This window comes from Barbus barbus (assembly GCF_936440315.1).
Source record: "Barbus barbus genome assembly, chromosome: 1".
NCBI lineage: Eukaryota > Metazoa > Chordata > Actinopteri > Cypriniformes > Cyprinidae > Barbus > Barbus barbus.
Genome location: NC_136729.1, coordinates 3,799,279 through 3,871,367, shown reverse-complemented (window position 1 = coordinate 3,871,367; position 72,089 = coordinate 3,799,279). Strand labels below are relative to the sequence as shown.

The following is a 72,089-nucleotide window of genomic DNA, read 5'->3' as shown; positions in this document are numbered from 1 at the left end:
TTTATGGCCTCTTCCCCCGCCACGTGCAGAAACGTAGCACACTGCACCGTCTCAGACTTCTCTGCTACTCCGCTAGCTAGCGAGAAAAGCTCGAACCTCTGTATCCAGTTCTTCCAATTTTCCGAGAGATTTCCTTGCAGAACCAATGGCGGTGGTGGCTGTAACTGTGCCATCCTCTTTTTTTGCGTTTATATCAGTTTTTTATTCTGACACCATGTTCTGTTCTTAGACAGACAGACGAACACGAGCACCTGCTCCATCACATAACTATTAACACCTCTTCAGTAACCAAACATACACACCTTACTCTGGATGTCATTATATCAGATGACCACTAGATGTCCTCATAACCTCATATATGTATAACACATATATATGTTACACACTGGTTATAGATGTCCCTATAGAAAATGCGCAAAATATGCGTTCTGTGTGCTGGCTTGGTTCCAGCTTTGACGTAAACAACATCATCTCCGCATTGATGTTCTCTTTTTCCGCAGTATTTTTAATGAACAACTTATCCAGTGGGTTCAACTGGACAGGTAAAAAAAATGCATTCGTTTGCATTCGAATGTGGATTTTTATTTTAAATTTGACAAATATTCGAAATTCAAATTTTTTTTTGACAGCCCTACTGGACGATGGGGCTCAGTGGAGTATCATCCTTTCTGCAGCAGTCCAGCAGCTAGGAAGTGAGGGAAGGGAGGAGATTATGGCCCATTGCACCATTCGAAATGACATCACAGAATTGAAGGGGCAGTCAATTGACCTGCTGCTTTCCCCGCAGTCGAGGCCAGAGGAGAAGCACAGCCTTACGGGTGTTTTCACCTCTCCTCACGTTAACCGAGCAAACCTACCCCATCAAGAGGCTTCAGCGATGTTATCACCATTTCAAAGGGATCCCCATTCCATCTTTCGATAGGGTCCAACCCCTAATTTTAATCAGGTCAGATTATCCGACTCTGATTACCCCAAAGGAGCCCATTAGAATGGAACAAGCTGTCGCTGTACGCACGCAGCTCGGTTGGGTCCTCCAGGGACCAGATGGATTGCTCCCACATCAGGTATCTTCCCCACAGTGTTTGTTCACTTCTCTTACACCACTATGAGACTCTGTCTGTCTAAACAGGATCAGATGGCTGCAGACATGTTGGAGACCAGAACGCGGCGAGTAGAAGTTGATGGAGTCTGGTGCTACGCTACCCTACTCCTTCATACTCCAGATGCTCCACCGCTGAAGGGGACTATGAAATTCATTCTGTCCAACCTCATGAATACTGAGAAGTGCCTGAGTAGAGACCCCGAGAGGGCTAAGGTGTATGAAGCTGAAATACAGAAGCTCCTTGACTCAGGGTATGTTGTCAGGGTACCACCAGAAGGCCAGCAGGTAGACAAGGAGTCGTGGTTCATACCACACCCCCTTGTGCACCATAATAGCAAATACAGGTTGGTTTTCAATTGTTCCTTTGTGTACCAATGTATCTCCCTTAACCAGCACTTCGTGCCTCACTGCTAGGAGTCCTCCTCCAGTTCCAGCAGTACGAAGTCGCCATTTGTGGGGATGTACGTGGTATGTTCTACCAAGTGAGACTCCTACCTGCGCCGCAAGGACCCAACGGACGTCTACGAATGGCAAGTCTTGCCCCTGCTGCGCTACCTTTGCACTGCAGATGCACGTTCGCTGCCAGTAGGTCGGGAATGAGGATGTGTTGCAGTCCATAGAGCAAAGCTTCTACGTGGACAACTGCCTACAGAGTCTTCCCACTGCTGAGGAAGCCAAGCAACTAATCAACAAGATGAGGCCTCTCTTAGCCTCTGGGGGCTTTGAGATCAGGCAGTGGGCCACGAATGTCCCCTCTGTTGTCCAGCACCTACCTACTAAGGCTCGTTCAGAGAATATTGAACTGTGGCTACAGCCAGTGGCGGACTGGCCATCTGGAGCACCGGGAGTCTTCCCGGTGGGCCGCTGTACAATGTGGGCCGGCCTATAGCATAAATAAGGAATGGATTATAGAAAATTTACGTAGCCTGACTATATCCATCCATTGGCCCAGACGAATGGCCCGCGCTACCCACTTGAGTCAGCCGCAGCGGTTCAGAAGCGCTCGTCAATGTCAAAATGTTTTAGCCAATCAAATCGAAGAAGGCGGGATTAACTGTTCGCAAAGCCAGCTGCTGCATTTAAATGCGAGCTGAGGTAAAATGTAGGCTAATGAGCAAAACATGATGAGACAATTTAGCAATATTTGCCTGCTGTTTTCAAAAAATGTTAAACGACAGACATTGATTTTCAGGGATGCAAACTACTACTGGCCTTTTCGAATTTCTCAGATAATGCCATTTACATTATTGGCCACAGTGTAGTCTACATGGAAACATTAACGTAGCCATTTTCAGCAGACATAAGATAACAGTGAATGTTTGTATATCGTTATATTTCTTCCGTAATTTCACCTGTCTAAGAAAATGTTTAAAAAAAATGAAAATGTAATTCTCAAACTCACTGTAGAACAATCTGAAGACTTTCGCTTTCAAGTGCTGTGATTAGCAAAGTTTTTCATAAGATATTTTAATGTATACGTTTTAATGGTTTAACGTTTAAATATATATTTTTTTTCTGTGATCAAAGCTGTATTTTCAGCATCATTACTCCAGTCTTATATAATTTGTCAATTAAATACATTTAATGGAAACTTGTTGAATAAAAGTATTGGTGAATATCACATATCCAATTTATCACCGTTTCCACAAAAATATGAAGTAGCACAATTGTTTTCAAGACTGATAATAATCAAAAAATGTGTCTTGAGCAGAAAATCAGCATATTAGAATGATTTCTTTAGGATCGTGTGACACTGAAAACTGGAGTAATGATAATGAAAATTCAGCTTTGCTTCACAGATTTATATATATATATGCATAGAAAACAGCTATTCTATATTGTAACTTTATGTATTTCACATATTACAGTTTACTGCATTTTTCATCGTCATAAAATTCTCTATCAAATAAAAAAATCTCTTGTCAAGAAATTGAAAGGCACAATAAAAATAGTCCACATAGCCAAATAGTCCACATAGTCAACAGCATTGTTATATGGACTGATATTATGCACTGTAAAAAAAGTTGAGCCAAATTAAATTAAGGCAACAAGCTTCAGCAGGTTTTTGAATTTTCTCAACTTGTTGTTTTAAGTTTATACAACAAAAAGTTGAGAATCTGCTCAAAAATCTGCTGAAGCTGGTTGCCTTTTTTTAGTTTTACAGTGTGGTAGGCATTTAACTTTAGTGACATTTAACTGTCCCTCTATGTAAAAGAGATTATTTACAAATTGCCATATAGGCTACACCAGGAAGACACATTTTAATGTAAAGAAGTATAACAGTGTAACATGTCTGTGTCTTCCCTTGTGACCTAGTTTTCCCCGTGTTGTGTAATTAGTCATTGTGTTCACCTGTCGGTCCTCATTATCTGCCCCTTTATAAGTTCCTGCGTGTGAATGTTAGTTTGTCGGTTATTGTTTGAAGTTTGTGTGTATATGCTGTTATCTCCTTGTATCTGTTCCTGGATTATATATATTAAAAGACTGTTTAACTGTTCCTACTCCTCGTCGTGCGCTCCCTGTCCTGCACTACACGTAACAAACAGTCATTAATTAATGTTAATGATAATACTTTTTTTAAGCATTTTTATTTCTGTATTGTGAAATATTTGTATGTTAGTAAGTGGTGTTAAAAATAGCTCTAATAAGCTGGTGGGTTTATGGTGTGGTGGGCCGCTCTGTGCCAAAAAGTCCAGGGCCACTTTTTAGTCTCAGTCCGCCCCTGGTTACAGCAAAACCATTCAGACCCGCTGGAGACATGTTGGCTTAATGTGGCACTGCCTAGAAGACAGCCTGGGCTACAAGCAACGTGCACTAGCAGAGCATCACCTGACCATGAGGTATATCTATAAGGTCTTAGCAACGCAATATGACCTCTTATGATTCTCCATTCCCTTCACCACCCGGGAGGCTCTGGACCAGACCAAGGGATCAGGACGATCCGAATCTTCCTGCAGACCTGCTGGAGAAGTGGAATGTGTGGGAGAAGGAGTTGCTTGATCTCTGTAAGCTCAGGCTTCCTAGAAGCTATCTTCCTGTCAGTTTGGATGTGGAGGAATCAAGATTCAGCCTACTTGTGTTCGGTGATGCTTAGGAGGTTGCTTATGGATCAGTGGCTTATCTCCATGCCGAGCAGCATGGTAAGATCCACACTGCCTTCATTATGGCTCGCTCTAGGGTGGCCCCCAAGCGGCAGCTGTCAATGCTACACCTCAAGCTGTGTGCAGCACTGACCAGTGCCCAGCTTGCACAGTTCCTCAGACAGGAACTGACTACTGCCATAGAGACAGAGATGTTATGGACCGACTTGACTACAGTGCTCACCTGGATCCAGTCTGAGTCCTGTAGGTACAAGGTGTTCGTCGGGACGAGGGTGGCGGAAATACAAGAGTTGACCGAGCTCCAATCTTGGCGGTACGTTGATTCCTCGAATAACCCGGAGCTGGCGAACTTTGTGGATTCAAGGTCAAGGATTCCTCCGTGAACCACCAGACCGATGGCCAGCCAAGCCCCTTGTAGAGGTCCGAGAGGATACCTCAGAGACAAGGAAAGCCGTCTTCTGTGGATTAGTTGCAGATCATCAAAATCAAGACATGCTTGATGCATCCCTACCGGTCCCTCCATGGGACGGCCGCCCAAGATACGAAGAAAGAATCCTTAGATTACAAGCGTGCGGAAGTGCTCATCTTGAGTCAATGTCAGAAGGATTCCTTCCCAGAGGAGTTCAAGGCTTTAAAATCAGGGAACCAGGTGCCCACAACCAGCCGTCTGTACACGCTTGCACCCGAGTTCAATCCTGAGTTTAGTCTAATTCGTGTGGGAGGTAGGCTACAGTGGATAGCTTCAGTGAAGCTGAGATATATCCAGTGGTTCTAGATCCCCACCATACGGCAACTAGGCTCATCATAAAGCACTTTGACGAGCGTCTACTCCATCCAGGACCTGATAGGGTCTTCTCAGAGCTACATTGCCATTTATGGATTCTAAATGGCAGGCAAGCCTTCAAACGACACCAGAGAGGTTGCATAGAGTGCCAGAAGTGGAGAGCTAAGCCGACTCTACCTATTATGGCTAACTTATCCTCAGCTCGTCTGCGATTATACCAAACCCCTTTTTCTCTACCGGAGTCGACTGCTTCGGGCCCTTCGTGGTCAAGATTAGCCATCACACAGAGAAGCGATGGGGCATCGTCTTCCAGTGTCTGACGACCAGATGCATTCACCTCGACCTGCTCAACAGCATCGACACCGATGCATTCTTACTGGCATTAAGGCGCTTCATAGCATGTAGAGAAACCCCGTCCGAGATCCTCTCAGATCAGGGAACTAACTTTCGGGGAGCCGAGACCGAACTGAGAGAAGCTTTCAAGGAGATTGTGCCCAGACTGCAGGAGCAGCTGGCTAGCTACCAGATCACCTTTAAAATGAATCCTCCTGCCGCACCCCACTTTGGAGGCACATGGGAAAGGGAGAGCCAATCAGTAGAGTCTGTATTGCGAGTAGTCATCGGGAGCCAGTCTGTGCCTGAGGACATCCTGTAGACTGTACTGATCTAAGTAGAGGGTATCCTGAACAGTAAGCCCTTAAGATCCGTTTCATCCAACATGGCAGACTTAGATCAGGTTACCCCCAATACGCTTCTCATGGGGCGGCGAGATGCCTCACTTCCCCAAGTGATCTACACCCCTGAGCCCTTGTCCAAGTGTCATTGGCGTCATTCCCAGACTATCGTTGATCACTTCTGGTCTTACTTCATACGACATTACCTCCCGGATCTCCAGACTCGCCAGAAGTGGCAGCGGGCTAGTTGATGTTAGTTTCTGCTATTCCGCTTTACTTTCACTTTCACCAGTCGCTTGCTCCGCCATTTCTTCAGGTGTTATTGTGCGTGATTGAATGTATGTTTATTTAATCATTTCTGATTATAAGCCACCGATGTTTATTTCATTGTTGTTATATTTAAGATATATGGTGATTCAAATATATATGCTTGCTACTGTTAATCCTCTCCTCATTATGTTGATTCATGTATAGCGTGACAGCTGCAGGTTGTTATTTACATGTCTGTAATTTACATTTAGCAGATACAAATTGATACTTTATTCCGTTTATTTCAGAAAGACCACATTTAACACTTTGTGACCATAAGTTGTACAATATCCAATCCAATTACAGCAATGTTGTGCCATCTGTTGTGAACAGTTAAATACTTCAGATAAAGAGCTGAACAGTGCCCTGTCTCCTGTCGCACTTCTTACACGAGTGGCGTGATGGAATAGCATCAATACCCCTACCGATCTATTAGTCCCGTTCATGACACTGACTGCAGTCCTGAGAGCTAAATATTGTATATGTTGTGTTTGAGAGCATATGTGTACTTTATCATGACAACAGGACAAGTAAGAGTAGACACATTGCTGTATTTAAAATCCGTTTGAACGGTGGGGAACTTTGGCAAGAACAGCTCTGATCCAAACCTACTGTGCTTCCCTGCTGCGGTGATATAAAATAAAAAACAGAAACCTACATGTCTGCTATTAATTAAAAAGTCTCCAACAGCCCTGTAGAGTGAAATGCTTAATTTTCCAATATCAATTATTTTCTATAATCATTTTAAAAAGAAGGCACAGTTTGGAGTTTCCTCCATCTCACCCCAAATTCACATCGAAACTCCATCTTTACCACCCATTTTTTTTTCTGTCAGGAGCACCATGATGCCTTAAAATACTCTCTACGTAGTACTATGCATGCTAGGTTTTGGTTCAGAGCCACAGAGAGATGGACGGGATGTGATTGTCCAGTGATGGAGTTCCATTGAACCATTGAAGGAGTAGGAGTGAGCATTGAAGGAAAGCTGACATTTGATGTAATAAGCTTTAATGATTTAAGTTCAATGAGAGAGAAGAAGAGAGAGAGATACGCAATTGAGATTAATTCACACACAATACATCTTAGCAGCTATAGAAGCTACAGAAGAAGGAACACTGCAATTACAAATTAGAACACACTTTATCTACACTGTAAAAAAAAAAAAAAAAAACGGTCAAATATACAGTAAAAAGCAGCAGCTCTGGTTTAACAACTGTAAAAATAAGGTACTAACAATCAATTTTCCTCTTCAGTCACGATAATTTTGCAGTTTGTTGGAGCCATGTGGTGTGTGTGTGTGTGTGTTTACATCATACATATTTTTGTAATTTGTTGGAAAAAAAATTATATCATATATTATATTTTACTGTAACTTATTAATATTTTACAGTTTTTGTTAATCGCTTTGGTTCTATTATCTCAAGTATGTGGTAAAACCTCACAACTGTTAGTACAGAACTCAAAGCAAATCAACAAAAAGGCTGTTTTTTCAAACATGTAATCACATGTTCAATTGACTAAGTACAAGACACAAAATTACACTAACTTTTTCACCACACCTAATCAGTGTGTCATCAAAGAAATACCTTTCATATGAAGTACTTGTCTTTCACAATGCAATGCTCACAATTCTTTTGATATCATTCTCTTCTGATTTGAGTAAATACATTTGACCAACACTTAATCCAACTGCTCTTAATGGTTAATCACTGAACCGTTTGGTAAACCTATACATTTTAAATTGGTTTGTTAGCTATGCAGTATATGGATTTCGAGAACTACACAAATAAAATGTGTGTTTGTACAAACATCTAAATTACATGTAACCACACATGATGAATACGCATTATTGCTAATTGATTTCACATAGTGGTAATCACAATTGGTCACTATATATAAAAGTGGGGGTGTAAACACTGGAAATTTCTTTCAACATGGAGCAGGATAGACAGCAAGGAATAGGAAGAGCTCGTGGACAAGGGATCCGTCAGAGAGGTGGGCATGGGAACCAACAGAGAGGTCAGAGAGGTGGGCATGGGCACCAAATGAGAGGTCAGAGAGGAGGGCATGGGCACCAACAGAGAGGTCAGAGAGGAAGGCATGGGCACCAACAGAGAGGTCAGAGAGGTGGGCATGGGACCCGTCAAAGGGTTGGTCATCAGAGAGAGGGAGGCAGAACTGTTGTCTCTAATGAAATCCGGGCCATCATAGTTGATCATGTGGTGAACCGAAGCCTTAAATTAGTTGATCCAAATCTAAAAAGATCAACTGTAAATTCTATCATCCGAACTTTTCGCCAAGAAAACTGGTAAGTGTGGAGGATATATACTATGCTTTACCATTACATTTACAGTAAATTGTAATGCATGTAAATTCATCAAACATGTTACAGTATTCTTACATTATGATCTTTACTTTACTTTGTCAATACAGCATACTCTGTTCTATGCTTAGAATTGTCAGAAAACCCCATAGTGGTGCCGTGTGCTGACCGCCCAGCAGGAATGGGCAGTGGTGGAAATGGTGAGAGCCAGGAATGATACACGGCTGTCAGAAATAAAGCAGGCAATTGAGGAGGATAATGAAACCTTTGCCAATGTGGCATCCATCAGCCTACCAACAATAGGTCGCCTTATGAAGAGATGCCAGGTATCAATGAAGCACATTTACCTGGTGCCTTTTGAGAGAAACAATGACCGGGTAAAACAACTGAGGGCTGAGTATGTTCAGGTACTGCACTATATATTGTATTACTGATTCTATTTGATACATCGCCTACTTCATATGTATATTGGAACAACACTGTAAAAAGTATATAATATATTTTTTAGCAGGTGATGGTGCTTGATGCTGATGGGAACATCACAAGTACATATTTGTTGATGAAGTGGGCTTTAACCTGGCCAAAATTCGTCGCCGTGGACGGAAAATCATCGGTCAATGGGCCACTGTCCAAGTGCCTGGACAACGTGGAGGAAACATCTCCATGTGCGCAGCTATCTCTGAAGATGGTGTTATAGGACGTAGGCCATTACTTGGCTCCTATAATGCTGCACATCTCATTGAGTTTCTTAATGAAATTGAGCCGGCCTGTCAAGGTGAAGGGGTCACATATGTAATTGTGTGGGACAATGTCAGGTTCCACCATGCAGAGGATGTTCAAGCATGGTTTCAGGCCCATCCCCGATTCATGACCCTTTACCTGCCTACATATTCTCCTTTCCTCAACCCTATTGAGGAATTTTTCTCAGCATGGAGGTGGAAGGTCTATGATTGCCAACCCCTTGAGTGCGCCACCCTCCTTCAGGCCATGGATGAGGCATGTGATGACATCAGTGTAGACCAATGTCAAGCATGGATTCGCCAAAAGGTTTTTTTCCAAGGTGCATGAACAATGATGAGATTCATTGTGATGTGGACGAGAATCTGTGGCCAAATGATCAAGACAGGCTTGATCCAAATTAATGTAATGTGTGGGCACTAAATGTTATGGTTTTTCTTTTTATTTAGTTATTTTGTTTTATTTAAATGTGTACATTTCATTATTGAAAGTAAACCTATGTTACAATTATATCTGAAAAATAAAAACAAATTTGCCCAAATGATTGGAGAGGATGTCTTCATTGATCCTTCACTTGATTACACATAAGATAGATATTATGGAAATGATAGATTCTGTAAAAGTTGTGTAATGTAAGTGTATTGCCTAATGTGAAAACTGTGTAATCTGTCTTTTACAGTACTGTAGCATACTAATTTCAGCACTAAGGCCGATTTGAAACACGTATCTTGTATTGTTTGCTATTAAATGAACTGATTGTTAAAAGTACTAAACTGAAAGAAGATCATACTGTTGTGTTTTGGTGATTAAACCAAATGTTGTCATTACATATTACACTAATCTTGTGTTTGAAACAGTGATTATGTGGACTGAAAATATGTGCAACTGATTAAAAGCATTATATCAGGTTTTGAAAGAATGACAAGCTGTGTTACAAGTGTGATCAGTTTGGATTTTTGTACTAAGAGTTTTGAAAAAGTACACCTTACTTGTGAAATTAGTACCAAAGCAAGCAACAAAAACTGTAATATAATATTTAGGACATTTTTGTTGGTTAATCAAATGTACTGTGTTACAATAATAAAATTATAATAAATAAAAAATTTTTTATAATATTTTTATAATAAAAAAATAACCAACATGTGTGTATGTGTGTGTGTGTGTGTGTGTGTGCGTGTGTGTGTGTGTCTGTAGGAATGTTTAAAAGCATGATGGGAAGACAGATGGTCTCTTCATAAGGGATGTCTGGTCCAGATGGCCAGTGTGTATTGTGGTGGTCCAGTGACTTACGCACTAATCTCAAAACACACGCAAATGCTGAAGTGTGAAGTAGTCGAATGTGTAACTGCACACACATCTTCTGATGTGCTCTTCTTGATCTGCATGTGCTGACATCTCCTCTTGGTCTCGTGGTCTAGCTGGGAAGGCCCTTGTTCACCACTGGATATTTCTGCATTTGCTCTGGAACTGCAGATAAAGCAGCAGAGGCGGGCAGTGAAACAGCTAGAGGACGAATTAAAACATTACTGTTTTCAGATGAGCAGCACACGGTTAGCTCTTCTCTGTCTGATGGGCCCCCTGCTGGTTCGGGGCCAGAATGACACGGAGCCCATTGTGCTGGAAGGGAAGTGTTTAGTGGTTTGCGACTCCACTCCGACCACAGAACCTGCCGGGAACGCTTTGGGTATGTCGGTGCGCTCCGGAAGCGGCCGCATTGCCTTCTCGGCTGTGAGGAACAACAACCACGAACCGTCTGAGATGAGCAACCGCACCATGACCATATACTTCGACCAGGTAACAATGCATGAGATATGTGACCCTGGAGCACAAAAGCAGTCATAAGGGTCAATTTTTCAAAACTGAGATGTATACATAATCTGAAAGCTGATTAAATAATCTTTCCATTGATGTATGTTAGGATAGGACAATATTTGTCTGAGATACAACTATTTGAAAATCTGGAATCTGAGGGTGCAAAAAAATCTAAATATTAAGAAAATCACCTTTAAAGTTGTCCAAATGAAGTTCTTAGCAATGCATATTACTAATCAAAAATTAAGTTTTGATATATCTATGGTTGGAAATTTACAAAATATCTTCATGGAACATGATCTTTACTTAATGTCCTAATGATTTTTGGCATAAAATAAAAATGGATAATTCTGACCCATACAATGTATTTTTGGCTATTGCTACAAATATAAAACAGCGACTTTGGTTTTGTACTCAAGGGTCACATGTATGATCATTCCTTCCTTCAGCTGCTTTATCAGCAGCATATGAGGCAGCCAGTGCTGTAACAGACCGGACGTTCCCGGTTTCCATGTGTCTTCCTGTATTCTATCAGGTTCTGGTGAACGTTGGGAGTCATTTCGATCCGGCACGTAGCGTTTTCGTGGCTCCTAGAAAAGGAGTGTACAGCTTCAGTTTCAATGTGGTGAAAGCTTACAACAGACAAACTATACAGGTGTGTCAAATCATTCATTCATTAACACATACACAGAGCCTCATGAGAAAAATTACCTTGTTGTTTTATGAATATTTGTCTTTTAAACATTTTCTTTATATATATTTAAGGGTTAGTTCAGCCAAAAAAGAAAATGTGATGCAAATGTATTCACCCTCAGGCCATCAAAGATGTGGATGAGTTTGTTTCTTCATCAGGTTTGTAGAAATGTGTCTCTGCATCAGTGTCTCAGCAATGGATGCTCTGCAGTGAATGGGTGCCATCAGAATGAGAGTCCAAACAGCTGATAAAAACATCACAATAATCAACACCACTCCAGTCCATCAGTTAACATCTATTAAGCCATTGCTTCAGGCTATAATATGAGTCCATAATTCATAGTAACGCTTCCGCCAGTGAAAAAGTGTTCTGGTCTGAATCAGGAGAGAAATCTGCACAGATCAAGCAGCGTTTACAAGCCAAAACGGCTCTAAACAAATACGTGGCTGGATTTTGATGTGAGAGACAACAGGAGATGTACTTTCCCACTGGAGGAAGCTTTATTATGAATTATGGACTCATATTTTAGCCTGAAGCAATGGTTAATTGATATAAATGATGGATTGGAGTGGTGTGGATTACTTGTGGATTATTGTGATGTTTTTATCAGCTGTTTGGACTCTCATTCTGACGGCACCCATTCACTGCAGAGCATCCATTGGTATGCGAGTAATGGAATACTAAATTTTTTCATTTTTGGCTGAACTATTTCTTTAACTTTCTTTTACTCTTTTTTTAAAACTATTGTAGTTATAACAGAGGACATATTAATCAAAACTGCCTGGTTCCCAACTAGTTTTTCTTCTCAGCATGTCGTCACATGGCCATTATACACTGCTCAAGAACATTAATGTTCACTGCATGAATGTCATTAAAATACAGTTGTCGTTATTAAGCGACCTTGAGCAATGGAAAGGCGCTATATAAATAAAACTTCATCTTCTTCTTATTATTATTTATTATTAAAGACTGTAAGAATTCCTTTCTGGTTCTCCGTCCAGGTGAGTCTGGTGTTGAACGGTTGGCCGGTGATCTCAGCCTTCGCCGGCGATCAGGACGTGACGCGTGAGGCAGCGACTAACGCCGGTCTGATTATGATGGAGAGAGGAGACAAGGCCTACCTCAAACTGGAGCGAGGAAACCTGATGGGCGGCTGGAAATACTCCACCTTCTCCGGCTTCCTGGTCTTCCCCTCATAAAAAGAAATTCACCCAGAAAACAGAGACATTGATAAAAAGCGCACATTCAGCAGAAGGATGTGTTCATAAGTGTTCAGACAAGTGTTTCTTCTGGGCTTCTTCCTCTGCATCTTTTCTATATGCATGAACCTTCTTGTTGAGGTCAGGGATGCACGTTATATGGCACTTTCCACTAACAAGATACAAAATGGGGTATAAAAATGTTACTTTTTCACAAATAATTAGTGAACGGTGCTAAACCTTCAGATTGTGGTGATCATCAACCTCAAGACATGAAACTAAATATTATATAATGTTATCTTTTCATTTTGAATTTGCAAATTTTGCAATCCTGTAACCTGCATTTGGGATGTTTTTTGCTATTTTCAATTACCATTAAATAAAGATGAAAATGTACAACTTAAAAAAAACACACTAGGTAGTGGAAACAAGGACACAAGGAAAGAATTGAAATTCATGCAGGCTGCACACAAGAAATTCAGATAAATATTACTTGTTTTAGTGATTAAACGTATTACATGTATTTTTGCTAACAAAGCATATATCCATTGGGCAGATTACATATGATTTTAATTATTTAATGCGTGTGTTAAAGTCGTGACATCTGAGGTTGAATAGGACATAATTGATGCATAAAACTAATTATTCCAACTGTACATTAAAATTATGTTGTTTTGAAGCATGAATGATTCTAAATTGGAGCCTCTTTTTTTTTTAAACAACAGATAAAAGAATATAGATTTATAATATCAGCCATTATGTCATAATTGGTCATTATAAAAACAATTTTCGATCATCCTTACTGGCCAGAATTGATATTCTGATGAATCCTTACATGGTGTACATCCATAAAACATCCTAAGGCGAGACACTACATGCAAAACTATAATTTTTAATTTATTTGTCAATTTTGAGACTTTTCCACAATATTCTTTCAAGCTAGTGGGGGGAAAAAAAGATCCAAACTATAAGTGTTTATTTTATTACACTTTACCTTTAAAGATATGTACTGTAATTGAAATCCACAGACACAAATAGATCATTTCTTTCAAAATGAGTTTTTATCTCCACTTCTACAGACACCAAACTTAGCAGTTTTATTCCTCTCTATATTCTGAAGTTTTTTACTGAGGGGTTTGTTCATATATCATTCTCATGAGTTTTATTATTACACTTCATCTATTTGCATCTGTAGATTTCAATTACAATACATGTTTTATAGGCTGTTTTCTGTTTTTTTGAGGTCTATACCAGTATCACAGTTGAGTCCGTTGATACACACAGGGGCAATCCAGAAGGCGGAAATCAGTAGGCAGGCAAAGAGTTTACACACAAACATCAGTTCAAACGAGCAAACAAGGCAGAGGGGCAAATCCAGGAAATCAGAGTCGAGGTCAACAGGCAGAGTTATACACAGCAAGGCAATGAGAAGGACAATGGTAAACGCTTGGTAAGGCAGGTAAACTGGCAATACTTCGCAGTTTGACATGTGCGCAGCCTCTGGCTTATAAAGCAACAAACAGGAAGTGGCAGTAGAGGAAGCAGAGGGAGTGGCAAGCAGTCAGTACTCTGGTGAGAGCTTCCTCCTGCTGGTTTGGTGTTACAAGATTCAAGATTCAAGATTCAAGAGTTTTATTTGTCACATACATAATTATACAGAATATAACCAGCAGTGAAATGTAGGTCAGGTCCGCTCCAAGGACAGTGCAATTATAAAGTATACAAATATTAAGAGAAGAAAAGTAGAAAAAATAAAATAAAAGAATAAAATAAAATAAAAGATAAGATAAAAAATATAAATATAAATGTGCAGGTCAGTATGTTGTTGACTTAAATAGTAATAAGAGGAATGTGCAAAAATAATGTGCAAAAAAGTTGTACAGGGTATTTAAATAGCAGCAATATGAGGTAGAGAAAAATTATGAATAGCTTATTGATATGGTGATATTTACATGGAGTCAAGTGATGTTATGACACAGAGTTAGAGTTTAGGAGCCTGATGGCCAGGGGGAAGAAGCTCCTCCTAAGTCTCTCAGTTTTTGCCATCAGGCTACGGAAGCGTTTACCAGATGGAAGCAAAGTGAATAGATGGTTACCAGGGTGATTTGAGTCCTTGAAGATTTTAACAGCTCTATTTCTGCAGCGTTTGAGGTAGATGTCCTGCAGAGAGGGGAGAGCAGACCCTGAGATGCGCTCAGCTAAGCGCACAACTCTCTGTAGAGCTTTGCAGTCCTGATTGGAGCTGTTTCCATACCACACTGAGATGCACTGAGTCAATACACTTTCTATGGTCCCTGAATAGAAAGTTTTCAGGATTGCTGGTGAGACCCTGAATTTCCTCAGCTGTCGCAGATGGTACAGTCTTTGCCTGGCTTTCTTAACCTGTGTTTGGATGTGTGTAGTCCAAGTCAGGTTCTCGGAGATGTTTACACCGAGGTACTTGAAGCTGCTCACCCTCTCCACAGGGGTCCCACTGATCATAAGAGGAGTGTAGGGCTGCTGCTGTCTCTTCCTAAAGTCCATGATCAGCTCTTTAGTTTTGCTCACATTCAGAGAGAGACAGTTGTCCTGGCACCATGATGTGAGACTCTCTACCTCATCCAAGTATGCGGTCTCATCGTTGTTGGAGATGAGGCCCAGAACCACAGTATCATCAGCGAATTTGACAATAGATGTGGAGCTGTGAGAGGACACGCAGTCATGCGTGTAGAGAGAGTAGAGCAGGGGACTCAGGACACAGCCCTGTGGGGCTCTTATGTTCAGAGTGATGGAGTTTGAGGTGAACTGGCCAACTTTCACCACTTGAGGTCTGCCGGTGAGGAAGTCTTGAATCCAGTCACAGAGTGAGGAGTTTAGGCCGAGGTCTGTGAGTTTAGATGCCAGCTTGATGGGGACTATAGTGTTGAAAGCTGAGCTATAGTCAATGAATAGCAGCCTTACATAATTCCCATTGTTGCTGTCCAAGTGTGTGAGGGAAGAGTGGAGAACGTGAGAAATGGCATCGTCCTTGGATCTGTTCATGACTATAGATGTGAGGGCAACTGGGTGATAGTCATTCAGGCAAGAGGGTTTATTGTTCTTTGGCACAGGGATAATGATGGATTTTTTGAATGAGGTGGGAACCACGGAGGTAGCAAGGGACTCATTAAAGATAGAAGTGAACAAACCAGCCAGCTGATCGGCGCAGGACCTCAGAACACGGCCGGTTATCCCATCAGGTCCGGCTGCTTTCCTGACGTTCACTCTCTTTATTGCCCTCCGAACCTCATCCTCCGACACGGTGATTACAGGATCATCACTGCTCTGCCTGCTGCTTCCTGACGTGCTGGTCGGCAGAAACGCGCCACCGCCGTTGCCATCGAAGCGGCCGTAGAAGATGTTTAACTCGTCGGCCAGCAACGGATCTGCTCTCACCTCCGCGGAGGATTTGTTTCCGAAGTCACAGATGGTCCTCAGTCCCTGCCACATCCGTCGAGAGTCGTTGAGCTGGAAATGAGACTCAATTCTCTCTCTGTATCTGTGTTTGGCGGCTCTTACTGCGTGTCGGAGAGCATAGCACGATGCTTTGTACTCGCTCATATTCCCGGTCAGAAGAGCCTCATTGTAAGCGGCAGTGCGTGTGTTAACCGCGGCACGAATTGTTCTGTCCACCCACGGTTTCTGATTGGAGAATGTCCTTATCGTTATTGTTTCTGTAGCTTGCTCGGTTAGCGTGTTTACGAAGCTTAATGCTACATCCGTGAACTCGCTGACGTCAGAAGAACTCGCCCGGAACATGTCCCAGTCGACGTCATCAAGCGCCGCCTGCAGCATAGTCTCTGAGTGGGAGGACCAGCGCGTCACTACTCTCTGCACCGGAGGTTCCTGAACGAGCCTTTGTTTGTATCCCGGTGTTAGAAAAATGGCGGCATGGTCCGATTTGCCAAAAGCCGGTAGTGAGTGGGCTTTGTAGGCATCCTTGAACTGAGTGTAGCAATGATCCAGTGTGTTTGGTCCTCTAGTTGGACAGGATACATGTTGGTAAAAGTTTGGCATGACCTGCTTGAGGTTGGCTTTGTTAAAGTCCCCCGCGAAGATGAAGGCAGCGTCAGGATGTTTTTTAATGTAGCCGCTGAGCACATCGTGAAGCTTAGACAAAGCCAAGCCGGTGTCCGCCTGTGGTGGAATGTACACAGCAGTAACAATGATCGATGAAAACTCCCGGGGCAGATAAAATGGGCGGCAAATAATGGAAAGATGTTCCAGATGAGGCGAGCAGGAACGTGACAGAATGGAGATATTCCTGGGATCACACCATTTCTTGTTGATCATGAAACATACTCCTCCACCCCTGGATTTACCGGCCTCTGCTGTTCTGTCCGTCCGAAAGACAGAGAAGTTATCACTTGGCATTATAGCAGTGTCCGGGACCGAGGACGAAAGCCACGTTTCTGACAAACAAAGGATGTTACAGTCCCTTATGTCCCGTTGGAAACTAATCCTGGCTCTAAGATTGTCCATCTTATTCTCCAAGGATTGGTCATTAGTGAGGAGAATGCTTGGAAGAGGAGGACTGTGAGCCCTTTTCCTGTGAGCCCTGCTTCCCGCGGTGTTTCTTGATCCATCACCTCGGGGGGGTGTTGTTTATCTCCGCGTTCCGAAGAATCTCCAGAGGCCACGCAGGATTCGTGGATAAAGTGTCCTGAAGCAGGTTGGTGTAGCGGTTTCCAATGTCCAAAAGTGTTTCTATGTTGTAGGTGATCAGTGCCGACGTGAGATGTGTAAAAAGAGAAAGTAAAACTAAGTAAAAAAGAAAGTTGAAGCAAAATCTCAGTGGAGCGACCCGAACGGCGTCCGAACACAGCGGCGCCATCTTGCTACATGTGTGTTGGAAGTGTGTGTACATATCCATCCTATAATGATAAAAATCCACCCAGTGTTTTTTTTTTTTTTTTTTTTCCTATTTTAAAATCAGGCTGTTCTGAGATTCCTGTCAGAAGTGCTGATGGGGTGCTAGATCAATGACAGGGGGAGCTGGGCAATTAATAGTAAATATGACCAAAACAGGTTGTTATTATTATTATTTTTTTATAGAAATAACAAAATCGCTATATATAGGTGCATTTCAATATTTAAGAGGAATGTGGGAGTATTATCATGCTTAGCCTACTGTATGACATGGAGGGGCAATTAAAAAAATTGATGAGTGCGGAATAAAATGCCTAAATGCCTATATTAAAGGATGGTTTAGTAGGTTATTATACTAATCAATTTAATATAAACGTACGACTAGTTGACTAGAAAATTCTTTAGTTGGGGGCAGGCCTACTTGGCACAAGGAACCGATCCATTTTTAAAATAAAATACTGATATTACGTGTGATTGCAAATCACGTCACGTTGTATTGCATTGCAGTAGTTATGCATGTGTAATAGGTCAAATGTTTTTATCATTACTTTCCCCGATCTACATAAATGTGTCTATGTTTGCCTGAATCATTCTTGATCCAGCTATATCTACAGAAGAAGTGAGTATAAGGGTTTTTATGAATCTTTGAAAATCGCCTTTCCTAATAATGTGCTAGTTAGCCAATTTCATGGCTGAAGTTTAGTACGCTCCATAGATATAAATACCTAGATTCTCCATAGATATATATATATACCTAGATGCCTCATTATCAACTGTTTCTATGGGCTGCGATGCGTAAGCTATCCGCCATTTTTGGAACGGTCTGTGAATCTTTGAGCTCATTGATTGTGTGCGTCTACAACAGCAAGTTATATGCTTTTATATCTTTGAATATACATTGATTATTATGGTGAATGCAAAATGGCTGATGTGTTAACGTATCTGGAGCAGTCGAATAGAGAATCTACACATATCTATGGTCTGCTCGTCACTCCACGGAAGAGAGGGGCGGAGTCAGCAGAGCTCACTAGGATTTAAAGAAACATGGACTATAACAGCGTGCTGAAGACAGAGCTGATTTTGACATGGTAAAGAAGGTGTTTTTTACACTACCATTGAGAAATTTTAACCAAAGTATGTTAAAGACTTTTTATTAAGACCATAAAGAATCATATCAACTTGTGTAAGGCATTCGATGACCCCTTTAAATGCACTAAAATGTACAGTTCTATTCTTAGCTATATTCTCAAGGTTTATACTGATTGGTTTGTTCATATATCATTTGCCTAATTTTATAAAAAAAAAAATATTCCTAATGGTAAAATTCTATTCTATTTTCTGATTATTCTATTTTATTCTATTTTCTGATTTATTAAGCCAAAACAATTGTCTTACTTCCCCTGCTGATTAATCACATTAAAGTATGTTGATAGTTATTATTTATTACCCTATATAGTCACCTGTAGTGTCTTGCTTGTAAAACATGTCATGATTCGTCTGGTTTCATTCTGCCATGAAGGTCAGAGAGTAAACGGACACAAGTGGCTGCAGCGTCTATTTATCATCATTATCAGCCATCTGTTGTTCTGGCAACAGACATCAGAGCCAAAAAAAATTACTTCCTCCAGGCCTTTCGAGGACAGCAGCACTGAGAGGCGAAGCACACGCTCTCTTCACGCATCACATGTTCTGTTTCTGGCTTCAAATATTCATGATGTGAATCATATGAAAATATATTTTTTTTTAAAAGGAAGCACTAAAGGGACAGCTCACCCAAAAATGAAGATAGTTTGAAGAATGTTGGTAAGCAAACAGTTGACGGTAGCCATTGACTTCCATAGTATGAAAATATTTAAATAAAAGAGACATTTTTCCCTTTTCCTGGTTTGTCAGCAGCGAAAGTCGTCATAGTTGGGTTAAAGGGTTATTTAATCCAAAAATTCTGTCATTTATTCCTCACCCTCATGTTGTTACATACCCATAAGTCCTTCATTCATCTTCGGAACACAAATTAAAGGGGTCATATGATGCGATTTCAAGTTTTCCTTTCTCTTTGGAGTATTAATTCAATTCAATTCAATTCAAGTTTATTTGTATAGCGCTTTTTACGATACAAATCGTTGCAAAGCAGCTCTCCAGGAATTGAAGTTTCCACAATATATTTATATATTGCAGAACCTTAATATGTTTGACTTATGGCAAAATTTGGTAATTCTGTATGTTGTCTGAGCGTTGGCATCCTCTGAAGTCCTCTGAGGGGTTGGCATCATCTGTCTCAGGTGTTCAGTCATCTCAGATCATTTAAGGGTTGGATCCAGACTGAAGCTTCTGTCATTCCTAGTTACTACGGGATGTTAATCAACAGAGAAACAAATAGAGACATAATTAGCGTAGCTGCTGTTCCATCTAAGCAAAAATGATTTGTTCAACCCAAGCTAAAGAATAATAATAAATGTACATTTGATCAGATATAACTGCAGTACAAGATTATAAGATGCATTACGTGAATGCTTGGCTAAAGAGATGTGTCTTTAGTCTAGATTTAAACAGAGAGAGTGTATCTGAACACCGAACATTATCAGGAAGGCTATTCCAGAGTTTGTGAGCCAAATGTGAAAAAGCTCTACCTCCTTTAGTGGACTTTGCTATCCTAGGTACTACCAAAAGTCCAGAGTTTTTCGACCTTAGGGAGCAGGTTGGATTGTAGCGTGGCAGAAGACAAGTTAGGTACGCAGGAGCTAAACCATTTAGGGCCTTATAGGCAAGTAATAATATTTTGTAAATGATACGGAACTGAATAGGTAGCCAGTGCAGAGACTGTAAAATTGGGGTAATATGATCATATTTTCTTGACCTGGTAAGACCTCTAGCCGCTGCATTGTGGACTATCTGTAGCTTTTTTATTGAAGATGCAGGACAACCTCCTAGCAGTCCATTACAATAGTCCAGTCTAGAGGTCATGAATGCATGAACTAGCTTTTCTGCATCAGAAACAGGTAGCATGTTTCGAAGCTTGGCAATGTTTCTAAGATGGAAGAATGCTGTTTTTGTAACATGGGAAATATGATTTTCAAAGGACAAGTTGCTGTCTAATATAACACCCAGATTTTTGACTTTAGAGGACGTAACAGTACATCCATCTAGTTGCAAATTGGAATCCAAGAGATTCTGTGTACTATTTTTTGGTCCAATAAGTAATATCTCTGTCTTATCTGAATTTAGTGGGAGGAAATTATTGGTCATCCAATCTTTTACATTTTTTACACAATCTATTAGCTTAGATAGTTGAGAAGTTTCATCTGGTCTTGTTGAGATATATAGTTGAGTATCATCAGCATAACAATGAAAACTAATCCCGTATTTTCTAATAATATTACCAAGAGGCAACATGTATATTGAAAATAGCAGAGGACCTAGGACAGATCCTTGTGGTACTCCATACTTTACTGGTAATAATTGTGATGACTCTCCTTTTAAATGAACAAAGTGGTAGCTATCGGACAGGTAGGATCTAAACCATCTTAAAGCCTGCCCTTGAATACCAGTATAGTTTTGTAATCGATCTATGAGTATGTCATGGTCTATAGTGTCGAACGCAGCACTAAGATTAAGTAATAATATCAATGAGATGCAGCCTTGGTCTGAAGCAAGAAGCAAGTCATTTGTAATTTTAACAAGTGCAGTTTCTGTACTATGGTGAGGCCTGAAACCTGACTGAAATTCTTCATAGAGATCATTTTTTTGCAAAAATGAGCACAATTGAGCAGACACCACTTTTTCTAAAATTTTAGACATAAACGGAAGATTTGAAATGGGTCTGTAATTTGCCAGTTCATTAGAATCTAGTTGTGGTTTCTTAATAAGAGGCTTAATAACCGCCAGCTTGAATGGTTTTGGGACGTGACCTAAAGATAACGATGAGTTAATAATATTGAGAAGCGGTTCTTCTGCTACAGGTAACAACTCTTTCAGTAATTTAGTGGGTACAGGATCTAATAAACATGTTGTTGGTTTAGTTGCACTGATAAGTTTATTTAGCTCTTCCTGTCCTATAGTTGTAAAGCACTGCAGTTTTTCGTTGGGTGCGATGAGTGAAGCTGAAATACTAGACGCAGTAGAATCTATATTTGATATTGTATTTCTGATATTATCTATTTTATCAGTAAAGAAATTCATAAAATCATTACTATTAAACTGTGAGGGAATATTTAGATCGGGCGGTGTCTGTTTATTTGTTAATCTAGCCACTGTGCTAAATAAGAACCTTGGATTGTTTTGGTTATTATCTATGAGTTTGCGGATATGCTCTACCCTGGCAGCTTTTCGAGCCTGTCTATACCTGGACATACTGTTTTTCCACGCATTTTTAAAAATTCCAAGTTAGTTTTTCTCCATTTGCGCTCAAGATTACGAGTTTCTTAAGTCGTGACGTATTGTCAAGTATGGTGACCCATACTCGAAATTGGTGCTCTGCGTTTAACCCATCCAAGTGCACACACACAGCAGTGAGTAGTGAACAAATGCACACACACACACACACACACACACACACCGTGAACACACACCCGGAGCAGTGGGCAGCCATTTATGCTGCGGCGCCCGGGGAGCAGTTGTGGGTTCGGTGCCTTGCTCAAGGGCACCTCAGTCGTGGTATTGAGGGTGGAGAGAGCAAGGAAATACAAGGAAATGATCAGTAACATCATCACTTTGAGGTACGATATCTATATCGGTAAGATCAATTCCATGCGATATAATTAAATCTAGCGTATGATTAAAACGAAGAGTGGGCCCGGTGACGTTTTGCTTGACTCCAAAAGAGTTTATTAGGTCAGTAAACGCAAGTCCTAACGCATCATTTGTATTATCAACGTGAATGTTAAAATCTCCGACAATTAGCAGTTTATCAACATTAACCAATAGATCTGAGAGGAAATCTGCTAATTCTTTTAGGAAATCTGTATATGGCCCTGGCGGTCTATACACAGTAGCCAGAGCAAGAGATAAGAGAGAGTTCTTTTGCATATCTAACAGTGTAACATTAAGCAGAAGTATTTCGAATGAGTTAAACCTCCTGTATCCTGTTTTCTGAGTAACATTGAGAATATCACTATATATTGTTGCAACACCGCCGCCACGGCCAGTCTGACGGGGCTCATGTTTATAACAGTAGCTTGGTGGAGTAGACTCATTTAGACCAAAATATTCATTTGGTTTCAGCCAGGTTTTAGTCAGGCAGAGTACATCAAAATTATTATCTGTGATCATTTCATTTACAATAACTGCTTTGGGTGCGAGTGATCTAATATTTAGGAGCCCAAGCTTTAAAAATTGTTTTTGTTCATTTATTTTGCGTGTTTCTGGTTTAATCACGATCAGATTTTTTCTAGATACTGCATTAGATTTATATTTTGACCTCGCTATTCGGGGAACAGACACAGTCTGTATAGATTGGACAACGCAAGTACTTCTATCATTTAAGTGGGTAGAACAAAAGTCACCATAGCAGTTATTTGAGAATTGGCTTACTAGTCAGATGGAGCGTAGCGTCCTGGAGATGTTGTCTGACCGGAGTTCCGCTCCAACTCTGCTGGGGTGCAGGCCATCAGCACGGAAAAGCCTAGGACGCTCCCAGAAAAGATTCCGGTTATTAACAAAGAGCAGTTTCTGTTCTTTACACCATGACAATAACCATTCGTTTAAAGCAAACAGTCTACTGAACCTTTCGCTTCCTCGTCGATACGTGGGAAGCGGTCCTGACACGATGATCGTTGTCGCGGGCAAATGCTGCGTACCGTCTCGATCAGGCTCCTGAAGTCCCTCTTCAGTGTCTCCGTCTGCCGGCACTGACAGCACTGATGCTCTCGTCGCCCTTCAGGATCGCGGGTATCTGTGCAGAAACATCGAGAACACGAGCACCGGGGAAACAGTGAGTGTGCACTTTACCTTCAGCTAACGTAGCACGGACGTGCCGGACGATGGAGTCTCCGACGATTACAGCGTCGCGTTCCGTCTCGCGGAGGGGAGCGAAACGGTTCCGGGTGGAGATCTCGAAGACCGGAGGCGGCGAGGTCGTCGCCCGGGGCTTGGCTCGCTCTTCCGCTGATGATACACCCAGGGTCCGTGGCGTCCCGGCGCCGGAGTGAAGGACATCTGGGAAGATCGCGTCCTGGGTGCACAGGGTCTGTGCAGAGAAACACACGGAGTAGAGGTGGTGGGAGTGTTAGCAGCGTGCTGTATACTTACCCCGGACTTGTGAGCATCAGCCCGGGATGTTTCCAGCGCGGCTCGCTGCTCTCTCAGCTGGGACTGCTTCTCCACCAGGTCGCGGATCTGCTTCTCCGCTGCCTCCAGCTCCAGCTGCACCGAATGCAGCTCGAACGTGTCCTCACCTGCACTCAAAGGTAAACACAAATCCGCCATTTAAGCAAGTAAGAGTGAAGCAATGGTAATGTGTGTGAATAGAGTATTAGCAATCTAAGTGAGATTAGCGGCAGCCACGCTGCCGATGCTAACGGGCTATAAGCTAATAGCAGACTCGAGAAATCAAAATAAACTAGTGATAACAAGGCGCTCTGATTGGTTTTGTTTTAGAATGCTATAGGGAATATATTCACACGTTATAGAAACGAAAATGATAGTGTATAAAATAGTGTTTAAGATAGAAAATAGACGATAAAGAATCAACTTGACGGAGCTCAAACTCAAAACACGCAGTCACAAATCAGCGCATGCGCATCAAAATTACAAGTATTACAAGCCAATTGTGCATAGTAAAGTAAAGTAAAAAGTCGTGACGTATTGTCAAGTATGGTTACCCATACTCGAAATTGGTGCTCTGCGTTTAACCCATCCAAGTGCACACACACAGCAGTGAGTAGTGAACAAAATGCGCGCGCACACACACACACACACACACACACACACACACACACACACACACACACACACACACACACACACACACACACACACACACACACACACACACACACACACACACACACACACACACACACACACACACACACACACACACACACACACACACACACACACACACACACACACACACACACACACACACACACACACACACACACACACACACACACACACACACACACACACACACACACACACACACACACACACACACACACACACACACACACACACACACACACACACACCCGGAGCAGTGGGCAGCCATGCTGCAGCGCCCGGGGAGCAGTTGGGGGTTCGGTGCCTTGCTCAAGGGCACCTCAGTCGTGGTATTGAGGGTGGAGAGAGCGCTGGATATTCCCTCCCCCCACCTACAATTCCTGCCAGCCGGGGGCTCGAACTCGCAACCTTTCGATTACGAGTCCGACTCTCTAACCATTAGGCCACGACTTCCCCCTTCCCGCATAGATAAGATCCCTGAAGTTGCAAAGACTAAAGTCTCAAAGCCAAAGAGATATTCTTTATAAAAGTTAAGACCCTGCCACGCCCTCCTAAAACGGTTCATTCAAACACGCCCCCCACATGTCTACGTCACGGTGTGGGGAGATTTGTATAACACCGCACAAATGTATACGCAATGAAAGGGGGCGGAACTATTATTCTGGCTGTAGTATTGTTGCTGCCGCCGGCGCCATGTCTTGGAGACGCTGTATTTCGTTGTGAAAGTGAAACTACTTAGTTTGGGCTTCCAAAAGAGGACACAACTAGAAATCAGTGGTTAAGTTGCGTTTACAACACTGTTCCAGAATAGATGAACCTAAATATTAGAGTGTTTGCAGCGCATTTTACAGAGGACTATTTCCTGAACCTGGAAGAGTTGCCTACAATGCTGGCTTTCACAAAGGCTGTTTCTATAAAGTGGGGCAATTAAAACTTTGCAAGGACAGTCTGGTGCTTCTGACTCACAGCCTGTAAGTATGTTTTACATTTAAAGAATTTCCCACTGACGATTCAAACATTAATTTTAGAAGTGTAGAGTAGTGCTTGTTGTTTGTCGTTTCTCTGATCACAAATGCAGACATGGTCATGTTTACGTGGAGCGATGCATGGAAAATAATGTGTTTTTTTAACCTTAAACCACATAAACACTTCGCATTACACCAAATAGACAAAATAATGCTCTTTTTAACAATGCCATGTGACCCCTTTAAGATATTTTTTTATTAAATTCGAGAGCTCTCTGTCCCTCCATTGACAGCAATGCAACTGCAATGTTCCCAGGTCCAGAAATGTATCAAGGACATTGGAAAATAATCCATGTGACATCAGTGGTTCTGTAATTTTACGAAGCTACGAGAATATTTTTTGTGCGCAAAGTTGTACTTTCATTGCTGGAAAAAGAAGTAGAGCCACCACTAGACACCTGTCAGTTTGCCTATAAGCAGAACAAGAGTACTGAGGATGCTGCTCTTAGCATTGTTCATGTGTCTAAGCATCTTGAGAACCTAAAGCCTATGCTCGTATTTTATTTGTTGATTTTAGTTCAGCATTTAATACAGTGCAGACACATTTGCTTTTAGAGAAGTTGCACAGCATGGGTGTCAGACTCTTTTAATTAAATGGTTTCATTCTTTTTTAAGTAATAGAACTGAGCAGGTCAGGGTCAATGGGACACTTTCTGAGGTCATACAGGAGTGCCACAAGGTTGTGTTTCACCGCCTTTGCTTTTTGCTTTGTATACGAATGATTGCAGGAGCAAATATACTAATAATTAAATATGCTGATGACACTGTCATTTTAAGTCTCTTACATAAAGACATGGACTTATCATCTTACCACAGTGAAATAGATACTTTCATTCAGTGGTCTTAAAGACATCTAATAGACGTCTATTTGACATCTAAAAGGAAACGTCCTATAGACGTATTGCAGATGAGCAAACACCCTAAATAATACGTCTTGCAGATGTAAATGCAGACATCAAATAGACATCTCAGAGATGTGCGTGTGCTATCAGGGTAGTCTGTGCACACGATTACAACAGAGGCTTTATTTTTAAAAAAGGCTGAGACTGTATGGGGTGGATAGCAATATCTTGTTTATTTTTTACCGAGCCATGTTTGAAAGTCTCATTCGCTATGGAATCACAGTCTGGTTTGGAAACTTGTCTGTTCAACTGAAAAACAAATTGGCTCATATCCACAAAACAGCCATGAAAATCATTGGAATAAAACAATATGAGCCTATACAGACTTTATATGAACAGGCAGTGATGAGAAGGGCAATAAGTATACTAGCCGCTGCCATCAGGAAAGAGACTGAGAATGCCTATGTGTAAAACTAATAGACTGAAGCATTCATTTGTTCCTGCCTCAATAAAAGTGTCCAATTCTAACAAGAACAACGCACCTATAGCATATTAGCACTTTACTGTGTTTTGCATTTACTTACATTACACACTGTTGTATTTTAATGTATGCTCTTAATTGTTTTATTTAATCTATTTTGTCTATTATTATTGTATGTATCATTGTTTAGAGCAACACTTTAGCACCCGAGACAAATTTCCTTTCGGGGACAAATAAAGTTGATCCTTATCCTTTATCCTTAAAGAAAACAATAACATCATTTATTCAACAATACTTCTCCCCGAGTTACCATCTTCTGCCAGTTTGGAGAGTACCCCTGAACGTAATCAGCACTGATTACATTCAGCGAAAGCGTGCGCATTGTAAAATTACAGTTGAACCCCTGATGTCATGGAGTATTTTACCGATGTCCTTGCTATGTTTCTAGACCTAGGAACATTGCAGTTGCATTGCTGTCTATGGAGGGACAGAGAGCTCTCGGATTTAATTAAAAATATCTTAATTTATGTTCCAAAGATGAACGAAGGTTTTGGAACAACATGAGAGTAATTAATGACTGAATTTTCATTTTTGGGGGATCTATCCTTTTAACTTTGAGAGCAGAGAATGAGAGAGTACCACATATATATTTCTTGCATCCCCATTTGCTCAAATAGCAAAAGAAAAACTCCACAATAGTTTTTACACAAATTTTAATCAAAAGAGAAAAAGAACGAGAGCGACTGATAATGGCAGTCAAAAGAAAGAACAATGTCAATTTGTCTGTCCCTCCCATAGACATTAGAAACACCCTCACATTAGTGTTAACTTTTATTATTATTATTGTAATTAGATGCAAAGGTGATATAATGCTGTTATAAATATACACACATAAAAGAAAATGTTCAAGGATTTATGATGAAAGTTGAAATGTGTCTTGTGAAAAGGGTCCATGGAAGTCAATTGCTACTGTCAGCTGTTACTGACATTTTTCAAAATGTCTTCTTTTGTGTTCAACAGAGGAAAGAAACTCATACAGTTTTGGATCCACACTTGAGGGTCAGTAAATGATTACACTTTCCATTTTGAATGAACTGTCTCTTTAAGGTCCATCTATAACCATTAGGAGCTGTGCGTTAAAGATCGAATTCGCACGAGTTTCGCCAAAACGTAAAATAGTTACGCATTCGCAAGACTGCGTCTGAATGAGTACTAGCTCAGAACTACACTTAATAAGCACAACAAAACTGCTCTCCTGCATAAAAAACTACAGTAATGTGCAGAGCGGACGATGGTTTTGAAGGGGACTACAGTCAGTTATTTCTGCATCCACCCACTCATTCCTCGGCGTTTTGTCCAGATCACCGGGAGAGATGCGACACGAGCGGATCCGTGCCCGTTATTCCGGTGAGACAGATGGAGAGATGTACTTGGGAACGATCTGAACGCCAGCATCCCGCTGACTGAACGGCACGAGCTGTCACTTCTGATTAGCGCGATGGATCCTCCGCCATCTGATAGAAAAACGCTGGGAATATCCAACACATGCAGTCAAATCTTTGGAAAATAATTTAAAAAATATATATTTTTAAACGTACTTCGTAGCTAGTTACAGTAGTTGATTGTCCCTACCACAGTGCTCACCTGATATGAATCACAGACATATTCAGAATCGTATGTGAATTTCATTCCAAAGTCAAATAATTTATTTAGTTGTTTGTTTTTGCATTGTGACAATTAAGTACATTTTACTATTGCTTTCATTAATATAATGCAAATGTAACACCTGGAAATCAGCATTAATAAAATTCAGTACAAAAACCACTGCCATGATGTGTATATCAAAATGTAAAAAGTTATGAAACCTATTTATTATTTTACATCTACTGGCAATTGGATGATGGAGATTTAAATATATCTTATTGTCCTGAAAATGTCACAATGCAAAAAAAATAAAATTAAAAAATAGTGGTTCGAATAATAGATTTTCTGTATGAAAAATATATGCTTATTTCTTTCTTTTGAGATAAAACTTGAGTTGGAAATGCTCTTTACCTCCGTTCACTTTAAGCCTCTAGTGCATAGTGTTGCCCTCAGGCGGTCACGGAACGCTGCGCGGAGCGCCGTGGAAAGACGAGTCAGGGTCCAAATGCAGGTAAGGTGCTTTTAATAAAAAAACAAAAAGCCAACACGGCAAAAAACTAAACAGAAAAGGTCTGGGATACCAGACGGCAACACGGTGCATGCATCCCAGACCAGAGCAAAACACAAGGAATGCAATTACTGCAACACATCACAAATCACAATTAACGAACCCAGGCAGAGTGGTGGGAGAGGGGAGACTATATAGTCTGTGGCAAATGGAGAACAGCAGGCAGTGTGAAGTGTACAGGTGTGTGCTATTATGTGAGATGAGTCCGGGAGGAAGGGAGATGGTGACCTCTAGTGGAGACGGGAAGAACTGCCGAGCCCGGACTCGTGAAGAAGTTTTTCTTATGCCCCATGTTAAGTGCATGTTTTTTTAAATGATTGCAACCAATTCAAATGTTTGAAAAGTATCAAAGAACAGTCCAATAAGGTGTGGGAGTCACTATCAAGCACCATTGGGACGTGGGATGTTCTGTTCTGTAGGGGTGTGCGATACTGAAAATTTTGGCATCGATCCGATACGAGTAAATACAGGGCTAGTATCGCCGATACCGATACAGATACTTGTCATTTAAAAAAAACATACATTTAAATGACCAACAACCATTCAAAAAATGAACAATACTAATGTTGATATGACTAATATTAAATTCACCTTAAAGCTACATGGATATTATTTGCCTCTCTAAAAGGACTTTGCAGGTAGAGGAGCCCAGAACATGAAAGCAATGCACAGTTTCATGTTAAGTATTTTCCTCACATAGAAAAGAGTTATAAAAATAATTAACGTGGCTTAATAAATTAAGAACATAATATTAAAAGACAAAACTCAGTATACACCTTATTAATGTTGCAAACTAGATATACAAGTTAGCAGATGTGCCCAGAATATGAAAGCAACGCTCAAAGTTCTCACATTATGCATTTTCCTCCCATAGAAAACCATTATAAAGAAAAGTTTAAGGTAAGTGGCTTATTGAATGAAGACAGTGATATCAAAAAGAACTATTAAGCCACAACTCGTTTATTATTGAAAGGATTTTCATATGTTATATACGTACTGTATTTTCTGTTTGTTTTATACATACTGTAATATTTGTTTGTTATTATTGCAATACAAATCTTTGATATGAAAAGGCCAAATTTGGTATAGTTTATAAAAACATATAGGCCTACTATGTATGTACAGGTAAGCAGATGAACATGACTGCAACACGCTGAATTTAATTTTCTCTCATTGCAATATAAAAACATTTAATATGGTGCAATGGAGGAAGACAGTGATAAAGACCAAAAAAATAAATAAAGACTAAATTTGGTATACAGTTTGTTAATAAAATATAATATGTGGCAACCAGCTGAGCCCAGAATATACAGTGCCCTCCATAAGTATTGAACAGTAAAGACAAAATTGCTCTGTTGGCTGTGGAGTCAAGACATTTACAAATATGATTAAAAGATGAATATGAGACAAAACTACAGAATTTTATTATTAGCCGTTTCAACACATACATGTTTTACCAAATAAAAAGAACAGCACTTTTAGAGTTCATCCCTCTCATTGATGTGAACATAAGTATTGGGACAGTTGAACATAAGGCAGATATAAAAGAGTAAAAGCTATTATTTAGTTGCAGATCCCTTGAGCACAATCACAGCAGTGAGTCTGTGACCCTTAGACATCACCAGACTCTTGGTCTCATCCTTTGAAATACTTTTCCCAGCCTTTAATGCAGCCAATTCCAATTGTTGCTTGTTTTGGGGAGTTTCTGCCTTTACTCTCCTCTTCAGCTGGTGAAATTCATGTCCAATCAGATTTAAATCTGGAGATTGACTTGGGCAATCTAAGACTTTCCATTTCTTTGCTCTTATAAATTCCTTGACTGAACTGGCAGGGTGTTTTGGGTCATTGTCCTGATGCAATATGAAGCACTTCCCAATGAATCTGGTGGCATTTTCCTGAATATTGGTAGGCAAGATGGGTTTGTACCCTTCCAAATTCATTCTGCTACTGTCATCATACATTAAGTCATCAGTAAAGTTGAGAGGGCCTGTTCCAGAGACAGCCATGCATGCCCATGCCATGACACCACCTCCACCATGCTTTACAGATGAGGCTGTATGCTTGGGATCATTTGCAGTTCCCTTTTTTTCTCCACATTTTTGCTTTCCCATCACTTAGATAAAGGTTCATATTTGTCTCATCGGTCCATAAACACAGTTCTAAAACTCTTCTGGCTCACCTTTGTGCTTTTTTGCAAACTCTAATCTTGCCTTTCTATTTTTGGTGCTGGTCAGAGGTCATCTTGCTGTGTAGCATCTGTAATTCTGTGTCAAAGTCTCCTGAGGACAGTAGATTGTCAGAGCATCGCCCTAGCTTTCTGGAAGTTGGTGATTTTACAGACACGCCTTTTAGGGTTCATTTTCACAGCTTTTATGATTTGTCTGTCATCAACTACTGTTGTTTTCTCAGCTGATCAGGTCGTTCTTGGTTGCTGGTGGTTGCCAAACTGTTGATTTCTCCATGCCCTCTGTTTTTGCTAGAGCTCTAATTGACTTCCTCTTTTCTTTTAGCATCCAAATGGCTTGCTTTTCTCTCAAAGTCAGCTCCCTCGTCTTCATCCTGGTTTGTGTGTGTCATCATCGAATGCAGGATTCAGAATACAGAAGTAATGGATATAACTGATACGACACATTCCCTGCTTTTAATATCTGAAGAATTAATGCAACAGGACACAGCTGATCACTTAGAAAGACCTGTGAGGCAACTGCTCCAATACTTATGCTCACATCAGATAGAGGGATGAAACTATAAAAGTGCTGAACTTCTTAGCTGGTAAAACATCTATGTGTTGAATCACCCAATAATAAAATGTAGTTTTGTCTCCTTTTCATCTTTTAATCATATTTGTAAATGTCTTGACTCCACAGCCAACAGAGCAATTTTGTCTTTACTGTTCCAATACTTTTGGAGGGCACTGTATATGCAAACATGCATAGAACATTTTACTCCCATAGAAAACCATTATAATGAAAACATTTAAAGTGGCTTAATGCATTAAGAAATAATATTAAAAGGCCAAAATCAGTACACACCTTACAGTGATACTGCATAAAAAGGACAATTTTGGTATACAGTTATGTACAATATGCACTATGTGAAGGATTTCTTTCCTCCCCTTTTCATTTCTTTTGTAGCTCGGAGTTCTATCGTTCGATCTGAAGCCAAAAGTATCCGCTTGCGCATGGAGTCTCTGAGTCACATGATGGCATGATAACCAAACCAGTGTAGCCAGGGAGGAGCAGCAATGCTTGCATACAAGATGTGAAAAGAGCGGAATATACACCCACAGACATGTCTACACTTTGGTGAATGTATTAAGCAATGTATTAAGTGTATAGGAGAAAAAAATAACCTAGAGTATCGATCTTATCAGGCTAGTATCGATCCGATACCAATACCAACGTTGGTATCGATACTATCGATATTAGGATCGATACGCCCACCCCTACTGTTCTGACACATGGTCACAGGAGCACATGGTGTGAGATGCAAGATTATTTGCTTTAGTAATCTCTTATTTAAAATGACATGAACTGTACATATAAAATGTGTGTGTGTGTGTGTGTATGAAAGTATAGAGAAGACTTTGGTCAGGTTTTATGATTTTTTTTATTTTTATTTTGCATGTTCAGAAATTCAGTTTTTCTTTTCGTTGCCTCAGGGCAATGTTGCGCAATAAGGGGTAAGGAAGCAGGGGTCCACAGCTCCCATCCCTAACCAGGATTTCCCTTTGACAATACATACAGGCAAAAAGGGAAGATGCAAGGTTCCTGGCTGCACAGGAACACCCCAAAAAAGTGGAATGTGCACCAGAAGAAGTGCTTCTTGGAGTTTAACACGGAGTAAAATCTCATTCCATGAAGTACATGATACGACACGACACACTACATCAGGGCTGGGAAACTTCAGTCCTGGAGGGCCACTGTCCTGCAGAGTTAGCTCCAACCCTAATCAAACACATCAGAACAAGCTAATGAACGTATTTTAAGATCACTAGAAAGCTACAGGCAGGTGTGTTTAATTAGGCTTGGAGCATTAGGTTTCCCAGCCCCGAACCACGACACAAACCTACTTCTGAATCAAATGCGTTTCAAGTGTTTTTCCAGTTTCATTTAATGATTTCTTGACAGATTTGTGATTTTGAATTGCTCTCTGAACTTTGTCTTATGATATGTGAATGGAGAATTTCCTCTGTAATTCTGTACCTTTGTTGCGCAACGTTACCCTGAGGCAACCAAAAAAATAGTTTGGGATGGGGGGGGGGGGGGGGGTGAAATATTTTTAATCAATAAAATGTTCCCCCAAATAAATCAAAAAATGATGTAGAATAATTTTGTATCACGTACCATCAAAATGCATGCAGTAGAGGGTTAGGACGTGGGTATTTGAATTGCATATAAAATGTCTATTCATTTGGATTATGCAGTTTTAACTTTGGGTAATAAACTTAATGTGACCCATATTTGTCAGTGCTACATAAATGAAACAGAAACAGGTAAGATTTCTGCACCAGTGTTATTTTATTATCATAGAGATGCTATTGTATTAGTTTTTATTGTTTATACTTTCCTTTCTCATTTTAATTGTAATTACATTTTTAGGCATTTGTTGTGTTTTTGTCATATTTATTATTGGGTTTTTTTCCATACAATTTCTACGCTCCGTGTTCAGTTTTAGTGTTGAGTACATCAGGTTAAACTAAATGAAATCGAGAACTAGAAAAAAAAAATGCATTTATATAAATAAAATGCATATAAAAATATGCAATTTATACAAACACATACATATGTGTGTGTGTGTATGTATATATATATATATATCACTAACTAAAATACGTTTATTTCAAGTAACAAACACATTGCATAGTTTTATTATTAATCTGACTTTATGCATGACTAACAAATATGCATCTCATTAAGTTTATTGGTTAGTTAATGTTATGCTGTGTAATCCAAATGCATGGACATTTTATATGCGTTCAAATACATAAATTATACATTTAGGACTGATTATTTTCTTAAAGTGTTCAGCCGCATTAAATTTCTATTTCCCTTCGACTGCGTTATAGTCTGGTCACTTAAAAAAAGCCACCAAAACTCTTTCAGATCTTGAGAGTTGATTCCTGTGTGAAGATGTCACTGAGGTTTTTTCTGTGAGTTCTCTGAGTTTGAGTAAGACGTGCCGGTGCCGACCCTGGAAGGAGCTGTTTGGTGTCTCTGCCGCGCTTTCGTAATATTCATGATGTTGTGGTTGCCGATCTGAACTCCACAGACGTTGGAAAACGAGAAATTAACTCCACCTGAGAGAAAGCAGAAAGACAAGAGACGAGTAAGACTGCTCCTGATTTGACTAAATCTGTCACGACTGAGGATCTAAAGCACCAGCTCCATCTAGTGGTAGATGTGGGATAGTTTGATGACTTGTGCCACATCTAACTCAATATCTTGACTTCTGACCATAAAGGCTTTTTTGCAAATAAAGGCAACTCTACTGCTCACTATGGGAATATAAACAGAAAATGTACTTGCAATTCTTTTCTCCCACAATTCTGACTTTTCTTCTTGGGATAGTTTATATCTCGCAATTCAGACTTTTTATCTCAGAAATAAAGTCCAAATTGTAAGATAAAAAAACTAAATCACAATTACCTTTTATTACACCCCCCCCCCCCCATAATGATTTGTGTGTAATTACTAATAAGCAGAGTAAAACTGACCTGGTGTTGAAATCTGACGCTGTAAGAACAAACACACAGCAGATGTTAGGAGAGGAGAGGTCAGGAATATGAAACGGATATATTTGTTTGTTTCAGACCTGTGTTCTGGGCGTCACAGGCGGAGCAGGTCGAGGAAACGGTTCTGTGAATTCATCTCTGGAGCTCAGATTACTTTTCTTTAAGGATTTTGTGGAACTGGCAGCTGTTTCCTGCAAGATAAAGTTAATAAACATCCTCAGACAATATACTGTAGTTTAGTTTGTTCATTTTAAAAACCATTAAAAACCTAAAAAACAACTATGGTTTAAATATACAATTACTGGAATTGATCTCATCTTAATTTCCAACTGAAAATGCTTTCAACCCTTTCAAAACCGAAAATGTAATAATATTAATAATAAAACAGCTTTGAATCACTCTCTAATGCTTTGTTTTGCGTACTACAAAGGTCATTATATTATGAGCTGATTATTGACCTTAATGAGCCGAGTGCAGTTAGTTAGAAATTAGAAATACAACTGTATACAATTTAAATAAGTACATAATGTAAACAAATATATTTAAACATTTATGTTGATTAACGTTTTGCTAAGATTTTAATTTGATTGAAATTAAGTATAAATGACCTGTTTAGGAAGCGGTCCAGTGACGCAGGACAAAACCTCAGGCCGTGCTTCTGAAACAAAAAGAGGATCAAGAAGTCAAAAATCCTGACAATAATTATTCTGTGAGCCAAAATGAAGCATTTATAATTCATTTGACTTCCATAGATGATACAGTAAAGCAGGACTTGATTTTTTCCATGATTGGAACCTGGGTGTGTAAGGGGTTAAATTATGTCCTCATGAAACCAAAACGTCAGGAACTCTCAAAAACAGATGTCATGCAACAAAACCATAAAACTAATCTGGAGAAGAGATCTCCAAACACCACCCCCTTGCTAATTTATGGCCCCCTTCTCCCCCTCTCCCTCTTTTCCCCCAAAAGTTCACTAAGAATATCTATAAACCACATGTATCTTGTGAACCTGTGTGTCTCTCTGCTGTCAGGTATGCATCTCTTAGATTCATCTTTGAATTGACTTCTAATTGTTTAGTTACGTAATTGGCACGGTTTTACCCGACTAATAATAAATTGTCATATTTGCCTTATTCTGATCTCTTCTGAAATAATTAATATAGTAGACTATAGCGTAGTCTGGTGTTTCCACAAATGTGACCCTAGACCACAAAACCAGTCATAAGTGTACATTCGTCGAAATTGAGATTTCTACATCATCTAAAAGCTGAATAAATAATCTTTCCATTGATGTATGGCTTTGCTGAGATACAACTATTTGAAAATCTGGAACTATTTGAAAATCTGCAAAAATATCAAAATATTGAGAAAATCGCCTTTAAAGTTGTTCTTAGCAATGCATATTACTAATCAAAAATGAAGTTTTGATATATTTACGATAGGAAATTTACAAAATATCTTCATGGAACATGATCTTTACTTAATATCCTAATGATTTTTGTCATAAAAGAAAAAGTGATCATTTTGACCCATACAATGTATTGTTGGCTATTGCTACAAATACACCCTAGCGACTTAAGACTGCTTTTGTGCTCCAGGGTCATAAATCTGTGTCTAAGATAGATCATACTGAAGTACCAATGAGTGAAGCGAGGGCTCATCATTTGAATTACTAAGCGATATCAGGTCCTTGATGAATGAATGATTGAAAGTATGGGATGTCTAGAATAATCAAATATCTAATAATAATAATAATAATAATTCATTACATTTATATAGCGCTTTTCTGCTTTTTTCTAAGCACTCAAAGCGCTCTACATTGTGAGGGGGGTGTCTCCTCGTCCACCACCAGTGTGCAGCATCCACCTGGATGATGCGACGGCAGCCATAGTGCGCCAGAACGCCCACCACACACCAGCTTGCTGGTGGAGAGGAGACAGAGTGATGAAGCCAATCAGTGTAAGCGGATGATTAGGAGGCCATGATGGTCAGAGACCAATGGGGAAATTTGGCCAGGATGCCAGGGTTACACCGCTACTCTTTTTCGAAAGACATCCTGGGATTTTTAATGACCACAGAGAGTCAGGACCTCGGTTTAACGTCTCATCCGAAAGACGGTGCTTATTGACAGTATAGTGTCCCCCGTCACTATACTGGGGCGTTAGGACCCACACAGACTGCAGGGTGAGCACCCCCTGCTGGCCTCACTAACACCTCTTCCAACAGCAACCTAGTTTTCCCAGGAGGTCTCCCATCCAGGTACCGACCAGGCTCAACCCTGCTTAGCTTCAGTGGGCAACCAGTCTTGGGCTACAGGGTGATATGGCTGTGGGAATCTAAATTAATATATAATCAATATTTGTGATCAATTTTTGATTAGAAATACAGTCTAAACTTAATGATCACTTGAAACTGGAGTCAGATTGAACACGGAGCTAGACTAAAATCGAAACTAAATCCTGATAAATTCAGAAGCGCAAGTAAAATACAGAACACAAATTAAACCTTCAACCACGCCGCTGGACTCCCCTTTTTGGGCCGGCATGTGGATCCTTACAGATGTAAAATTAGAGGGATTTCTGTATATTTCAACATGCTTGCTTAATGTGGAAACAGAACAAAACAGTGTTATTTTACAGTGTTTGGTGTAAGTTATTTTAAAATGAATGCATTACGCTATTGCATTACTCCATAAAAAGTAGCTAATTGCATTACTTAGTTACTTTTATGTAAAGTAATACATTACGTTACTTTTGCATTACTTTTTGTCACCTGAGCTGGTCTTGTTTATTTATTTTTAATAAAAAAAAAAAAAAAAAAACACGGAACAGCAGAGATAGTGACTAATTAAGAAACAAAGTAACTTGCATTACTTATTTGAAAAAGTATTTTCTAGTAAATGTGTTACTTTAGTTAGCTACTTGAAAAAAGTCATCTGATTAAGTAACTTGCATCACTTGTAATGCATTCAACACTGCATATTAATACCACTGAGATGCTATTAAAACATTTTGTTAATATTTTGAATGTAAAATATTTAGTTGTAACTTTAATTTCTGTTAAAGTTTTAGTAATTTTGTTGTGTTTTTGACGTTTGTTTCTAGTTTATTTACTTTTAGTACTTAATGTTAAACTGAACCAAAATGAGAGTTTCTTTGGCAAATAACGGAAATAAAATAATTTATATTTTAAAATAATTATTTTAAGATTATATTTTAAAATAAAATAATTTATTTATTTACCACAGAAATAAAAATATAAATATAAACTTACCATTGTGTGGTTTACAGCTGATCTGGATTGATTTCAAACCGGAACAAATGTCATCATTCTGCTCATAAGAAAAGATAGGGTTAACTGAGGATAAAAATAAGGGTTAAAGAGTTCAAATTTACAAAATATTTCTATAAAAAAACAAAATAAAAAAACGCCGTTTTCAACTTATTTTACTTTCACTGTGTGATGGAAATGGTGAATAAACATTGGTTAAAAACCCAAAAGGAAAATAAACAGTACCAGCTGCTTCAGAACATTATAGACGGCATCAATGAGTCCATGTTGGTGCATATCAAAGATCTTCTCAGTCACACGAACACAATCTGAAAGCACGAGACGGTGAGGTGAGAGCGTGTGGAGGTGGATCATCATGGAGTGAAGGGGTTCGAGTCTCACCAAGGAACGACGGCCTCCTGCTGGGATCCTGATGCCAGCATTCAGTCATGAGATTCAACATATCTTCTAGACCTTTAACCCCGCGGTGGTCTATGGACGTCAGGTCCGGTCTGTCCCCCTGAGGGATCCGGAAGCGCACCAGACTGGACACAGCATCTGCAGGACAGACAGGAGTGAGAGAGACGCTGCTGCGGACGGGAACCAGAGAGCGCTGAGGGATGCTTACCTTCATACGGCTCCTTCCCGGTGACGAGGGACCACAGCAGAATGCCATAACTGCAGAGCAGAGCATCCATAGATTATTACACATTACACTTTCATTTGCATCTCATGCACGATTATTGCAGGTGACTAATGAAATAGGAGGGTTGGGATTGATTTGCTCCTTCATATCCAGAGTCAGTTTTGAACAAGGAGCAGTACATACAAATATCTGAAGATTCATCATTTGTAGTACAGGGAAAAAAATCTTTTTATTAAGGATTATTTTTGTTTAGATTCAATAATAAATATTGTGTACTGTGTGGTGCATTTCAGCTTTGAATGGTTTTGTTTGGATCGTTTGAAATGTTTGTGCATAGATAAGATCCCTGAAGTTGCAAAGACTAAAGTCTCAAAACCAAAGAGATATTCTTTATAAAAGTTAAGACTTGACCACACCCTCCTAAAACGGCTCGTTCAAACATGCCCCACATGTCTATGTCACTGTGTGGGGAGATTTGCAAAACACTGCACAAATGTATACGCAATGAAAGAAGGCAGAACTATTATTCTGGCTGTATTGTTGCTGTCGCCGGCGCCATGTTCTGGAGACGCTGTGTTTCGTTGTGAATGTGAAAGTACTTTGTTTGGGCTTCCAAAAGGGGACACAACTAGAAATCAGGGGTTAAGTTATATTTACAACACTATTCCAGAATAGTTCAACCCAAATATTAGAGTGTGTGCAGCACATTTTACAGAGGACTATTTCCTGAACCTGGGAGAGTAGCCTACAATGCTGGCTTTCACAAAGACTGTTTCTATAAAGTGGGGCAATTAAAACTTTGCAAGGACAGTCTGGTGCTTCTGACTCACAGCCTGTAAGTATGTTTTCATATTTAAAACATCTTTATTACCATATTTAGTACCTCGGTGTAAACATCTCCGAGAACCTGACTTGGACTACACACATCCAAACACAGGTTAAGAAAGCCAGGCAAAGACTGTACCACCTGCGACAGCTGAGGAAATTCAGGGTCTCACCAGCAATCCTGAAAACTTTCTATTCAGGGACCATAGAAAGTGTATTGACTCAGTGCATCTCAGTGTGGTATGGAAACAGCTCCAATCAGGACTGCAAAGCACTGCAGAGAGTTGTGCGCTTAGCTGAGCGCATCTCAGGGTCTGCTCTCCCCTCTCTGCAGGACATCTACCTCAAACGCTGCAAAAGTAGAGCTGTCAAAATGATCAAGGACTCAAATCACCCTGGTAACCGTCTATCTGTCTATCCGACCATCTGGTAAGCGCTTCCGTAGCCTGATGGCAAAAACTGAGAGACTTAGGAGGAGCTTCTTCCCCCAGGCCAAATTAAAGAATTTCCCACTGACTATTCAAACGTGAATTTTGAGAAGTGTAGAGTAGTGCTTGCTGTTTGTCGTTTCTCCGATCACAAACGCAGACATGGTAATGTTTACGAGGCACGATGCAACGCGACGCATATAAGGACAATATAAGTCAGGGTTCCTCAAATCTTTCCCTGGAGGGCCAATCTGCTGCAGTATAAGTCATTATATTGTGCTTTCTATTCATCTGTGAATCCTGAAAAATAAAATGTGTGATGGTTTCCACAAACATATTGTGCAGCACAACTGTTTTCAACATTGATTATAATCAGAATTGTCTCTTGAGCAGTAAATCAGTATATTAGAATGATTTCTGAAGATCATGTGACACTGAAGACTGGAGTAATGATGCTGAAAATACAGCTTTGAGCACAGAAATAAATTACAGTTTAACAGATATTCACATAGAAAACAGCTGCTTTAAACTGACATAATATTTCACAATTTTACTGTATTTTTTATCAAATAATTTCAGCCTTGGTGAGGTTAAAACATTAAAAACCCTGCTTCAGTATTTGCGATGTTTCTGTCATTACCTGTAGACATCAGTGGCTTTGCTGGCTTTGTAGTTGATGGACTGCAGCGCTTCAGGAGGCATGTAGCTCAATGTTCCTCCATCATCCTCGTCTTTCTCTCTGGAGCATCTAGAAACGCTTCGAGCCACTCGCGACAGACCGAAATCTGTGAGCTGCAGGAAAAACAAAGAAAGGGTTAATTAAAGTCTGATGCATAGGCCTGTTTCACACTCAAAGCAGACTAACAATCCAGTTAGATATCAAGCAATACATTGATGTAGACACAGATTTTAATTCTAGAAGGTTGGCCATCAACAGTAATATCTTGAATTTAATGACATGTTTTTTAGCAATGCAACAAAATCATCTTTGAAAGCTATTTTGGGTGAACTGTCCCTTTAAGACAATTAACGCTTGTTTCTGAAAGACAGGTCAAAAGGTCTCATTCCTGGAGGAGTCTGTTTTACGTCTTTGTCTCGAGGAGGATCTCTGGTCTCGTTATTCATCATGTGAGAGTCTGGACGAATTAACGGCCCAAGCTGATGAACCTGGAGGGGTTTCTCCTGAAGGAGTGAATTACACTCACTCTTTATGTTAAATCAGCAGATGTGGAGGGTAAGAGATGCCACAGCTGATGGTTTTACGGCTCACGTATGTCAGGGAATTTCCTGGCTGTATCGTATCCTACACTGTTATGAGCTTCGACACTGAAAGAGCTGTGGATCCACACTTTACAGTCACTACGATTGCATGCAAACACATAATCTGAAATAATTAATTTAACAGGAACATTTAATCCATATAATTCTTAAACCTCTGCTGTGCAGCATTTGTTACAGATTGTTCAAATTTAATTTGATTACAATTAAAAGGATTAATTATATGATTAAAGTTTTATGCATTCATTTGATTACCAAATTAATGTTTTTGATATTAAATCATAAAATACAGAATCCAAAAAATAAAATATTTCATACTTGATGACATTGTTAAAGTTTTATTAAAGGAACACTCCACTTTTTTTGGAAATAGGCTCATTTTCCAACATCCCTAGAGTAATACAGATGTGTTTTACCGTTTTTGAATCCATTCAGCCGATCGCGGGGTCTGGCGGTCCCAAAATTAGCATAGCTTAGCATAAATCATTGAATCCGATTAGACCATTAGCATCTCATTATAAAATGACTAAAGAGTTTCGATATTTTTCCTATTTAAAACTTGACTCTTCTGTAGTTGCATCGTGTACTAAGACTGGCGGAAAATGAAAAGTTGTGATTTTCTAGGCTGATATGGCTAGGAACTATACTCTCATTCCGGCGTAATAATCAAGGAATTTTGCTGGCGTACCATGGGTGCAGCAGGCGCAATGATATTACGCAGCGCCTGAAAGAAGTCCCCATCTAGGTAACTTCCAAAGTGACCGGCACTATGTTTGTGTAGTTGCTGCTGAGTTACAGCCGGTGAGTTTAGTGGCTGGATTTACCTGTGTGCGATTAGCCATGGTTATGTGCGTTGTAAAGGGCTGTAATAGTAAGTCGAAGGTGTATTCCACCGTCATGTTTCATAGAATTCCAACGAAAAACAAGCAACAAAAGAATCAATGGCTAGCTGCTCTGAACATAGATTTGAAAACACCGGTAGAATCAATCAAGAAATGGCGTGTTTGCTCCGATCATTTTGGACCAGATGACTATTTGGAAAACATGGAAAGTGTTACCCATACTATGGTACGGCATCTAAAGAATACGGCTATCCCAACAATCTTCAGAGTACAGACAGGACCAAGTGGATCATCACCCATGGCTGTAAGTGTAACATTATTATCACTTTTGACCACATTGAAAAAGCACTGCTGTTATCATTAGCTGCCTGTGTAATGCTATCAGATAGGGCTGTGCAATTAATCGAATTCGATTAATTGCACAGCCCTACTATCAAATTGCACAGCCCTACTATCAGATTTGCTCGACCATTTGTCTTATACAGTATATATTAGTTCTGTTGTACAGTTCTAGAGAGGTAGTGCATAGTTTGATTAAAAGAAACGTGTGTAATTGTCAGTATTGCTTATCGGAATTTTCTGTGGTACAAAATACAGCCCTATCACCAAAACTGATCCGATTTTTTTTTCAGAGTAACAAATTAGCACTGCTCAAGACTGTAGGCCTACTATGCTATATTGATTTACTGTAGAAGGGGGGAGTGGCATTTGAATCATTGAAAGTGCTCTGTCCGTGGTTTCACAATCAGATTTACAAGCAGCCTTTTGCCAAAATGTATGTAAAAGTTCGTCTTCTGTGTATTCAGGTTCAAACAGATATGGTTCAGGTTCTGTACCAAAGGAAATGTTTTCTAAATTGTCTCTTACTAATGTCTCCATGGTTGCAAGGCGCGCTCCCTGTGCAAACAGGTGGTCACGTTATACTATTAGCAGGCGCTGCGTAATATCATTGCGCCTGCTGCACCCATGGTACGGCAGCAAAATTCCTTGATTATTACGCCGGAATGACAGTATAGTTCCTAGACATATCAGCCTAGAAAATCACAACTTTGCATTTTCCGCCAGTCTTAGTACACGATGCAACTACAGAAGAGTCGAGTTTTAAATAGAAAAAATATCGAAACTCTTTAGTCATTTTATAATGAGATGCTAATGGTCTAATCGGATTCAATGATTTATGCTAAGCTATGCTAATTTTGGGACCGCCAGACCCCGCGATCGGCTGAATGGATTCAAAAACGGTAAAACACATCTGTATTACTCTAGGGATGTTGGAAAATGAGCCTATTTCCAAAAAAAGTGGAGTGTTCCTTTAAATCAACTGATTTTTTGTAGGGGGAAGTCGTGGCCTAATGGTTAGAGAGTCGGACTCGTAATCGAAAGGTTGCGAGTTCGAGCCCCCGGCCGGCAGGAATTGTAGGTGGGGGGAGGGAATGTCCAGCGCTCTCTCCACCCTCAATACCACGACTGAGGTGCCCTTGAGCAAGGCACCGAACCCCCAATTGCTCCCCGGGCGCCGCAGCATGGCTGCCCACTGCTCCGGGTGTGTGTTCACGGTGTGTGTGTGTGTGTGTGTGCATTTGTTCACTACTCACTGCTGTGTGTGTGCACTTGGATGGGTTAAACGCAGAGCACCAATTTCGAGTATGGGTCACCATACTTGACAATACGTCACGACTTTACTTTACTTTACTTAGACATCCATTCTTGATTATTAAAACTGAATTAAGAAAAAAGTAAAGGGGTAAAAATAAAAACAGAATTTGGTAGAAAATAAAATGGAAATTGAGAGAGAAAAAAAAAACATTTATTTGGGACTAGTATTTAAAATAATAACAATAATAATAATAAATTATTGCCTTGCATTGATAAGATTTATGAACTCCAACTGATTAGGCAATTTTGTGATTATTAAAACTCAATTAAACCATGACAAAATAAAAAGGAAAAGATAAAAAGGGGAAAAATAAAACATAATTTAATAAAACAAAACATTTCATCGGGCACGTTTTGTTAAAAAATAAATAAATTATAACGTTTTAAGAATTCAAAAAAAAAAATTATTATAAAAAAAAAATTAATGGAATTTGAGGGGGGCCCATTTCATAGGGCACTATCATTGATAAAATTATATATATATATATATATATATATATATATATATATTTATTCATTGATTAAACTGATTAAACATCCTTTTTTATTAGTAAAATAAATAAACAGCTGATTAGACAGCCTTTTGCGATTATTAAAACTAAGTTAAAATATTAAAAAAGGAAAACATAATATGGGGAGAAATAAAACATTTCATAGGGCGCTTTTTGTTAAAAATGTAATAAATGATTCAATTAATACATTTCATGAATTCAGCGAATTTTAGATTGGTTATTATTAAAACTAAATTAAAGAGATAAAATGACATTTGAGGCGGGGGGTGTACTTTTATTATTAAAATAAATTATTAAACTGATTAGATAGCCTTTCTTGATTATTAAAACTCAATTAAACCATGAAAACAGAATCCAAAACAATGAAACAGGAAGGAATTTGGGGGAAATAAAGCGCACATAAGTGTTGCTGGACTCACTTTGGCTCTGAGACTGTCGTCCAGAAGCACGTTGCTGGGCTTGAGGTCCAGATGCAGGACAGACAGATGATGGAGGAAGTTCATGCCCAGACCGATCTCGTGCGCCATGCGGAAGGTCAGGGGCCAAGGTGGAGGCCTGGCCAGCGTCTGCAACAGATCGGCCACCGAACCCTTGGGCATGAACTCCATCACCAGCCCCGACTGCAACCGTGCCCCGCCCATGTGGCCCTCATACAGGCCCAAAATCCTGATCACATTGGGATTCCCGCCCTGGAACATCAGGTGAGCTTCTCTGTGGATGGAGGATGCAGACCTTCTTCAGGACGAGAAAAAACAAACAAGTCAACATCTGAAACCAGCCAGCGCTGATGGTGCTCAAACAAACAGATCCATGTACTCAAACACCAAGTCATTTATAGTTTTAAGGGCAATCAACCATTATTTAATTACATATACATTTATATATATATATAGTACATACATATATAATTGATATTTTAAACTATTACAGTGCTCTTTCTTAATGTAAACACAGTAATGCATATATATATATATATATATATATACACACACACACAAAAAGTCTAGCATGGTAACCCAGTTTCAGCCAAAATAATGCTTTTACTACACTGACACTGTGGTAATATAGTAGGGATGACCAACAGCGGACTGGATGGGGTAAGTTGTCACAATGGAAACCTGCTATTCAATGATGATGACTAGAGAAGGATTTTTATACAGTAAAAAAAAAAAAAAAAAAAAAACTGGTGTAGCATTTACTTTGAAACCATTCGTTTTCTAACTGCTTGTTTTCTTTTAAAAAAGCCTCTACACTAGCTTTCTCTATTCTATCTACTTGTTATTGGTAAATGTGTGTGTGTGTGTGTGTGTGTGTGTGTGTGTGTGTGTGTGTGTGTGTGTGTGTGTGTGTGTGTGTGTATGTGTGTATAAACCTGCATTAGGCTAACCGAGACTTGTCACAGCACTTGCACATGATTGCTCTTTGGTTGGTTTTGATTGCTTCTGTTGTCATTAAGTCGCTTTGGATAAGAGCATCTGCTAAATGGCTAAATGTAGCCTGAATGTAAATGCAAATGAAACAGTTTTAAATTACTAGTAATTTCACAAATAATTACAAAGAAACTTTAATAAAATGTGAAATTTTGAAATAAAATGACTGAAATAGTATTTTCTTGTAAAATGTACTCCAACATGCAAAATCTTTGTTTTATGCCGTTATGCTGTTGCTGTTTTTGAAGCTGTAAATTAAATAAAGATTATTGGAGTATGTTTTACAAAAAAATGTCCTAAACACTTCTACGTCCAATTAAAGTTACTTGCATTACTTACATTTCGAAAATGACTTTTTTACAGTTAGAGTACTTTTAAAATATGAAATACTCACACATGTCAGTCATTATAGCATGCTATGGACAACACAACACAAGATGAAACGCCAAGAGTGGAAATAAAACACAAACAACCTAAACTGCTATTGTTAAGTGTCTAAATGTTTCTCTTGTCATTGAAAGTCTCCCTTTATTAGTGATGTTTGGGCTGTCAGTGTGGTTTCACTGTGATACTGACAACTTCCTAATGTGAACTTGCCCAGACCTTCCCCATTCAACACAATAATAAATAAAAAATGAAAGAATGATCGCATCTCATATTTGAAGCCCAAATTAATGAACTGTACAATATTAAGGTTAGACTGGGCTGTATAAACCGTGGTTATCAAGGTAAACTTTTAAGGTCAATGTCCACGTGCTGTAATTACCCGTCTTTATAATGTAATAACTTTATGGCCACGTCCATCCCCAGGGTCTTGTGCTTCGCTCGGTAGATCTGACCGAACCCGCCGGTTCCGATGCTCTTCCAGTCCAGCAGACAATCATCCCGGATCACCTCGATCCTGATGCACATAGACTCGTCCATCTCCTCGTCTGATCTACTCAACTACTACACAAATAAACAATCTCGACCAGAGAATGCTTAAATATATCATATTCCGTCTGAGTCCGAGTTCCTGGTTAATGGCGACGCTTCCACATCGAGAAGATAGTTTCACTTCCCCATCAAACAAGCGCTTGGATGATCGACACTGCTCACCTGAAGAAGAAGAAGAGACTTACATCAATAACCTCAAATCATATGTCAATAAATCTGGAGCACAATGTCAGTCAGGCTTAGAAAAATATCTTCCAAGAACGTTTTAATAAAGTTTGCATATTAAACCCTATTTTTGAGTTCCGAACGTTTTCTTGTTTATGTAAACATTAGACAAAACATTTAGAGAAAGTTTAATTGTACAATTTTGGGTATGCTACTGAAATATTTTCTGAAGCATCTGGAAGTAAAAACATTTAAAAAATAAATAAATAACGTCCCATGAACAACGTATGTTCTTTGAAAGTTCAAAACATTTAATGTAAAAAAAAAAAAAAAAAAAAATTCTTGGTTATGTAAGCGAAAACATTAGCTTTATCATTGTGCAAATATACTTTTGAACCACAACTAGTAACATTAACAACGTAGACACGCGAGAAGCTACAATGTATCAAAGAACGTTCCATAAATATTTCTCCTAATGTTCTGAGAACATTATTAAAGAACAGATAACTTTAAATTAACGTTACATGAAGAATGCTGGGAGAACATTCGCTGTCAGCTATGATAACTTCATATACTAGTAAATTATATATAAATAGGAAAAGTTACAGTGTTTCACTGATATATTTTTAATATTCATCCTAAAACATGTTCTTCAGTAAAATTATAAATTCAGAAGTAATGTTTAAAAATAATAACATTGTCCCCATTCTGATATATAAGTGAAACGTGTAAGAAAGAAGAATGTTAACAATAGAAATATTAAAATGGATAGTTTTATGTGTAGGTTATTTCTTTTTGCTGTTGACTTGAACGGATGTGGCTCTCGTCAGTGGAAATTCCCACACGATGCGACTGTCTCTGACTAAAGCCATAATAAACTCTGCGTTCGGCTGTTTTTCACTCATTTTCATGTATTATATTTTGTTACGTGTCTTTAACTCGTTTCTGATCTAAGGTCATGTCTGTTTTTGTCGGTATATTTGTCGTGAGCAAGCATTAAAGCGCCTCAGCAGATTATTGATGCGCGTTCTTTATGATCGTTACGGTAGAAGATAAATGCGAAGTTTCCCTTTGGTTTCATTTGATCAATAATCATCCAAAATGTGGACTAACGAGTCTCGCGAAACCACGGGTGATTTCTAAACCAAAAGAAGCCTTTTATAACCGAGCAGGACTAACATTAGACTGAATCTGGAGTGAAGCATTAGACCGTTCCCACTCGCTCCGGATTGTTTATCGCGAGCGCTTCGTAAACAGACGAAAGAGCGCAGTGTAAAGTTCACGCGATTATGGTAAGAACGCTACTTTACTGTCACTCGGTGCTACATATCGTACACATTTCTGTTTTGTTCTTGTGTGTTTGTAAATACTTCCTAGGAATCTGTTTTGTCTGGTAATCAAAGGAATCTCATTTTGAGTCACTTGTAGAACCAGTTAATCTTGAATCGTTCAGCTGATTTTAATGGCGAAACACATGAATATTCTTAATTAACGTTTTGCTAACGTTCCCATTAAGTTCTAAAAGATTATTCTGAATGTTCTTTCAAAACGTGCAGTGTTTTCCTTGGTTGTTTGAACGTTAGCACAAGTGGAATGTTCAATATTACTGTTTTCCAAACATTACTGTAACAATGTTCTCTAAAACACCTGAACTGTTTAAGCAGTAACATTAGACGTGAAACTAAAAGCGTTAAGTTATAGCCTGATATGTTTGCGTTAACATGTTGAGAACGTTCTATTAACGTTACTGTTCATAACGTTCTGATTGTTCCTGTTTTAAACATTTGTATACATTTTAAACACCCTTTCTTTGTTACATTCACTTCTCAAATCGGTAACACTTTATTTAAGGTGTGCTTGTTACACAGGTTACATGTACTTAGGCTACTATTCCCTGATAGCACACGCACATCTCGGAGACGTCTATTTGATGTCTGCATTTACATCTGCAAGACGTATTTTTTAGGGTGTTTGCTCATCTGCAGTACGTCTGTAGGACATCTCCTTTTAGATGTCAAATCATGTCTGATAGATGTCAAAAACTGACATCTATCAGACGTCTGTAGACAGCAGATGCTTTCCAGATCAAGAGATCTTTGTGTGCTATCTGGGTTATTATAGCAATAAAGTATGCATAATTACATGCAAGTACTCCGAAGCCAAACCTTAATCCTAACCAAATAATAAATACATGTAGTTAATTAATATTACTCAGTACTTTTTACATTGTGACAAGGACACCTTAAAGTAAAGTGTAGTAATGCAGCATTAAACCTTTTGACAGGCACTTAGAATTTTGTATGAAGCCTTTGGTACCAAATAAACTACAAACAGAGGTTTATATTCAAGATTATATTCCATTTTGGCTCAGGGTAGATCAATGCTGAATCACAAGCATGGACTCATGTTGTTTCTCACGTCTCCTCCAGTGAGTTGCGTCATGGCTGTCTCAGGTCTCACACTGGACGGCTGTGGATCCCAGCGGATGGAGCAGCAGGAGGTTGAGGACGAGTTCACCTGTGCAGGTGTGTTGAGGGGGGCGCTGCTGGCGCTGCAGCCCAGCGTCGAGCGAGTCTTTGGGGTGAAGCTGAGTATCGGAGGAGACAACAGTCTGTCTGCGCAGAGCGGGCAGATCTGGCTGCAGCTGCGGGGGACTGCAGGAGACGTACAGGCAGCAAAGGTGATTTACATACCTAGACGTTCAGTTTCTGTTTACCTAAAGTGAAACAACAACATTTATTTACAAACTCCTGTACAACGTGGAAGAACAAGCCTACACTGTAATGCAACATCTAACTGCATGCATCACTTTGCATGGCTGTAAAACTGCATGTGCAATGAAAACACACACACACTCTAGTTTTAGTTCATTTCCTCTCATCACAGATACATGTATTGGTTTATGGATTCAAAAGCCCCAATTATAATATGTTTCCTATTAAAATTGTTGAGGGTTTACTCACCTTATATGTTATGCAACTCGTAGCTTTTTGTGAAAGGTATCGTCAATCAGGAAGCTCAGCAAGAGATCCAGTTTCCTGAAGTGCTTCACTGTGTCTTCTGTGGTGCTAAAGGGCTGTTTATGGATTGCCTGGTTAAAAATACCTCTGCTCATGTAGTGGTGAGTTAAGTTTTTTCTAAAGGTCATTTGTGCCAATGCAGTATTTTATAGTACTGGAGCAGGTGTACTATATGATGCTGTGATGCAACCTTTGTTACAGATTATATGGCTGAATGTTTTTGTTTTATATGCACACAGTTCTTTGCCCAGTGCACAGCACTAAAACATCACAGCCAAACGCGATTTTTCTCAGTAAGAAAATAGCACATTTAGGGCAGGACTTTATTTTTTAAACATTTCCACTCCTATCTAACTTACACAAATATCTGAAGATGGTGCGTGCATGAACAAGCTTGATTTTCCACCCCACCTCCCTGCAGCAACGCCTTTTTTATTACTATGCATGGCGTAATTTCCTTATGCATATTTCCATCCAAACATCATTCTATCACCTTTGCTAGTAGAAATTAGTAAAACATAAGGTGAGACAGATTGTCATACACACTACATGGGCCTCTGAGCCCAAAAAGAGAGAGATTTCACTGCTAAACTTAATTTCAGGTCTTGCTGTCCTGAAAAATATCTAAACATCCATAAAAACAAGATGAAAGAAGAAAATAAAAATGCATAAAATACAATATGAAAATTACATTAGAAACAAATTAAAAATGCATGATAAATGTAACCTGAGAAACAAAACAATGCATAAAATGCAAGATCAGTGTTGCATAAAAAGGCATAAAAAAGACAAAGGTTACCTGAGAGACAAAATTAAAATGCAAGATAAAGTACACAAGTCAAGATAAATGTAACAGGAGAATCAAAAGAAAATGCTTAAAATGGAAGACAAATGTAACATGAAAATCAAAACAAACTGCATAAAATGCCAAATTAATGTTACATTACAAAATTTCACAAAATGTAAGATAAATGTTACATAAAAAAAGACCTGTGCTTTCTTTATTCTATTCTGATGATTTCTTGGACACCACTAAAATGTTTTTTTTTGTTTGTTTTTTTTTAAATAACTAAATTGTGCATTAGGTGCACTTTTCAAATTTGATCCTAATATGAATCCCTAATTTGTTAGGTTTATGCACTCTTACTGTACCGTAGTATATCCCTTTGTGTAGTTAGAGAATGCATGTAACAATCCAGCTTCTGAACATTTATGTTACTAAATCTCTCCTGCAGGTGGGATCTCAAGGTATCGTCTTCATAACTGGGCTGGCAGAACCTGTGGTGAAAGCCTATTCTCTTATTACAGACCTGGTGGAGAAGTACAAGAGCAGCCAGGGACGGCGCTCTGAGGCTGAACTCGAATCCTTGGAGTCACGTCGGGCCTTCAAAGCCGTCGTGGAGAATCTGGAGGACCGTCACACCCTGGACCTGCTGGTGTTACCTTTGCTGGTGAAAGAGGTCCTGCTGGATTTGGTGAAGCAGTCCGGATTGGACTCTCATTCAATGCGGGCCCGAGAGGGTCTGAACCCGGTCGAAGGCAATGGATCATGGTCGATGCAAAGAACTGCTGGCAAAATTGATTTTGGAGGCTCTGGTGGATCGAATCATAATGCAGAGAACTCGCATTCCCAGCAGCCTCGTCTTTTCCCACAATCCTCACACAGAATTAATGGCACAGATGATTTCAGCACCCAATCCAACAATCCGTTTTCCCGAGGTTTCACCCTTGACCCAACACACTTTAAGATCTCAGAGTCTCCAGAACTAGGTTCTCCACAAGAAACCGAATCAGAGACGCCGCAGGATACCGTCTTGTTGTCTGGGGGGCACAGAGAAGATTTTGACCACTTTCTCAAGTTCTTCACCGCCATGGGATTTGCCGAGGATGTGGTGCAAGCTGTTCTAACCCGAACTGACCCCAAAGAAGCCTCGCAACTTCTGGATTTGATCCAGCAGGAGCAGGACAAAACAGGCCAGCGAAACCGCAGCCGAGAGTCCCAAAATGTGGTGGGAATTGGTGGAGAAATGCACGAGGCTCTTCAGATACTAGAGGCCAGTAAAGGAAAAGAGGAAGACTTTGTCTTGGATGTGTTGAAGAAGGCTGCGGCCACTTGCGGCTATACCGAGGAGAGAGTAATAGAAGTGTGCAGCAATCTACCCGAGCTCCTGCCACACGAGCTGCTCATGCAACTGCAGAAACAAGGAGAGGCCAACCGGACGAGAGGTGGCAGCAAAAAAGCTGATCGGAAGATTGGCCCAAATTCAATGGCAGATCTCGACACTGTGAGTGGAAAGGCCGAGATGAGGACCACAAACCTAGATGCATCCAAACCAGTCAACATTAACGGCATGCCTTCATCGGTTAGAGGGCCACCGCAGACAACATACTCCTTTGAAACCTTGGACTCTGACGTGCAACCAATGATTTCGCCCGTCCGATCGCCTCCACGGACTATCAGTCAGAACTTGGATTTTAGTTCGCCAGATATATCCAACCAATCCGCTGTGCCCAAACCTAACCACAGCAGACCAGACACGGCGTTTGTGGTCACAGGACCTCAGCGGTTCCTCGAGAGCCTCAAGACGCCCTTCAAACTGCAGCTGTCGGACAAGCCCGGTGACCCCATGCTGCGTCAGATCATCATCGATGGGAGCAATGTTGCAATGAGGTAAAAATCATAATATGATGCATCTTATAGTGGTCAGAATGAGAACAGAGAGTCTTGATCTACGCCTTAATTCTCGCAAAACGCATCACATGCATTCCGAATTCCATCTCTATTGTGCTTTTGCGCTTAAAACGTTGCTAGTATTGATTGGAATTTAACACATAGTGACTGATATATTTTAGCATTGGCATTTTTTTTAACTGCAAGAATAACTACAGTGCCATGAAAGTTCCTTCGTCATCCATTAACATGCAGACATTTTTTCCTTGTTTTTCAGTACAAACATTCTTAATACAAGAAACATTTACTTGAGATGCACAATGAAATATTAAGGCAAGATACCACAGGTGAACATGGTAAAATATTTACTAACAGATATCACCGTACTTTGAACAGCTGATTAATCACAGTCCATTGTTTCGTTTTACAAGTTTTCTGAAATTAAATGTTTAAGAAAAGAGATGTCAGCCAGGTTCAAAATTCTCCTTTGATTTTGTTGTCATATTATAGTTAAAGGATTTTACAGAGGGGATTTTGGATTTCACTTTTTATCAGTGCAAAAATCAGAAAACACTGTCAACAGACGGAAAAAAAATCTATTTTATCTCATTTTAGCAATAAAATGTTGTAAAAAATCAGTCGTGCGATTATATTAACCAACACTTCTATAAAAACCTTCAAAATATAGAGAGGAATAAACCTGTAAATATTGGTGTCTGTAAAGGCCATTGCACACTGAGTCCGAATTTTTCGTCCGAAATTTTCGCACGTTGAAAAATAAATACGACCTCACGTTTTGTCAATCACGTTTGCACACTGCCTCCGAAATTTTCGTCCGTCAAAAAAAAATTCGGATCGGGTTCGATTTTTTTGCGTTTTTCGCATCCGTATAAAGCATTTTGGGATGCTTTGAGAAGGTGTTTTGACCATTCAGAGCCACCGTACAAGCGAAAGCCAAAATCCAAAATAGTGTCAGACAAATTAATACACTTCGTCTTGCAGCACAGAGCACTTTATAAACAAATTGCGGAATACAGAATATAAAGAACTGCTGTAGCCTATTTTTTATGCCTGGCGCGCACCTTTCCGATGCCGCAGTTCGGTGTGGGTGTGTGTGTGTGTGTGTGTCACCTCAGACAGTCTCTGTTCAGGATAAATTGGTTCACGGAAATTGGTGGTCTTCATTGGTGGTCTTCTTTTTATTATGTGGAGGATTCAGTATCGCTAGCAAAGTATCAAACTGAGGCATTGACATCCTGAAATAAACTTTGAATCTCTCGGGATAATCCCGCAGCTCTTTGATAAAGAGGTGGAACCTTCCTCTCTGCGCAATCTAAGGATTGGATGGACCCAATATTTTCTTTTTTTAAAAAGAGAGAGGACAAGAAAATCATCCTCACTACTTAAAGACATTTTGTATCGTTTTGCGAATTTTTTCGCAACGGATTAATTAAAACGCATCGGACTCAGTGTGCAAAGTCTCTGTGCGTGACGAATTTTTAAGATTGCGAATGCGAAAAAACGCATGCGAAAATTTCGGACTCAGTGTGCAGAGACCTTAAGTGTTGCTGAAGTGGAGAAACAAACTCATTTTGAGAAAATGGCCTTTAGAGATATGTGTAACTGTAATCTACAGACACAAATAGATAAAGTGCAATAATAATATCAGACGAAGGCCATATGAACAAAGCACTCAGTAAAAACCTTCAGAATATAGATTGAAATAAAACTGCTAAGTTTGGTTTAAGTGCAGCTGAAGTGGAGATAAAAACTCAAATGGCTTGTATTGTGGTAGAGGCAATATGTCACGGAAGCAAAATAGCACAAAATGACAAATTTGGCCTGTCCATGAAAAAAAGGTTATGTCCGTAGCATATTTCTCTGATATTTGATCTTGTTTTAAGCACAAATTCACTTAATTTTCATAATTTTCTCAGAAAACAAAACTGCTTGTTCTTTGTCATTTTGCATCTTCGCTAAATGTATCTTGAATAAAGAACGTTTGGATATTTGTGCTGGAAGACAAGACAAAAATACAGAGGAAACGTCTTGTCAGATAATACAGTGAGCAGTCAGTGATGTTTTATTGGATTTCTAGGGAGTGAACGTTTCAGAGCCCAAGTTCAGGGTTGTTTTTGATATTATCTGACATGAGCTGGGCAGTGAAATGAAATACACCCAGGGTAAAGAGCAGCAGAATTGTAAATCTGATTCGTATCCTCCGCAGTCACGGTTTGGGGGTGTTTTTCTCCTGTCGAGGCATCGCTCTGGCCGTACAGACGTTTTGGGCAAGAGGTCATCGTGAAATCACAGTGTTCGTCCCTCAGTGGAGGCAGAAGAACAACTCAAAGGTTAAAGGTGAAGCTCACTTTATATGCCCGGTCATCTCAGTGTGTTGTGAGAGCAGTGAGTGCATCATCATGTGGCTCTTGTGTTTTCTGTAGAAAGGCAATACATGAACGAACTCTTTGATCTGGGTTTCCTCAAATACACTCCATCCAGAGAGGTCGAGGGCAAGAGAATCAACTCCTATGATGACCGGTAATGAATCATTCAATCTCAAATCTAAAGAGGGTTCAGTTTGTTATGTTAAACTGTGTAATCCAAATAGAAAGACATTTTACATGCAACTCAAAATTTAGGCCTGAATATTTTTGAGTGCAGTAGCATGTAGCAAACCATTCACAGCTGAAGCATAAACTACAAAGTAAACACAGGAAAGAAATCAATGCTGTTTTGTTAGTTAATGAGTGATTGTTGGTTAGATTCATGCTGGATCTGGCGCAGAAGTCGAATGGAGTGATTGTGACTAATGACAACCTGAGAGATCTGGTGGACGAGTCGCCCGCGTGGAGAGACATCATAAAGAAAAGGTGGGCATCAGTGAAATATTGCAATATTTCTGAATTAGACCCTTTTAATCCGTGCATTTCAGTGTTGAATATAGTATATTTACAGTCTTTTGCTCTTCCTTCGTCCCCCAACCTTGGTATAATATATTATGCTATTGTTTTATGTGCAAAGCGAGGTCTTCGTATTTGAAGTGCCCCTAAAGCACCTTAAATGATCCAGTTATGAAGTATTATGAAGGCAGCTCACTAGGTCACTATCATTTACTGATAAAAGTGTTGTTTCAGTTTGCTTCAGTACGTGTTTGCCAGCGATCTTTTCATGTTACCTGACGATCCTTTGGGCCGCGGTGGACCTCATCTGAGAGACTTCCTACATAAACACAACAGGTACTAACATCCACACTAAATCATGCTGTCTGTCTTCTAGAGATCAGTGATTTTGGATTTTATGGTTCCAGTTATTTTTCACTCAAGTGTCTGTGAAATGATATGCACTACTGTTCAAAAGTTTGGGGTCTTGTAATATTTATTTATTTAAATATATATTTTTTATTAAGTCCCTCCTGCTCACAAAGGCTGTGTTTATTGGATCCAAAATATGGTAAAACGGTTAAATATGTTTTACAATTAAGAATAGCTGTTTTCTATGTAAATCTGTGTTAAACTGTATTTTATTTCTCTGATGCAAATTTTCAGCATCATTCCTCCAGTCTTCAGTGTCACATGATCTTCAGAAATCATTCTAATATACTGATTTACTGCTCAAGAAACATTACTGATGATCAATGTTGAAAACCGTTGTGCTGCACAATATTTTTGTGAAATTGTGATACATTCTCATTTTCAGGATTCACAGATGAATAGAAAGTTCAAAAAGAACAGCATGTTTTTGAAATATGTTGTCACATTATAAATGTATTTACAGTCCTTTGTAATTGATGCATCCTTGATTAGTAAAACTAATAATTTTTCTCAAAATACATCTCACTGAACCCAGACTTTTGAATGGTACAGTACAGTGCAGTAAATAATTTATTTCTGCTTTAGACACAATAACACAAAAACATTATGCGATCGATATCATTAAATATGAACAATTATTATGCAATTATAGTATTAGGCAAAGTTTGCAAACTAAATGGCCAAGTATTTTGTATTTTCATCACTATAATGTATTTTCATATTTGTTTTAATCCATGTAATATTTAAGCTGAAAATGCAAACAGTTCAGTGACGCACGCCGATGTAATGAGATTGTTTTAGGTTTGTTGTTTAGGAGATCCGCTAAATGATGCCATTCATCCATCACATTTTTTTAAATATAAAAGCATCAATAAATGATTTCATGAAATCAAAATAGTTGTTTATAGTGTTGAGCCAAACTATAAAAACACTTTGTAAAATTACATGTTTCGTGTTTTTGTGTCTCTGTTCTCGAAGTACTTTACCTGTTCCCGGCAGTCACTCGTTTGCAGGTGTGTCTGCATCCATCCCTCCTCCGTCTGCGGCACCGCGCGCTCACACCGAAGTGCTCCAGTACAGAGACTGGACACCGGGGGGTCACGGCAAGGGTCAGGGGCCAGGCAGGGGTCAGTGGGACGAGGGGCGTCAGCAGGTCAGTGAGAGGACAGCAGAGGAGACGCTGAAGCTGCGGCAGACTTTAGTGCAGATCTTTCCAAACCAGGAAAGTGTGATTATCATGATCCTGCAGTGTCACCCGACCATCAGAGACGTCAATCGACTCACAGAGCTCATCCTGGAGCAACAGGATTAAACACAGATGAGCAGAGGAAGAAAATGACAGGCAGCATCTGCAAAATCACAAATGGTTTTCAATCGTGATCAGATATATTGAGCAAAACAAGAATATTCCTGAAAAAAATATTCTAAAACAATTTGACTCCCATCTGCCTTTTAATGTGTTTTCAATTTTAAAAATAATTTATATAGTGTGAATGATGAATTATTATTTTTTAACTACAGTTATGCTTTAGAATGTGCTTTTAGGAGGTCTAAATTTGAAATGTTGACACTTAATGTTTTGTTAATACTATTTATTTTTCACATGCTCCTTTCTTAATCTAAGGATAATGGAAGGATGACGAGTGTTAGAGGCCAAATCAAGCTAAGAAAATGTCTTAAAGGGTTTACTTTTACATGTTTTCATGTTTTTCTTTCAGGGACAACAGATGTAAATGAGCAATGTTTACATTTTGTAATCCCTATTAAATAACTACAGAAATCAGGTGGTCAGCGAATTTGTGTAATCTATATAAAACAAATCAGACCGATTTGACCGTACCAGAAGAGGACGCAATAGCTACTAAAATAAATAAAAGAACATTTGAAAAAAACACATAACATTGTTAATTTCAAATATATAAATAATAATAAGAAAAACATTTTATATGCCCTTCCTGCATGTAATTGCTCATGTGGCTCCAGAAAGTATTTGGACAGAAGATCTTAGGGTCATTCTACAGAAACGTCCACTTTTCTGTCCCTAGACATTACAGAAATGTTACAATTGAAATACACATTAGGGTTACGGTTTTTTTTTATATTTTTAAAATGAAAATGTTATTTGAACAATTACACCTTCCTGAGTCATCAATGTGGCATTATTTTTTTTTTTTATTAATTATAAAGAATTCCAAGCACCACAAAACTGCGCGTCCCCACAGCCATGTACAGAGGGAAAGTGCTTTATTTTGAGGTCAAAAACTGTTTTTTTTTTTACCATTTAAAATACAAAAGCCTATTCATAACTATCAAATATATGATATAAATGGCATTTAAAAAAAGCCAAATAAATATTATAAAATATATAATGAAAATAGTGATCCCCTGGAGTTGTCACTGGTGTTACCGCTTAACAAAAGTCTTTTATTTTGGAATTAAAAAAAAAAAAAAAACACTGATGACATCACTCGACTTCCTCCTTCCTATTTTCTAAACATTAAAAAAGGCCCATGTTTAGTACACTGTTTCTTTTCAGTTATCAGAAATGTTCTCATTTATCTCATGATTTCATAAGAAGCTTTGAGTTGATGTCACTGGTATGAATTATTTATTGTTAGGGAATTGTAAAAAAAAAAAAACTATAATACAAATGGTTTAAACTTATTAATTTAGTGAGTATACCGTGATTGACAACATGTGGTTTGATACCTTGCAGCAGACATATTGTAAAATGCATTTTTCATGAAAATTGTTCCGTATATCAAGTCTTATGCATGTCGCTGGTGTAACTGTACTGTTTTTGTCGGTCACATTAAATAAATAAAACACAATCTACTTATTTCTTGCATTTTCATTATTTTTCTGTAACTCTGACAACGTGCTGAAAAAAAAAGAGAAATACTATTTCATAAAACTTTTAATATTGCTAAAGAAGGTTACAGCAGTGACAAAAAAAAATTATACATGTGGTTTTGAAATAATTGCACAAAGCAAAAAAAATAAAAATTTATATATATATATATATATATAAGCTGTTATTTATGTGTATTCTTTAAGTCAAAAGGTAATCTAATAATGGACCGGTTTCACAGACGGGGCTTAGAATAAGCCAGGATTGCATCATAGATCAATTAGGACATTTAAGCAATTTTTATAAACATGCTTAGAAAAAAACATTACTGGTGTGCATCTTGAGAAAAAACAAAAGGCACCGATATATATTTTAAGATCAGTCAGTGTATTTCAGTTAAAACAGCTCAGACTAACATTTTAGTCTAGGCCTTGTCTGTGAAACCGGGGGAAAGTGGTCTAAGTTTAAATGTTAAACAAATAAATACATTTTAAGACATTTTGCCATACCAAAAGTGGAAGTTTCTGTAGAATGACACCCTTAATGTTTTTCTAATAATGCAACAACATACGAGCATGACACTCTTAAGAAAACAATCAGACACTGAGGGAACTTCCACTTGAATATAATGAAATAAATGGCATTTACTGCAAAACAACATATATTTTCCCTGTTATTGGTTAAAACACAAGTGAAGGAAAAATCTGATTTGGCAAATTCTGAGAACCATCTTTTGGCCATAGCATGAGTCATCGCTACAGTTTCCTGTTTTGTTGGAGTTTGCATACGGATGTTCAGATAAAACAATCTGTGTTCATCGATGACATTATGATGTCATCCACAAACATTTTTGCACAAGAACAGATTAAATCTGAATAAACTAATACATCATGATTCACTTAGCTTAGGTAACACTTTATTTTGATAGTCCACTTTAGACACTCTACTAACAGTAAGTAACTTTGCAACTACATGTTAACTAGCAGTCATTAGAGTATTAGTAGACTGTCTGCTTAATATCTTCTAACACTTTATCTCGATGGGTCCACAACATACTGACTATCAGAAACTTTGCAAGTATATGTCAACTTACTCTACTAACCCTAAACCTACCCTACTGAGAGTTAGTAGACATGTAGTTGCAAATTAATGAGAATTAGTTGGCATGTAGTTACTAAGTTACTTATAGTAAGTCGAATGTCTAAAGTGGACTATCAAAATAAAGTGTAACCGTTCATTTTCTAAATGTCCAGAGGACCTAAAGTGCTCATAGACGAAGAAACACAAGTTGCTCCTGAAATGTTTTCTCGAGTCACTTTCATCGGTCATTTCAAGTGTTATTTACAAATCAAATCTGCTGATATGAATGTGATATACACACCACATTGAACATGGAAATCAGGTCCTCATTTGATGGTAGCAGTGAGGAAACAGCTTCTGAATGAAAGGCCTAACATGAGGCAAATTATCACTAAAAGAAATTTGCAAATGTTAAAATTCAACTTAACATAAGAAGATTATCACAACTTGCATGCAAATTTGTACAGTTTTTTTAATAGAAAAATGCTTCAATTTGAAAGTAATAATTGGGTAAGGTCTCTTGAAAATGTTTTGCATTAGAATTTCAGCTAGATGAAATTCACAATTTCTTTTGTAGAAAAAAATATAAGTAACTTCATGGAATTACATGTCTGCTCAAGAGGCTTTGTGTATACGTTTTAAACAAATTATGCATTTTGTATGAAGCAAATTGTATGAATTCATACCGAATCCCTGATTTATGGAATAGTTATGTTTTCTCATCAGTATTTATAAGACTAGTTCAAAGTCACAAAGATGAAGTCTTGGGGCATTAAGAATGTAGCCTATTTGGAAACTTAAGCCACATTTGAATAATAAAAAATATTAAATATGTCTTTGTACAAAATATCAAAGCTCAGTGTGAGACACACAAATACTAGCTTTGATCCAGCTACATTAATTTACAGGCTTCTACCATTTATAGGCTTTTATCATGCCAATACATCTTATTTATAACCTTGTGTGATTTAAATCTGCTCTATATGTGGGATGTATTGTCTTGGGTATGACTCTGAATGCTTGTGTGTTTCTCACAGAGAGGAAGAGAAAGATCGTCAGAGTGGAGTTGAAATCAGGCCGAAATCTGAATGATCCTGCAGTGAAGAAAGAGATTTTAGCGAAGGTGAATTTCAAACATGTTTTACAGAGAAACTCCCCTTACCACTGTAATTCCAATGAGAAAATACATCAGTACGATCACACTAAAGTTTGTTTGTGTTCTTCAGATTGAGCAGATACTGAAGAAGGGCTTGGAAGAACACGGCTATTAAGGATGATCCAATCTGATGGGAATGTCTTCCAAAAGCGGAAGAGTGATGCCATGAGTTCTGTGAAATTATCTGGGATTATTTGCTAACAATTTGCCAACTATAGTTTGAATGGCCAAAAATGCCTAAATACTGCAAAGAACACTGTAATGTAAGCATTCAAATAGGTAACTTGGTCTTTTTGTTGTTGTTGTTGTTGTTGTGAAGCTCAAAACTATACAAAACAGAAACACAAAGGTGAAATCAAATGAAGGAAATTAAACGGTTTACCCTCTTTACACTAAAACAGCTGCTCATAATCAACAGACTTGTGTTATCATCAGCAACCGTTCATGGACTAAAACTACAAATAACTCAAAAACAAATAACTACTTAAGAGCAGTAACATCATGCCTGTACTTCCAAAAGTTCATCAACAGAGGTCACAATGAAATTAGAAACAGTATGAATGCAACACTACATCAAAACGGCTTAAATTCCAATAAATAGTAGGGTATGTAACACTGCTATTTTTAACCAACATTTGGAACACAATATGAAGGATGACCCGTTTTAATTTAATTAGTTAATTAATCAAAGTTCCAGTCAGAACCTAACGATTTCTTGCATGAGATAAATTGATTTAACCATCTTGAACGTTCAAATGACAGTGAGCGGGAACTCTTACCGGTGATTTACCGGGCAGATGGATTAACGATTAGAGTTGAACGGACAAGTGTTTTGTTTTGAAACCATTAAACATTTTGTGTAAGGAATGGGCTAAGTGAGAAAAACCGCCAACTTGACGTGGAGCTGTCATTGATATGGAGAAAAATGTAGAAACGTCATTGGTGCTCGAGCGTGTCGCGCCAAATTTGAATTTGAAGAAACTGGAATAAAAACGGCGCGTAGCAACTGTGCGTGAGGTACATGGGCTGCAACTCATGTTGAAATTTTTCCCAAATCAGCGCCAAAACACCAACTTTTATTAATCAGATATTTCATTATAGTGTGCTTGTTAATAGGCTATTTTCATTAGGATATTAAGTAAAGATCATGTTCCATGAAGATATTTAGTAAATTTCCTAACGTGAATATATCAAAACTTCATTTTTGATTAGTAATATGCATTGCTATGAACTTCATTTGAACATCTTTAAAGGAGATTTTCTCAATATTTAGATTTTTTTGCAGATTCCAGATTTTCAAATAGTTGTATCTCAGCCAAATATTGTCCGATCCTAGCTTATTTATTCAGCTTTCATATGATGCATAAATCTCAATTTTGAAAAACTGACACTTATGACTGGTTTTGTGGTCCAGGGTCACATATAGGCCGTGTCTGTACTGACTGTTAAATGGACTTTACTCATCTACACAGTACTACATTTGGAATCTGTATTTAGTGAGTCATTCTGATTAAATAATTGACAGAAAAAAAAATTGATAGCCCCAGTTTACACCTTCACCTAAATGCTATAGGGTAATGTTCTGTACATCAGTTTTAATGGTTATTCAGCGAGATTGAAGGAGTGTTTCCTAAACAAAATGGTTGTCAAAATGGCGGCGCGCACAGACGCAGCGGCTTCTCTCTCTCCCGACAGAACGGTGTTTTCGTGTTTTTTTGTCTTGTAATTCGCAATGTTTTTGTACATCTTTGTCTCGTCTACCTGTCTTTAAGCGTGCATACAGTCGTGAGTTTCTGCTCGATGTTGGCAGAATCACATTTTTAGAGTTAAACTCAGCACACGCCGAAGAGCTGCGGGACCTCGGACTGCTCCGAAAGCCTACTCCATCACCGACCCCCACTACTGTACCTCGCCCACAGCGGAGGCGCTACAAGCGGTGTGAGAGGAAGCAGAAGAGGGGTAAGCGCGGAGGTATCTGAGCTAGGCTAGTGGCCAACCCACACAAGCCAGCTATCCCCACCATCGTACTAGCGAACGTACGCTCTTTGGACAATAAACTGGACTACATCCGACTACTTCACTCTACTCAGAGGACTGTAAGAGACTGTTGTGTTTTTGTGTTTACGGAAACATGGCTTAACAACAGCGTACCGGACTGCGCCATACAGCTCGACCAGCTAACATGCTATCGAGCTGACAGAGCTCTCGTCGAGGGAGGTAAGATCCGCGGCGGCGGGCTTTGTGTTTACATCAATGATGCATGGTGCCGCGACGCTGTTGTGGTCTGCAAACACTGTTCACCCTTGGTGGAGTTTATGATTATTAAGTGCCAGCCGTTCTATCTACTGAGAGAATATACAGCTATACTGCTCGTTGCATCCCTCCCAGCTCCAACAACAACAACAGGAGTGAGGCACTAAATGATCTGTACCAGCACACCAGTGAGCAGCAGACAGCCCATCCAGATGCTTTTCTCATCTTGGCTGGGGATTTCAACCACGCAGACTTAAAGAGTGTGTTCCCAAAAATACATCAACACATAGACTTTCCAACAAGGGGAAAAAATACTTTGGACTTTGTTTACACCACCCAGAGAGGAGCCTACAAGGCCCTCCCCCTTCCCCAGCTCGGAGCCTCAGACCACATCACTGTCATGCTAATGCCTGCATACAGACCGCTCGTTAAATTCATCAAACCAATACACAAACAGATACAAGTGTGGCCGGAAGGGTCGTCAGAGGCACTTCAAGACTGTTGACACCACTGACTGGAATATGTTTAAACAGGCTGCAACACACAACAACACTACAGACCTCCAAGAGTACTCGGAGACTGTCACTGCCTACATCACCAAGTGCATTGATGATGTAACGGTCACAAAGTCCATCATTGTCAGGGCCAACCAGAAGCCGTGGATGACAGGGGAGGTTTACAGACTTCTGAAGGCTCGGAAAGCTGCCTTTAGAGCTGGAGATGAGGAGGGCCTGAAGACAGCTAGGGCCAACCTTTCCCGCGGCATCAGAGAGGCCAAGAGACAGTACTCCAGGAGGATAGCCCATCGTTTCAGCGACAGCAGAGACACTCGGAGCCTGTGGCAGGGGATACAGACCATCGCGGACTTCAAGCCCCCACCACAGACCTGTGACAGCACCATCCTCCTGCTGAACGAGCTGAATACCTTCTTTGCTCGCTTTGAAGCACAAAACAGCACCACTGCATAGAAGACTCCACCTCCTCCCGGCGACCAGGGGATGACGCTGTCCCCGGACAGTGTGAGGAGATCCCTCAGCAGGATCAACGCACGCAAAGCTCCGGGTCCTGACAACATTCCTGGGCGTGTACTGAGAGACTGTGCAGTGGAACTCACTGATGTCTTCACAGACATCTTCAACATCTCGCTAAATCAGGCCATTGTCCCCACATGCTTCAAAGCTACCACCATCATTCCAGTCCCGAAGAAGTCATCTCCATCCTGTTTCAATGACTACCGTCCAATAGCACTCACTCCTATTCTCACGAAGTGCTTCGAGCGGCTAGTCATGCACCACATCAAGTCTGTCCTCCCCCCCTCCCTGGACCCCTTCCAGTTTGCATATAGGTCCAACCGCTCGACCGATGATGCCATCGCCACTGCCCTCCACCCAGCCCTCACACATCTGGACAAAAAAGACTCATATGTCAGGATGCTGTTCATAGACTTCAGTTCAGCATTCAACACAATCATCCCTCAACAGCTCACTCACAAACTGGTCCAGCTGGGGCTCAACACCTCTCTGTGCAACTGGCTGTTAGACTTCCTGACCGGGAGACCTCAAGCAGTACGGGTTGGCAGTAACACATCCAGCACCATCACACTGAACACTGGGGCCCCCCAAGGATGTGTGCTGAGCCCCCTCCTCTTCACTCTGCTGACCCACGACTGCACACCGTCACACAACTCCCACCTCTTCGTTAAGTTTGCGGATGACACGACTGTGGTGGGTCTCATTAGCAACAGAGATGAGACAAACTACAGGAGCGAGGTGAGCCGCCTGGCCGGGTGGTGCAGTGACAATAATCTCTCTCTGAATGTGGAGAAGACAAAGGAGATTGTTGTTGACTTCAGGAGAGTACACACTCAGCATGCCCCTCTGACCATCAACGGTGCGACTGTGGAGAGAGTGAACAGCACCAAGTTCCTGGGTGTGCACATCACAGAGGACCTCTCCTGGACTAAAAACACTGTAGCACTGGCCAAGAAAGCACAGCAGCGTCTCTACTTCCTCCGCAAACTGAGAAGAGCCAGAGCCCCGGCCCCCATCATGTGCACCTTCTACAGAGGCACCATCGAGAGCATCCTAACCAGCTGCATCACTGTGTGGTATGGCGCTTGCAACGCATCCTGCCGCAAGTCACTTCAACACATAGTGAGAGCAGCTGAGAAGATCGTTGGTGTCTCTCTCCCCTCCCTCCAGGACATTTACAGCACCCGTCTCACCCGCAAAGCCCTCCGCATTGCAGGTGATCCCACCCACCCGACACACAGCTTCTTCAGTCTGCTGCCATCAGGGAGGAGACTGCGGAGTCTCCAGGTGAGGACCAGCAGACTGAAGGACAGCTTCATACATCAGGCTGTCAGGAAGCTGAACTCCCTCCCGTCCTTGCCCCCCCCCCCCCCCCCCCCCCCCCTCCCCTCTTTTACCCCATGCAACACTGAACTCTGACACTATGAGCCCCCCCTCACCAACTTAAAAACTATGACCAGCACCTGTCACTTGTGCAACATTGGACTGATCACTACCTCATCCAGCATTGACTGCAAACTACCTCTTCAGATAGTCTGATATAAGGACTGTTCTCCCTACTGATTAGCTCTTTTTGCACTACACATATATCTGCACAGTTTTGTTTTATTTAACTGGTTTGCACTCTGTCTATTCTAACATGTGCCTTATGCCACTTTATCTCTTTTTTTAATTCTTCTACAATGTCCTCAGATTGATAAGCTCTTTTTGCACTACACATATATCTGCACAGTTTTGTTTTTATTTAACTGGTTTGCACTCTATGTATTCTGCCATGCGCCTTGTGCCACTTTCTTTATTTTTCTATAATGTCCTCATTTGTATAGTTGTATAGTTGTATGTACATATGTTTAAACTGTATTATCTGTATTTGAACGTGTTTAATTTTTTTTTTTTTTTTTTTTTTTTTATTGAGATATAATGGAGGGTAATGACAGATTTCTGAAAAATGCCTTGACATTGTACTCTCCAGGAGGAGTCACGAGAAGCACGATCAACTCCACCCCCACCTCCTACCACCCTCTCTTGCCTGTTTCCTAGGGTTGATTTAGTTATTATGGGCTGTTTCTCCTTCATTCCAGTGTCATTGCACACAGATTAGATGGGTTTTGGATTGGACATCATATATCAGCAAGTCAATCCATCAAGGATGTTTTTTGAGGTGACTTGCTACTGCCATCTGTTGAAGTCTTGTGTGTCCTCTGGACTATATTTTACACCTTTTAGTTTTGTATATAAAATTCTATTTAGTTTACCCTCTACCCTCTTTTTGCAAAAAAAAAACAAAAAAACAAGTCAATGCATTTGGCAGATTTTTTGTTTTTCAATACATTTTTTAAGTATGCATTTCAATTCATGCATTATTTAGTAATCAAACCAAGGATTTTTCCATAGCCAGTGTCATGCTCTGTTTGAGCTAGATTTCTTTTTTTTTTTTTTTTTTACATAGAGAACAACAGAAGAGAAAACAACAGAAGACACATCAGAGAAACTGCAGCAACAACCAACATCTGTATGAATCACAATAAATTCTAAATGTTAAATGTTATTGAGCAGCACACATAACTAATATTACAAAATAGGTTTTGAAGCAACAGCAGATTAAGACAATGTGAGTCTGTGAGCACCTGTTTTTACACCAATGTAAATACTTGAGTGTACACCTGTGTGTGTGAGCGCGCTTGTGTTCATAAGGTTCCTCCATGTAAATGTTTAATAGTGTGTGTGGGGAACAACAGCCCCAACCCGCAAGGCATGAAGCAGGCATGGAAAAGACCCGGGCCCCAACGTGTTTAATGTTAACTGTATGCACCAAGGGTCTGAGAGTAACGCAATTTCAATTCTCTGTATGTATGCGCCGTACATGTGGAAGAATTGACAATAAAACAGACTTGACTTGACTTGACAAAGAGTATGTTTTAGATGAAAATGCTATTTCAATTTTACTGCTTCATTATTTCACATTTAATTCATTGTGGTACTTTTCTTTGTAATTGTTTGTGAAATTTACTATAATAATTTTACAATAAACGGTAAATTATATGAATCAAAGAGCTCTAAAATGTTGGGTTTTTTTGATGTCAGTTCTTAGTGCTCTTCGATATGTGTTGTGTTGATGCAGTTATTATGCCCTTACACAACCTTCATGCAAACCACTCATGCTGCTTTGGTAACATGATGTTATGGATGGAGTAAAAGCTCACGGGGTTTTCTGTCGGTACAGACTTTTATTCAAAATTATGCACTTCATGCAAACACAAACAGGAAGTTTCTGATTTAAACCACATGAAGGAGAATGCTAAATAATCATGAGGGCAGAGAGACAAGCTTCTTGTTTTCATTTGTATAACGCTACGAGATTAAAAGTTTGAAATGTTTAAGTGACACAGAATATGATCTTGTTAAAAAGCATTTCAGAATACATAGGAATCAAGGAATAAATGGACTTCTGTTATAATGTGTTGGATTTGTGGTTATTTTTCACTTTTGACAGTCCAGTGTCCATTTTTATCCTCAGTTTATCAAACCATTGCAATTCCTAAACAGACATTCAGTTAAAGCATTAGAATAATTGCCAGTGGAGAGTATTTTATGTTTATCAATATATTTTAAGAGGCTAAAAATGTTTCAATGTATCAAACTAAAAATGTTTGAAGAAGGATCAGAAAGTACTTTAAAAACCCATGCAGCAAGTTTTTAGAAATGCAATAGAATCACTCAGTAATGTAACAACGTATTGTACAGATCCCAAATTGCGCTCTTAATTTGAAATATTTTTGAAATTCAAAAACAAATTGACTAAAATATAAACCCCCGGTTTCACTGGCAAGGCTTAAACCTAGTCCCAGAATAAAATATAAATCTGAGCTGTTTTAGGCCTGGGCGATATGAGCAAAAATTCATATCTCTGTATTTTATTAGCTGATTTGCGGTATATGTTATATATCTCAGTATTTTTTATGCTTTTGTATTTGGATTAAACAAATACAGTGAATGTAACCATAGGCATATATTATGATTGCTAAAACACTATAACCAGGCTTTTGAACTAAAATTTCAAAACCATAACGCCATTTTTCAAAAAGCACACCCATTTTGCTGAACTATAAACACTATTCCCCTGCTTTGACATATGAGTGAACTGTTACTGCAAAACTCTTCACACAAATCCCTACATTTCTCAGTGCTTACACCATGTGGTCATTTAGAAAGCACCTGCATTCAATATTGTTCACTCAAGTCTGCACAGTTTGAGCTCAAATAGCACACAATTACCCAAGAGGAAACACTAGGAGTCAAAATGTATCACACACCAATCTGAACCTTCGATGGATAAAGGGCCAAAGTCAGCTCACAGTGTTTCTCAGAGGCTTTGGTGCATTTCTCAGATCAGAAATGAAATTTTCAAAAGTACTTGTTCAACCTCCATCATCTAGTCACTTGTGCACATCATAAAAAAGTTTATCATTCTTTTGAATAAGTTGGGATTGCTTTGGTACATTCAAGCAACTGATTATGTAGATTTCTCTGTGGTTTCCTACATTATCAGTTGCTATTGACATGTTGCTCAAAATGTATAGATCTCTGTGCTATAGTCTTACCCCTCAAAACATCTAGTCATTAGTTCATCGTATAAATCATTAAATGCAAAATGGTTGATCTAGTTGTCATAAACTGTCAAGCATATTTTCTACACATTTCTATTAGACTTTTACTGTAATAAATTTGCCATGAATTGTTCAAGTGAATCTTGACTTTCAGTAATGAAGAGAATATAGATCAACCAATGACAAACCAGTTCTCTGAAATAGCTCAAATGTACATCTCATGTACCTTCAATTGGAAAGCGTATATAAAAAGAGGACAACACAAGACTTACAAATTCTGAGAGTGGACTTTCTCATTTATATTTTCGTCTTTATGCACATAGTTCGTTTTCTTTTCTATTTCACAATGACGTTGTAATGTTTTTTTTTGGTCAGACCACTCTAAGTGTAACTGTGAATCATATCCAGTCTTTTTCAATCAATATCCCACATACACTAATGGGTACATTTGTACTTTTGAAATGGATATATGTGCAGCCTTCTGCGTTTCAGTAGGCCTACAGTAACTGTCATCTAAACTATTGCCATAGTTTGCCTCAGGTAATACTACACACAGTTTTCTACAGTCATGGTCAAAAAACAATTAAACATTTTGACCAGTTGTGGCTCACACGATGACAAAAATACTTTATATTTTGGTGGCCTTGGCCAAATTACCGACACGATAACTAGGTTTTGAAGCATGAATGAAATGTTTTGGGCGAGTAACTACATTTTGCAGACATGCAATAAAGTTCTGAAGTTTCAGCAAACAGTTGTGACATTTGCACTCAGTTTAGAGAATGTTAAGACTGTTTCAAAATCCAAAGCAATTGAGAAAAACTGTAAATTGAGAAATAAAACATTTGGGAAGTACCACACTTATAACCGGTTTTTGTAGTATTGTTTTGAATTGATCTCATCAGTGTGTAAAACTGTGTTATAGTGTGTGTGTTTTTGACTGTCTGTGTGTCATGTCTGAGAGCAAAGTTTGGTTTTTCAGCAAGATTGAGTTGTTTTGAGTGGAGAGCTTCATTTTTACTTGAATATAGGAAGTTTGGGGAATTGAATTAGAAGTTATGGATTCGTGTTTACTGTTTTGAGAATACGAGGCATAGTATTAAGAAATGCGTTTAAGCAATCGAGAAAAACTGTAAAAAGGGTTAAAATCACATTACATTATAACATTGTAACATTGCGATCTAAAAACAAAAATAATGCTTTTAAAGCAGAGGTTAAATTTACTAAAAATGAAAATAATAAAAAAAGGCAGAGAGGTAATACACGAGCAGTAGTCCAAGAGAGGTACAAACAGAGTCCAAAGGGCAAGGCAAAGGGTTAATCCAGGAAACACGGGCAGGAAACAAGATTTTAAACAAAACAAACTAAACTTAGGTTTACAAAATACAGAATGGCTCGGTAGTGCAGCTAACACTAGGAAAGTGTTATACGCAGGACCAGACTCAGAGCTAGACATACACACAGAAAGGTAAACAGAAAATGCAGGACAATACTCGGCAGAGAGGAAGAGGAAGTCCATGTTTTAAGTAGAGTGTGTGATTGTGTGATAGTTCTCAGGTGTGAGCGTGATTAGTGCAATCAGCTGTATATGTGTCGTCAGTGCAATAGATGATGGGAATTGTAGTTCGTGAGTGAAGTGCAACAGTGGTGTGGTGTGAGAGTCAATATGATGGAGAGGCGACCTCTGGTGGCTATCGGGCGGAAGGCCACAGACCGGATTCGTGACATATATATAATCACCTTTCAGCTGAGTTGATATTGGCAGAAGTCTCTCGTCCTTTCCCCCGGTGTTCGGGCCTCTTGGAACTCGAGGATTTTATTCAGGTTCTGATAACTAGTTATTATTTATTAATCACTCAGAGACTTGTTTAAAAGGGTTAACGAATCACCAATACAATGGTTTCGTTTTATTAAAAACAATAACAAAAATAACAGTGAGTAAAGGATCTTCACCATGAATGTCGGCCCTGTACATTCATTGTTTCAGCATTTTATAGCCTTGCATATCATTTGCATTAATCACATAACAAAACCTCCTATCACTTTCCCCTCTTCTCCCCCTGCCTGTGTTTGCCTCCTCTGCTCGTTCAGGCAGGAAATGTAACCTTTGCTACAGAAGCCGAATCTTGTATACACTTGTCTAAACCAATGTATCACACCTCTAGCCGGTGCAAGTAACACCTTAAGTCTCGGCTTCAACTAGAAATTCCATTCTGCAAACAGGTTGCAAAATGCATCTCCTAGTTTCGACCGCTCCCTTACAAAACAAACAAAATAACCACATAACAATTGTAACCACAAAGCAATCAATAGTCGTGCTCTTAAATATACAGCACATACTTTCTTGGTATAGCATCTAGCATCCACTTGTCTATGATGGGAGTTTGAAGTTCTATTGTTTCCAATTCATTTGTTACCATTAGCAATTCAGCTGAAAAATCATACAACTTAAGTATTTCCCTCATTAACTTCATTATTCTTTTATTCACCAATTCTTGTTTCCTCATTAACTTCAGGATTGCTCTCATTTTGAAGATCTTTTGGTCCTCCAGTTCCCTTTTAGGCCCGTTTCCTTCGTTCATTCTTCTCCTGTTTATTGACCTTCTTATCCTGGAGACGCTGGAGTCCCTGTACTAAAAGATCATTAAATCAATTTCTATCTTATCTGACCGTTTCTTGCTGCTCCCGGCTGGGGATTGATCAGGAGATCGCGTATCGGTTATGGCACGAAATACCTCAAATCTCAAAGCAGAAGGCTCATGCACTACTGACAGCAAAATGGAAATATTTCCATGGGTATGACTTTCTGATGGAGAATATACCTGTAAAATGTAAGTTATGCATTTAGGAAAACAGCAGATCTCAAACACATTAAACAGCGCAAGTCTCTGTCAGCAGCACACGCAGCCTTTCTGTCAGAGCCGCTTTAAACTCAAACTAAACTATAGGCTTCTATATCTTACTAGTTTTTTTAAAGCCCTTCATATAAAGTTTGTCACATGTTTAGAACAAATTGTATTATGCACTTTCTCCGCAGAGGCTGAGTCTGTGTCCTCCACTATATTTTCAGATGCGCTCGTTTCAAGCTCTACTGTTTATCGAAACGGTATTGCCTCATATCGTATCGCTTATAAAGAATATATCGATATATCGTTCAAACTCGATATACAGCCCAGCCCTAAGCTGTTTCAACTGAAAGACAGTTGCACTGATTGACCTTAAAATATATCAGTGGCTTTTTGTCTTAAGAAGCACCCCA

General features: G+C 39.3%; 2 protein-coding genes across 4 annotated transcripts; one reads left to right on the top strand and one right to left on the bottom strand.

Moving 5' to 3' along the window:
- Positions 1–32,753: 32,753 nt before the first annotated feature.
- On the bottom strand, positions 32,754–46,732 carry LOC306853113 (receptor-interacting serine/threonine-protein kinase 3-like). Its single transcript, XM_079390304.1, has 11 exons — positions 46,513–46,732; positions 44,736–45,051; positions 40,669–40,820; positions 38,758–38,807; positions 38,532–38,687; positions 38,376–38,458; positions 38,133–38,190; positions 35,468–35,517; positions 34,940–35,050; positions 34,842–34,860; positions 32,754–34,424 (listed from the first exon to the last, which is right to left on the bottom strand). Exons 1-11 carry the CDS (start codon positions 46,668–46,670, stop codon positions 34,261–34,263), a joined length of 1,317 nt encoding a protein of 438 aa, XP_079246430.1. The 5' UTR covers positions 46,671–46,732; the 3' UTR covers positions 32,754–34,260.
- A 946-nt stretch (positions 46,733–47,678) lies between these two features.
- Positions 47,679–58,684, top strand: LOC306869721 (NEDD4-binding protein 1-like). 3 transcript variants are annotated; one of them, XM_079416605.1, is made up of 9 exons: positions 47,679–48,139; positions 49,277–49,527; positions 49,834–49,968; positions 51,103–52,538; positions 54,766–54,896; positions 54,983–55,079; positions 55,304–55,411; positions 55,676–55,777; positions 56,831–58,684. In XM_079416605.1, the coding sequence occupies exons 2-9, from the start codon at positions 49,288–49,290 to the stop codon at positions 57,162–57,164; spliced, it is 2,583 nt and encodes an 860-aa protein (XP_079272731.1). In that variant the 5' UTR covers positions 47,679–48,139; positions 49,277–49,287; the 3' UTR covers positions 57,165–58,684. The 3 variants fall into 3 exon arrangements, with proteins under 3 accessions (XP_079272731.1, XP_079272732.1, XP_079272733.1); XM_079416607.1 differs by having other exon boundaries at positions 48,079–48,139; positions 49,847–49,968; XM_079416606.1 differs by lacking the exon at positions 49,834–49,968.
- Positions 58,685–72,089: the final 13,405 nt, after the last annotated feature.

Bases quoted from the DNA above. Each gene is read 5' to 3' on its own strand.
- LOC306869721 (XM_079416605.1), top strand. From the start codon at position 49,288: ATGGCTGTCTCAGGTCTCACACTGGACGGCTGTGGATCCCAGCGGATG. The intron at 52,539-54,765 runs GTAAAAATCATA...TATCCTCCGCAG, and splicing joins GGGAGCAATGTTGCAATGAG to TCACGGTTTGGGGGTGTTTT. The intron at 55,080-55,303 runs GTAATGAATCAT...ATTGTTGGTTAG, and splicing joins ATCAACTCCTATGATGACCG to ATTCATGCTGGATCTGGCGC.
- LOC306853113 (XM_079390304.1), bottom strand. From the start codon at position 46,670: ATGGACGAGTCTATGTGCATCAGGATCGAGGTGATCCGGGATGATTGT. The intron at 45,052-46,512 runs GTAATTACAGCA...CTCGTCCTGAAG, and splicing joins TTATTACATTATAAAGACGG to AAGGTCTGCATCCTCCATCC. The intron at 35,051-35,467 runs GTCATTTATACT...TTTATCTTGCAG, and splicing joins CTGGACCGCTTCCTAAACAG to GAAACAGCTGCCAGTTCCAC.